The sequence below is a fragment of the Prionailurus bengalensis genome, chromosome B2, assembly GCF_016509475.1.
Source record: "Prionailurus bengalensis isolate Pbe53 chromosome B2, Fcat_Pben_1.1_paternal_pri, whole genome shotgun sequence".
Classification (NCBI taxonomy): Eukaryota; Metazoa; Chordata; class Mammalia; order Carnivora; family Felidae; genus Prionailurus; species Prionailurus bengalensis.
In genome coordinates this window covers 92127297-92199385 of record NC_057349.1, presented here as the reverse complement: position 1 = coordinate 92199385, position 72089 = coordinate 92127297, and the positions used below count along the sequence as shown (strand labels likewise).

Sequence of the window (72089 nt, the reverse complement as noted above, 5' to 3'; positions counted from 1 at the left end):
AGACCTAAAAACTATCAGATCAAAATAAAAAATGCTACAATCAAGATATGAATCTAATTGGATTTAATGACCACAAGGATGGAAGAAGCAGAAGAACAAATTGGAATTTTAGAAGATAAAATTGTGGAAAATAACAAAGTTGTAAAGAGGAGGAAGAGAAAAAATATTGGATCGTGAATGAAGACTTAGGGGACTTATTGACTCCATAAAGCATAATAACATTCATATCACAGGAGTCCAAGAAGAAGAAGAGGAAAGGGTAAAAATAGGCAAAATTTTATTTGAGCAAACTATAGCTGATAACTTCCCTAAACTTCAGAAGAAAACAGACATCCAAGTTTTTGAGGCACAAGAACTACCATCAATATCAACAAAAGCAGGCAACACAAGACATATCATAGTAAAATTTGCTAAATACAGAGATAAGAAAAAAATCCTGAGGGAAAAAATGGAAAAGAAGGGAAAACAAATCCCTAACTTATAATGGAAAACAAATAAGGTTAACAGAAGACTTATCTACAGAAACTAGGCAGGCCAGAAGGAAGTGCCATGATACATTCAATGTGATGAATGGGAAATATGTGCAGCCAAGAATATGTTATTCAGCAAGGCTGTCATTTAGAATAGAAGGAGAGATAAAGAGTTTCCCAGGCAAATAAACACTAAAGGTGTTCATGACCACTAAGTAGCCCTACAAGAAATATTAAAGGGGACTCTTTGGAAAGGTAAGACCAAAAGCAACAAATAATGGAAAGGAACAGAAGAAATCTCCAAAAACAATGACTTCACAAGAAGTACAATGGTACTAAATTCATATCTATCAAAAATCATTTTTAATGTAAATAGACTAAATGTTCCAATCTAAAGACAAAGGGTATCAGAATGTATAAATAAACATATATTCATGCTGCTTACAAGAGGCTCACTTTAGACTGAAAGACACTACAGAATAAAAGTGAGGGAATGAAGAACCATCTATTATGCTAATGGACATCAAAAGAAAGCTAGAGTAGCCATACTTCTATCAGACAAACTAGATTTTAAACCAAAGACTGATTTTAAACAAGAGATGAAGGGCACTATATCATAATAAAGGGGTCAATCCAATAAGATGTAACAATTATAAATATTTATGCCCCTAATTTGAAGAAGCCAAATATAAAAAACAATAACAAACATAAATAAACTCACTGATACAATACAATAATAGTAAGGGACTTTAACACCCCACTTACAGCAAAGAACAGATCATCTAAGCAGAAAATCAACAAAGAAATAATGTCTTTGACAAATGGGAACAAGTGGACTTAGCAGAACATTTCAGAATATTTCATCACTAGAGTCAAGGGAAACAAAAACAAAACTGAACTGTTGAGGCTTCATCAAGATAAAAAGCTTCTGCACAGTGAAGGAAATAATCAATAAAACTAAAAGGCAACCTACAGAATGGGAAAAGATATTTGCAAATGTGATATCTGATAAAAGGATAGTATCCAAAGTCTATAAGGAAATTATTGGGGTGCCTCGGTGACTCAGTCTGTTGAGTGTCCAACTCTTGATTTCTGCTTGGTCATGATCTCAGGTTTCATGGAATCAAGCCTTGCATCCATCTCTCCACTGAGAGCATGGAGTCCACTTGGATTCCCTCTCTCCCTCTCTCCCTGACCTCCCCTGCTCTCTCTCTCTCTGTCTCTCTCTCTCTCTCTCTCTCAAAATAAATAAACTTAAAAAAATAACTTATCAAACTCAAATCCAAAATACAAATAATCCAGTTAAGAAATGAGAAGACATAAATAGACATTTTTCAAAAGAAGACATCCAGATGGCTAACACACACATGAAGAGATGCTCAACATCTCTCATCATCAGGGAAATACAAATCAAAACTATGGTGAGATACCACCTCACACCTGTCAGAATGGCTACAGTTAACAATACAGTAAACAACAGATGTTGGCAAGGATGTGGACAAAGGGGAACCCTCCTATATTTTTGGCGGGAATGCAAATTGTTGTAGCCACTTGGGAAAACAGTGTGAATGTTCCTCAGACAGTTAAGAATAGAACTACCCTATGAACCAGCAATTGCACTACTAGGTATTTACCCAAAGGATACAAAAATACTAATTCAAAGGGGCACATGCTCCCTAATGTTTATAGCAGCATTATCAACAATAGCCAAATTGTGGAAAGAGCCTTCATGTCCATTGACTGATGAATGTATAAACACACACACACACACACACACACACACACACGTGTATATATATATGTGTGTGTGTATATATATATATGCATATGTGTATATATATCTTGGATTTATATATATACTATATATATTATATATATACACATATATACATACATATATACATAGGAATATTACTCAGCCATCAAAAAGAATGAAGTCTTGCTATTTACAGTGATGTGAATGGAGCTAGAATGTATTATGCTAAATGAAATGTCAGAGAAAGACAAATACTATAAGATTTCACTCATTTTTCACTTGTGGAATTAAGAAACAAACAGATGAACATAGAGGATGGAAAAAAAAAGGGAGGAATACCGTAAGAAACTTTTAAGTATAAGAGGACAAATTGAGTGCTGTTAGAAGGGAGGTAGGTGGGGGATGGGCTAAATGGGTGATGGGTATTAAGGGGGGCACTTGTGATGGACACTGGGTATCTCATATTATGCTATATGTTAACTTACTAGAATTTAATTTTTTTTAACGTTTATTTATTTTTGGGACATAGAGAGAGCATGAACAGGGGAGGGGCAGAGAGAGAGGGAGACACAGAATCGGAAGCAGGCTCCAGGCTCTGAGCCATCAGCCCAGAGCCCGACTCGGGGCTCGAACTCACGAACCGCGAGATCGTGACCTGAGCTGAATTCGGACACTTAACCGACTGAGCCACCCAGGTGCCCCTAACTTACTAGAATTTAAATATACATTTGAAACAAATATATATACATATGCATATATATGCATAAAAATATCAAAATCACATAATGACTCATTTTCTTTACCCTTCTACCTTCCCATCAAAGATCATGAGTTCCTTGAAATTTAGATAAATATTTTATTCATTTTCATGTTTCAAAAGCCTGGTTTAATGCCAAATGTTTGGAGTTCCATAAATATTTATTTACAAAGATCCAAGTTAATGAACCAAAAGTGTTTAGCACAAAAATAATAAATTCCAAGCTGAAGATTCACTTTGTGCTCTAGATAAAAATAATTGAGATAAGTTATCTTTCTTTTTAAGAGTTTCAAAATTCCTGAAGAAATCCTGTATTAGTATTCAGGTTCACTGTCCTTAAGGGTATGTGCTTATTTTGTTATACTATAAAGTTTTGTCTTTAATTTAATCTCTCCAGAAGTCAAATTAGTAAACTCTATGCCAGTTATAGCATTAATGAGTCCTGTTTAAAACCATGGGATCTGTTTATATTATTGAAGAATTTAAAACCCAGGTATGTTAAAGAGTTGATGTTGTTTGTAACTTAAAAATGTGAATCATATTTAATATTTACAATTTATTTTATCATTTGTCTTAAAACATTAAGTAGTAGAGAAATAGTAAATTCCAATATTAAGATTAATGGAGAGTCAAGCAAAATTATTTTATTATTCACACAGTGGGTCATCACTTTTTCTTTGGATATATGACAAAGTTTCAGTTTTACAGTGTTATATTCTGAGCCACATGTATTCTTAATATGTAAATCACTACCAACAAGCAACTAACTGATTCTTTATATCTGATTTATGAAATAAATTAGTAAATGTAGCCCAAGGATCCTGTAAACTCCTTTTTTCATCCTAATGAACACCCCTAGATTTGGTAGGAATTCAGTTGGAATTCTGAAGAATCATACAACAAACCTCAATTTCAAGAAATCTCCAGAGAAGTAATACCTCTGGGAATACGTGTGTAGTGTTCTAAATGTATTGGAGACTTGCTACAGTGTTTTCTATGCTTTCCTTCACTTCCTTTCTTCTTCATATCCCCTAAGAAAACCTTAGGCACTAGATACAGCAATAAATTGTTATGAGTGTTATATTAGAAAAGAAAAGGTGTTCTGAGACACGGAACAGAGGCATATTGTCTATTCTGTAAGGCCAGGAATGTCCTCCCTGAGGAAGTTTTGAAGGAAGAGAATGAATACTAATTATATGTGGCAAGTTTTTGAGACAAGCATAATAGCATATTTAAGGACTTGAGCGGGGAGAGATCCATTTACTTACCTACCTAGCTATTTGTGTGGGGGTGTGCGTGTGTGAAGGTGTTTGTGTGTGAGACTCTCCTCATTGTTAGCTGAGGTTACAATGGCAATTTTATCCACAAATTAATCTAGATTGCTCATGCAGAATCTGTAAGGAAATGCCATAAAGTAAATTTTGTGGCCTTTAGTTCATCCTACTCTAGAAAGGCTCGTGTTGAAAGAAGCTGAGAAATTTACATGGAAGATATTTTTGGATATTTTGGAATGTACTCTCATCTCCCAATGGAAAGAGATGTTTGCCTCTTCCTCACCTCAAGTTTGATAAGGCAGATTTCAAGGGGCAACAGATATAAGGATGACTGAAGAGCACTTCACTTTCTCAGTTCTTTCCTGTTCTAAATTTCCCATTTCAAAGTTATAACCCTAAAAGGGAGTGAACTCCCAGACATTCCCTATCACCTCATTCTGACCCCCAGGCACTGCTCAGGAATATAGGGAAGACTCAGAGATGGAAATTTTTTTCACATTTATTTATTTATTTATTTTGAGAAAGAAAGCAGGAGCAGGGAAGGGGCAGAGAGGAGAGAATAAGAATCCCAAGCTGGATCCACACTACCAGTGTGGGGCCGAGGTGGGGCTCAGACTCATGAACTGTGAATTCATGACCTGAGCCCAAGTCAGACGCTTAACCAACTGAGCCATCCAGGTGCCCCTCAGAGATGGTAATCTGAATGCAGAAAGTTTAGTGGGTAGTGCTCCTTGGAAGCAGAACATTGATGCAATTACAACAAAAGGCTCAGCCCAAATACAGAGCCCTTTAGTCATCCAGAAACCATGAGAGGAGACCAGACTTTTATTCCCCTATTAGCTGGTCATTATAGTCAGGCTGCATCCAGATTGAATGTGCAATCTTACAGGAGCCATTATCTTTCTTTTTAAAGGTATATGTATATATATGTGCGTGTGTGTGTGTGTGTGTGTGAGAGAGAGAGAGAGAGAGAGAGAGTGAGAGAGGGAGCATAAGTGGGGAAGGGGCAGAGGGAGAGAGAGAGAGAGAGAGAGAGAGAGAGAGAATCTTAAGCAGGCTCCACTCCTGGTGGGGGGTGGGGGGCAGAGCACAAGATAAGGCTCTGTCTCACCCAGGCACCTCCATTGTCTTTCTGCTAAGGGCAACACCTAGAAATGCTTTATCTGTGTTGTCAGCAGGCAATAATTCCAGCCACTAAAGAAATAAGTTCCTTGTCTTTGGAGGGGTATATGAGTGACTCATTGCACTGTCCACCATATACCACCTTGTGATATGCTTTTTGTTCATTGGCAGTAGTGAACTGACTCCACACAATTTGTGGGTCATGCAGGGCATATTAGCTGGGGAAACTTCAGCTAGCTGCAGTAGCTTAGCCAAGGTGAGACTTGGGCTATGCTTCTGGAAGAAAAGATTGTTGCTGAACTTGTGTAGGTTCATAAACTTTGTATCTAATTCAATCAATTCTTTATACATAGCAGTTATTAAGATGTGTCATATAGGATTCGGTGATTCACAGAGCATTCCAGTAATTGGAGGAAGTTCAATATGATGTAAGGTTAAGTACAAGTGGGACAGAGTAAGAGATATACTTGGAGAGTAAAGCAAGTGCCAGTTTATATGTTGCCTAAGAAACCACATTTGAAAGTTTGGACTTTATCCTAAGATAAATGAGGAACCATGTCAGAAGTGACATACTCAGATATGAATTTCAAAAAGCTTGTTTTGCAGTGGAATAAAGAATGAAAATTTAATATTTAAAAATTGGAAAGTTACTTGACCAGGGACTTCACAAATCACATATTCAAAACACCAAAAATCATATAAGCTGCTGATCATAATTAGCCATTAAGAAAATGAAATTTTAACCAAAACAAGATACCAGATAACCATCATGCAAAAACAAAAAAAAATGTTTTGCTAGAGATATAGAAAACTAGGACCACTCATTACTGCTGGCATTTGGCATGACTGCTTAGAAAGTCAGAAACCTGTATGAAAACTAAACATAGAAACTGTGACCCGGCAATTCTACTCTTTGTAATATACTTAACAGAAATGTATTCATCGATCTACAAGAGAAATGCACAAAAAAAATTTATAGGAGCCTTATTCGTGTTAACTAAAATTGAAATTAAGCAAAATGTCTGTCAAAAATAGTCAATAAAAATTTCTGGAATGCTCACTATGGAAAACAATTTGCAATGAAAAAGAATGAACTATTAATATGTGCAACTACGTGAAAGAATTTCCAAATGTCATATTGAACAAAAGAAACCATACATTGAAATCATTTGATATAAACACAACAAAAATATTTTCTAATTGTTTCTAAGAGAAAAAAGCTTTCAATGAAAAAAATTAGAAAAAGAGCCATTTATAATCATAGGACAGGTTTTATAAACTTCGTGTAAATTTTAAGCACATGCATTTATAAAACATGATTACATATTTTGCAATGTATGTAAAGTTCACTTTATGTAAAAAATGTGTTTCATATTTTTCAACATAGATATCTAAGAGCCTGTATTGAAAAAATCAGAAAGGATAGCTATTGGTGAGAAATAGGACTAAAAATATGGGTAGTGAAGGGAGTACCTAATATAAGAGCATGCCACAAATTAAGAATTAGTACTGTCTGCCTTGCATCTGATATCCTATATAGTGGAAATTTTTGTACTGTAGTTATCAATGTTACTGGGGACATTTAGTAGGTGTACTACCCAATCCATGAAGATGAGTCCTGGTATTTATTGTGCAGAAAGAACACTAAGTACGTTTAGCTAATTCTGGAGAAGATACACCACTAAAGGAATAAAAGCCAGACATAGTCCTTTTAAAATTAAGAGTTGCGGGGCGCCTGGGTGGCACAGTCGGTTAAGCGTCCGACTTCAGCCAGGTCACGATCTCGCGGTCTGTGAGTTCGAGCCCCACGTCGGGCTCTGGGCTGATGGCTCAGAGCCTGGAGCCTGTTTCCGATTCTGTGTCTCCCTCTCTCTCTGCCCCTCCCCCGTTCATGCTCTGTCTCTCTCTGTCCCCCCAAAAAATAAATAAACGTTGAAAAAAAAATTAAAAAAAATAAAATTAAGAGTTGCTCTGTATAGTTTGTGATTCTCTCTGAGGAATTATTACTTTGGTCAATGAAGACATACAGCACTGTTATTTACTCACTTGCATATTTAATTAATATAATTATTTCTTTTTCTTAATAAATTTTTATAGGGTAGCTGTGATCTTCCATACGTAAGACCAAGTACTTGAGAGGCAAAACATTGTTCTGTACATTAACAAGTCAAGTGGAGGACATAGACAAGTAAATCAATTGCTATAAAACGTTATACCATGGCTTGCTGCTGTGTGACAGGAGGCATGAGTAGAGTGTTTTATGAAGTAAGATAAATACATCAAACCTAAGGGTATATTGGGAATGCATTACCCTGAAAATAAGAGAAATTTAACTAAACAGTGATTTAAACTAAATGTTGACTAATAGTAATTTTGGCAATGATTTTGGAACTCAACAATGTTAGATCCTGTGAGTATTTTTCCATTTTTTCTTGCTTCTGGCCTATAATCATAGGTTGATTGTTGCTGCTGCTCCAGGCATCATGTACTTCCACATTCTAAAAAAAAGAAAACACTTTCCACACCTTTATCTTGATATTTCTGAGGAAAAACCCTCTCTATATGACTTCTGATAATAGCTCATTGTCCAGGATTACCACATGCTCACTCTAACAACAGCATTGCTTGATTAGTTAACACTTTGATTTTTATCCTTTATAACAGAGGAAGACAAAGTAAAGGTATTGGGAATTGACATGTATGAGCCATCTTCATTCTCTACTGCATAAGGAAAAAAATCCAATAGAAGGTATTGTTTGAGTTTCATTTTTAGTGACAAGCAGGGTGTAGCCTAAGTGTATGCAGGGAATGGAGGGAGAGAACAGCATTCCAAGGGGGGAACACCATTTTTAAGGAAAAACATGAGTCCTGCATAAAGTTATAACTAATTCTATGTAGGTGAACAAAGAGGAGGTGTTGGAGTGGTATAACTTGAGGCTAGAATGGTAAGTAAGAATTATGCCATGAGAGGTATTCTAGAAAAAGTTAAGGAATTTTAATTTTAAACTAAAAATACAGCAAAGCATTAAAATATCCTTAACAACAATGTTACATGGTCTTATTTGCATTGTATAAAGCTTATTCTTATAGAACATGGAGGATGAAGTAAAGGGATGCCAGACAGATGCTAGGTGAGAAGTCACAAAAGACAGAATTAGGAATAGTGAAATATGATGGAGTCAGTGAAATATAGTTAAGACATATTACGGATATTACATCTATAGAATATATAAAATGACCAGATAATAAGTAGTAGATAAGAAGATAATAAGAAACCTAAGATGTTTGTCATGGCTGTGGGTTGATAAATGAATGAGACTCAATCCACCTATAATACAAGAAATACAAAAAGTAGAACAAACACTGTGAGAAGGAGATAAAATTCCTTTTTGTATTTATTGAGTGTTAAGTGTCTCTGGGCATTCAAATGTAGGCACACAGGACAAGAACAATAATTTTAGAATATAGGTAGTAGTTGAAATGCTGATTATAGATGAAGTTTACTGTAAATTTATGGAGAGAGGCACGATAAGATCTTGGGAGAAATATCAATATTCAAGGGCTGTGTAAAGAACGATGGCACCATGAACATAACTAAGAATAGATAGCCCTCTACCAGACATTTTAAGAATACATGTAGGGTTTAGTGTCACAGAAACTGGCAGTAGGTATGGTCAAGCGAAAGCACTGAAATAGAGAAGTCAATAAGTACAGAAAAGAGCATAGTAAGGATGAAGTTTTGAATATATTAATGAGCGCTATTTTACTAGAATGTTGATAGAAAAGATAGGCTAATGAATGAGGAAGAGAGGTACATGTGTGAATACGGAACAATGATTGTAGAGTATGCTCTCAAAACATTGTCTGAATCATATATATGAACTATGAGAGCTTATTCATCACATTATACTGACTTATTTGAATGTATACATTTTCAGTGGAAACAACTATAGCTAAGCTGAATTTCCTGAAGACAAATGTAGTAAGCCATACACACTCAGAAACTGTCATCTTTTTAAAGCCATTGCCAGAGGTCTTATTCTAAAAGAGTATGTCGACCAAAAGATACTCAGGGTCATTGTTCTCTTCATTACCTACTGGATACTTAACTTTTTGCTGTATTTGTATATTTTCATTTCACATCAGCTATTGAGTTAAATTTTAGATAAATTACTTTGCAGTTAAATTATTCCTGAACAAAAAAATAATATGAATAAGTCATAAGTAGAAGGATGAAGGATGTGTCTAAAGTAGGAGTGGTTTACAGGTAGGAGTGCTTCTAAAAATTAATAATAATGTAATTTTTGGATAATTTTTTAAGAAAAATATTTTTAAAAGCCACTGTTGATTATTTTGTTATATTAAATAAAATTAGATATAATGCCACTTTTCTTTCATCTTTTATTCAATAATAAATTCAATGATATTGACTGCAGCAAACATATTCTTCTTAGTTTGTCATGTTATAATACCATTTTCAATTCTGCATTAACAGTTCTTTAATTTCATTATTACACAAAGTGCAGTGATTCATACATTTTAATGTACACTTGTGAACTAAGTTCACTTTATTTTCCTACTTCAACTATAGTCCCTGACAGTTAAAATAGTACCTGGCACCAATAGGATTATAAATATAAATGGAAATTCGTACTGACATGGAAGATAGCTTTCTCTTCTTGAGTGATTATCCAGATAATCCAATATTTACATATGCATTTCTATAATTATGTGAAAGTCCCACAAATGTTTAAAACTTCATAAAGAACTTACAAATTCCCTAAAGATTTGTCTACTGATGTTCCTGCTGGATTCACGGAACCCAACTGGACAATCACTGAAGAAGTAGGATCTAGAATTGGACAAATGTTCAAATCCTGGATCTAGAACTCTCTGGTAACATGATCTTGAGCAAATGACTTAACCTAAGATTTGTTTTGTTTATGTGTATAGTGGGTAGAAAAAATAGCACTGTCTACCAAGGAGGATCAAAGTGTTCATCACAATCCCTTGCAATAATTAGGCACTTAAAATGTTAGCTATTATATTACTAACCTCTCTATATCCTCATGTCTGAGAGGAAAGAATGAGGACTGGCCAGGAAAACTACAGATACTACTAAAGGTGTTCAAGTGAGCAGCGTGGATTATAGACTTATTAGAACTATCGAAGTTTAAGGTGTGTAGCATTCTAAACTAATTTAATTTGAGTTGACTATGCATTTCATGGGTTTTAATAGCTTGCTAACCTTTACCAAGATTTTAATAGCTTTCTAACCTTTACCAAGATATGAGGCAAAGACTTTTGATACCTTCAGTTCTTTTGATTTCCCTCTCCTACCCTGTATTTTTCCACTCTTTTACTCCTCAACAGACTGCTCCTCCTCCACTTCAAAATGGGCCTGTGTCTCACTTGAACTTACCAATTAGTTATTACTGATATCAGTCAATCATTAAATAAATATTTATTAACCCATTCTACCCCAGCCCATGGACATGTTATCTTAAAATTGAATACAGTAATTATACTAAAATAATTTATATTATATTATGAATGTTCAAACTGTTACACATGGTATAGTTGCTTTTCACTGTTTTAATCTAATAGGATCTCTATTGGTGAAATACACGAGATGTATTTGAACATAAATCATCTTGGGCTTTGAAATTGACACATTTTCAGTCCTATCCAGTTATCTTCCAGAACCCAGACATTTTATCATCTTTCTAAATGCCAAATTCATTATCTTTTCTATTCCTTCAAAGCACAGTAAAACAAAGATATCACCTAGGGAGAGACTGAATCAGTACAAGGTCTAAACCTAGAGAGCCGAAATGCCACAATTTATTTATTTTTATGCCAAGGTACTTTCTTCCATTTAACATGGCATCTTGAATATATCAGGAAAAATAATAAGAAGATTTAAAGTAATTAATTGTGTAATCACATAATCACAAATATTTATTTTAGGATATAAGAAAGGAGTTTTACAAATGACCATGAATAGATCTCAAATTAAAAAGTATTCTTGAGTACATAATTGCTTCCCATGAGTGCTATGAGAATTAATGAGTTAATGTTTAAAAAAAGCAATTTGAAATATTTTGATGAGAAGTGCCATTAAGTACTTTATAACCCCAAATTGTTAATTAAATTTCCTGAGGAATATGATTCTATTACTGTTAAATGCATGTACAAGGTGTCCCCTTCAATGTGGCCTGCAGTATAAAATTATAGCTTTTACCCTGGAAATTGCAAAGACAATAGTGGCTTGTCAAACTTACATACATAGGGTTAAAATTAAAGAAAAAAATCTTTTTATCCAGAAGAAAAAAATTATTTTAGTCCACTTTAGAACATAGATCTTACCTGAAATGAGATTCTTAAAATATAAAAGAACATAGAGATTTTTGATAAAGCAGTTAATCATTTATAAAACACCAATGAAATAAATCCTAGATGAAATCTAAATAAATAACTATATAATACTTAGGAGAAGTTGATGTGAAAATATTTTAAATCTGTGAAGTTAAGGAGTGGAAAAGATGGCAAGAGAGGAAGTTGTTATTAAAACCTCTGCAAAAAAGATTTTTCCATATTAAAAATATATGCAAGGTAGATAACCAGTGTCTCCAGGGCTTTTGGCTCAAGACACATTTATATGAATGGCACATCCAATGCTCATTCCAACCTGTAATTCTGTAAAACTTACAAGAAAGAGCTAAAAAATGTATCATTAGTACTAGTTCTAAAGGTCATAATTTATAGAACTCTGAACTCTAGGCAGTATTAAAAACAATACTAAATAGTTTGGTTTATGTCATTTAGTGAGTTACTTCTTTACATGATCATGGTTAATTCTTTCCCTAAAAATTACTTCAAATTGTCTATTTAAAAAAAATCACCAAAACAACATCAGCAAATCAGGAATCAACTGAAATTAACAATATTTTATGATTTACAATATTACAAGATTTTCAACTGTTAAGAAGAATAACACTGAATATTGCCTATACTTAATAAATATTGTTTTTATTAAAAAACTCAATTTTAAAAAGTGAAAAATTTCCTTTTTTATGTTATTTGAATTGTATGCACTTAGAAAAGTGAGATACTGCTTAGTGGCACTATTAGGAGAAAACCATCTTCAAAAGTGCTAAACTGGTCTAAACACTAAAACTCACTTTATAGCGGGGGGTCTATGTTAATGAATAACTTAATTATCTAACTTAAAAAAATTATCTGCCAAATATCAATTGAAACATACAGCCATACAAAATGATACAAATAAACTTTAATTTTCATGTTACTAGACAGTCATTGATAAATATCCATTTCTGATATATTAATAGACTAGCTTTTATGTAGTTTTAGGTTAACCCTAGAAAAATCTAAAGATATCCATGTTGCCTCTTTTCTTAATAATAAGATTCTGAAATTTTTTTATTTTTAGGTGTGTTTGAAGCAGAACACTTTTGTAACTTTTTCTTATTTTAAGAGTTTTAATGTTTTTTTGAAGTAAATTTCAACTATTACCTATAGTTACAGGTGCTAGGGTTATATTCTACTTACTGTAAGGATTTTAAAAGTATAGAATCTCACCAACTACTAGGGGCAAAATGAATCAGTAGTCATAATTTTTTTTCCAGCTACGTGATTTATTTTTCTCTTGTGAAGTGATCAGAAATCTCTCCTCTGCTGTTTTGCAAGTGTTGGGTCATGGTCTGAGCCTGGGGCAAAGGCAGCAGAGAGAGTTCTTAAGGCAAATACTTTCTGGAAGATTCTGGAAAAGTAAGCCTCAGGGTAGATTCAACTGACAATTATCCTCGTTATAACAGATCACAGAAAAAATATTTTTGTGCCTTGAAGGGAAGTGTTCTCAAAGGAGATGAACTTTGAACAGGATTCCTAAAGGACTATAGAATTCACTTAGGTAGAAAAGGATGTGGAAGGCTGATCTAAATGGGAAAATAATATGAGATATTAAAATATTATAGAAAGGATAGTGTATAAAACATGGGGGTGGCAAAAGATGGAATATATGAGAAACAAAATATGTTAGAGAAGTAGCTTGATATGTTGGACCTATCAACAAAAGAGCAACATATTTTAATATCACTTCCAGATGGTGGAGGGCATTCAATTCTAAGAGCATGGTGTTATTCGGTGGGTTAAAGATCACAAAACTTTTGATCACATAACACATTAGTTAAAAAGAAAAAAACAAACTAATCATTCACCTTTGTATGTTATCTATTTTTGTGTAGCAAACTACTCCAAGATGTAATGTTTTAAAACATTAAGCATCTTATGTGTTCATGGTCAGCAGTGTAGGCTAACTTCAGCTAAGTGCTTGTTCATCTATGTTTCTATGATCTATCTATTTTTACTATATGCTGAGTACTCTGAGAGCTTTACAATGATTATAATTCTTCCTGAAAACTCTTACATAGCAATTTTTATTATTATTCTTATTTAGAGCAATGGAAACTGAACATACACATTAGAGACATGCTCAAAGTCACAAAAGAAATAATTGATGTAACCTGGCTGTAATTATAGAAAAGTGGGATTTCACCTTTGAATCATAATTGATGGCATAGAAATGTGTGAAATGGTCCATAGAGAAAATTAAACTGAGGGCTCAGAACAGAATCCTGAAGAATACCAACATACAAGAGATAAGCAAAGGCGGAAAAGCCTTTTAACAGTGGTCATAAGCCTGGCAGTACAGCAGAACCCTGAGGAGTTTTAATGAACAAATCCCTATACCTCCGGACACAGTAAATATGACGTGGGGCCTCAGAATCTGTATTTCCTTATACTAAAATTAGGCAATTCTGGTACATCCACTTTACAAACATGCATTTAGGAATTTAGAGATTATCTAAAAACTGTATATGAGTAGCTAGAAACTTGGTAGACAATCCCAGTTCAGGAAACCAAGAAGAAATATTTCAGGTAAGATGTGGTTTTTACTATGGTAGGAGACACTTGAGCATTTCAAATGAGAAGAAATCAGTAGAGAAAGAATTTGAAGAAATGGGCGAGCAAGCTGATAGCTGTAGAGTAAGAATCTAGAAAGGTAAGAAAGGGTTAAGCAGCAATGGAGAGTTTAGCTTTTAACAAGAGGCAAATTTCCCAAGTGTACGCAGATGTGGGATGTTTGAGTATAGAAGGTGTGAACAAATCAATTTACAACATATGAGAAATAATTGCCCAAAGATATAAAGTGAAACTTCCACAAAGATTTGAAGCCTAGTTTTAGTTAGAGGAGAATGTATTTTCTTTGCACGGGTTTGAAAACTTGTAATATTTTCCCCCATCAGCTCCCAGCAACCATCGTATAGGATCGATAAATTAATCCAAGTTCAGGGTTCTCCCAGACATTTTTATAATGAAAAGGAAGTGAAACTAATTGACTGACCTTGGTCAGGATGGGAACATCAAATCTAGGTTGCATAAGGAAGGGAGTTGTCAGTGGGTAGCTGGAAATTTGGAGATGTGGGGAGATACAAGATTTAGTGATTTTTTTAGACCAAAATATTTCAACACAGAAGAGACCACGTACACATGCCAGTTTTGCCAAGGACTAGTCCAATGACTTGTGTACAATTTATTCCTCACTTTCACTGCTCCGAGACTAAACGTCTGCAGCCCTGTCTCTTTAGCACAAAAATTCAATCAAATGAATATATTTAATCATTCAACTTTTGTGAAATCAAAGCTTTCTAAGTATGTCCTCTAGCCTGGCAATTTGAGGAGAACTGACACAGATCCCCAGCAGTGTTTTCACCTTGTTCCCTGGCGCATTTTTTCCCAATGGCTTTCTTTAACTCTTTTTTCTGTCTTCTACAGTCTAAACACCTGCACACAAATGTTGAAGGTCTATTTAAGTGGACACTTAACAGAACTCAGTGGAATTTGAAGGGTGGGGATTACTCTCTCAGTCTTTTCAATTTCAAAGCCTGGTGCTGCCACTTACACCCATCTGGAGGAGTGTGCACTTTATCAGTTAAACTTTTGCTAAGTTCTCTTCTTACTGATACTGTCACTCTCTACTTTCATTCACTTACTCTGTTAATTCTTTGCACAGTTGCACATGATATATTCTAGCTTGTGTCATTCAAATATGCTTTGCTATTACTTCATGTATCTGGCTTAATTTTATCCTTGATAAACTTTCATTTATTATATATACATGTGTGTGTGTATGTTTATATATCTATATACAGATAGATATAGATATATGTATATCTATATATACATACATAGATATCACTTTTGAAATTAATTTTTTTTTAAGTTTATTTAAGCAGCCTCTACACCCAATGTGGGGCTCGAACTCATGAACCCAAGATCAAGAGCTGCATGCTCTACCTACTGAGCCAGCCAGGTGCTCTTGAAATTAATGCTTTTTAAGAGACTGTTAAAAACTGAGAACAAACTGAGGGTTGATGGGGGGTGGGAGGGAGGGGAGGGTGGGTGATGGGTATTGAGGAGGGCACCTTTTGGGATGAGCACTGGGTGTTGTATGGAAACCAATTTGACAATAAATTTCATATATTGAAAAAAAATTTAAAAAAAAATAAAATTTCTAGAAAAAAAAAGAAATTAATGCTTTTGATACAGTCATGAAAGTGTGTTTTTTCTCACTTATTTATTACCTAAGTATCTACATAACCTTAGAAGACATCACTTAACCATCATGTAATATTTTATCATTTGTTTTTTCACTCAACAATTCGGATATTTCATGTCGTTAAGCTAAGTGTACCATCTTCATCTCTCTGTTATCTACGGTCAATACACAAGACAGAAGCCACCTGGGTATATGTCCCCTCAGGTATTCATCACCATATTTTTTACCACTTTTCTAAGAACCCAGCCTTCCCTTGCTGACTCATCCATCCCTGTCTACTATGCTAGGTCAACCCCCAATTATTTTATAAACCAACAACTGGGATCCTCAGTCATTTTGTTGAAGGCTTCACTTTACCACAACTTAACTGAAAACTGTCTCCATTCGGAGGACACGGTTTTCATGGTTGTTTAATCAAGGAAGAGTAAATTGCTTTTTTGCAGACCATGAGTCTCAGGAGTAGATTATAAAGTATATATTCTTTTTATTTTCATACTATCTGAATATCTCAACATCTCGTTTTTTTCACTTGCATTTAAATGTTGCTTGCTGTTCATTTGTATACTTCTTAGGCACTGAGGCAGAACCTCAGTGATCAGAAATCATATTTCCATTTTCTCCTGACCACACAGGTAGACATCATTTTTAACTCTTCTTTGTAATTAGCAGGTGCCATGTGATTGAGTTCTGACCAGTTAAATTCAGGCAGAAGTGATATATGACGTTTCTGGGGCTCAAATAACTCTCCAGTGTTCTTCTCCATACTTTCTCACAATCTGCAAGCTAAATACAAAGGTGGAAGAGGTTCTAAGTGGCACAATGATATGAAGAAAGGAGTCCAGATCACTAAATGACTGTGTGGTGGAGAGTCTCCAAACTACATTGCACTGAGACTCAAATAACAAATAACAAATATCTATTTTGTAAAACTACTGAAATTTAAGGATTGATTTTACAAAAGTTACCATATACAGACTAATACTATAACTTATCCATAGTTTATTTCTCCACCCTCTAGGCGTCTACCACTTCAATGACTATCATAGTCATATGGAAGGCGTATTGATGGCAGTGATGGCCCTGGAAAACCCAAGCATACACGATCCATTAATACCCAAGATTTCAGAGAAAATATATATCATCTCTCTCTCTCTCAACATCCATAAACCTCTTTAAGAATGATATTATTTGTCCCACTTGACATAGATGGCGTTACCTTGGAGGAGTCATTTTGTAAAGGATTTGGGTATTTAGATTGGTCAATTTGATTCAGATACTCCTCCCTAGATTGAGATAAGAGTAGTTCAAGTTGGGAGAAAGTCAATATCCTAAGTAACTGGAGTACTTTGGATATCATAAAAAGAAGAAGGGACAATATACAAACAAAAACAGATATGTACAACAGATGATGACAGTCCATGGGCTTCTTGTTACTTGTCAGTAAAAAACAAAGAATTAAATTGAAATGAGCAATTCAACTGCATAGCATTAAATTAACATAAATAGGAATTTTATTACACTTTTCTAAAAATTCATCTAACTGCAGTTTATAAAAGTATCCATCTTCAATGGATTTCAATCAAAGAATAAACACAGATTTTCCCTAATAGATAGTTTAAGAACTGCACTAGGGGCGCCTCAGTGGCTCACTCGGTTGAGCATCCGACTTCAGCTCAGGTCATGATCTCATGGTTCGTGGGTTCGAGCCCCGTGTCGGGCTCTGTGCTGACAGCTCGGAGCCTGGAGCCTGGAGCCTGTTTCTGATTCTGTGCCTCCCTCTTTCCTGCCTCTGCCTTGCTCGCGCTCTGTCTCTCTCTCAAAAATAAATAAACATTTAAAAAGTTAAAAAAAAAAAAACAACTGCACTATATCTCTTAAAATTTTCTCTCACCTCACAAAGAAAAGCTCTTGATGAAGTCATTGAAAGCCTTTTTAAACACTTCTTTTACAGTCAGTTGTAACATGTAATTAATTTTTTCTCTGTTGGCCATCATCATCAATTCATTACTATTCTTTTCTGATATTTAATGATCAGTCTTTCAATTAAAACTCATTGATACTAGTCAAATTTTGTTCTCAAAAGTGACCAGATTATTCTGGACCCAAAAGTGTAAAGCATAAATAATTGTAGTAATTAATAAAGAAGCATATAATTGCTTTTGTAATATTGATTTACAATTACTATCTATTCCAATACAAATGTTAGCCACCTTAGAAATTTTCAATATTTCCATATAAGAATATAGAGTGAAAAGAAAGAGGCAATGAAAGAGAAAGGTAGAAGGAGAAACCATCAAAATACTCTTCAGAGATTTAACATTTACTCCAATGAACAGTTGGAGATTTTTTTTATAGCAAAACACCTGTAAAATTATTAACATGAAGAAATAATTAAACATTCTTTTTTGCTTCCACTTAGGGAATACATATATATTTAATTATGCCACCTTTAATTCCTAGATTATTTAAATTTCAGTGGTTCTGTGGAGTTTGAATAATTAAGTATCTAATTATTGTCATTGTTAAGTATCTTTGTTAAGTATTGTTAAGTATGTTTTATTGTCATTGCTTCAGGTACTTAGTAGCACTGTCAGTGGTGAGTCATATCACAAATGCTGCATGAAAGAGAATTCAGCCAAGATAAGCAGCATACTTAAGTGAACTCTAGATAGTAATAGAACATTTTAGTATTTTACCCATATGAAAGGATGGAAGAGGAGAGGGAGGAAGAGAGAAAAAGAGAGAGGGAGGGAGAGAAAAAGAAAAAGAAAAGAAAAAGGAAAAACAAAAGACGGAAAGCTTCACACAGTTATTTGATAGGAGTGTATTATGTATATATCGCTCTGATAAAACAATCATAAAGATAGATAAAACCATGTCATGGCTCACCTGAATCTTTTTAAATCAAACATGCAAATGATTTACATTGTTATATACTAAATTCTCTTGGAATCAAATACACATGATTCATTTTTAAATATTTTAATGGATTAGTTCAACTCACCACATAACTTTGGTGCTCTCATTCCATTGTATTAAGGTAAATATATTGTGCATATTTACATAATTTCTATTTCACTCTCTACTTTCTGACCTTTAAGATATTTTCAACTCATCATAACTTCATTTGCACAAATTCAGTAAAAACCTGTAAATAGGGTGAACTCAGTTTCTTTGAATAGATGTATTACCTATTGGTTTGTATTTAAAATAAGAAAGTATATTACATATATTTGAACAAACTGTTATCTTTATGATACAATAATATACATTGTTATAAAACCCCCAGAAAGGTAATTCACACTAATTATTTAGCACAGTTTTGTTAATCATGGAACAATCATTTGAGTAAAAGGAGTCTGGATATGCTTCCAGAGAAATCTAACTTTTTTCTAAAAGAAACTGTCAACTAAGAAAAAAAAATTACAGTAAAACCAATGCATTCGAAAATTATCCTTGAGCATTGCTCTCAGAGGTTATGATTGTAACACAATCTCCCAGTCTCCAATTTTAGGTCTCAATTTCATTTTCTTCTCTTAACGTAAATGACTTCCTTTTTAAATAAAAAGTTTATCAGAGTTATACACCTTTATTGTGACTGTAACACCACAGGAGACAATTAACGGAGAAGATTATGTGGGTTAGAGTAAAAATACAGAAGTGTCAATCAAAGGGCATAGTTAGTACACTTTACAATGCTCAAAACTAAGTATCTCATTTATTCCAGAAAACATTGATATTAATTATTATAAAATCACAGTTTATGACTGCAAGTAACTAATCCAGGAAGGACCCCCAACTATCAACATACACTTGTCCTACCCTTTAATAGAGTCAATGTCTCCATAAAATTTAATAGTGCCATGGTAGATATATATTATCTGATCCTTGAATGTAAAGGATACTAAAGTCCTTGCAGTATCATTATTCTTTAAAATATGATGAATATATTAATTTATTGAAAGTGTTTTATTTGTTAAATTTTCTATATATGGAATTACATTTTATTTTCATACATTACCCATCAGCTTTCAACTATTTACATTAACAACATTTTTAAAAGCATGTTTTTAGGAAGAACCAGTGTATTGGTTAGCTAGCTACCCCGCCATAACCTATCACCCCAAACTCTGTGGCTTAAAAGAATAAGCATTATTAATGTTCATGAAGCTACAACTTATCTGGGAAGTTTTGAGGATGTGGGCCATTTTCAGTTGATTTTGGCCAGGGTTACTAATATGTCAACTGCTAACTTATCAGTTGGCTTGGGGGACAGATGGTTTATGATGACCTTGTATATATGTCTCCTAATTGGGAGATTTGAGTAATTTGGCAATATATCTCTTATTATCCAGAAGATTTACAAAAAAATCTATCTATCTTTGAGAGAGAGAGAGACAGAGTGCAAGCAAGGGTGGAGCAGAGAGAGAGAGAGGGAGACACAGAATCCAAGCAGCTCCAGGCTCTGAGACACAGGGCTTGAACTCATGAACTGCAAGATCATGACCTGAACCAAAGTTAGAAGCTTAACCAACTGAGCCACCCAGGTGCTCCATAACTTTTTTAGAAGTTTATAAGACCTCTTTAGATTTAGGCTGTGAATGGGAACACTATTGTGTCTGCCACATTCTTTTGGTAAAAGCAAGTTATAAGCCCAACCCAGATTCTAAGAGTAGACTTGATCTCTTGATGTGAGGAATTGCAAAATCACATTACAAAGGGTTTGATTAATGGAAATGTGGAGGATTGGAGTTTGAAGCCAATCTATCACAAGCAGCCATTAAATTTTAAATTTCTAAATGAAAATTTAGAAAAATAATTTAGAAAAGTTAGAAAAAAATTTAGAATTTAGAAAAAAAATTTAGAAAATAATCTCTATAGCTGCCAAATACTCTTAAGAGTTTAGATAAATGGATGATAATATAGTTAATTATAACCATAATCAATAAGGTTATAATTCAAAATCATGTAGACTATTTAAAGAGAAGGCAGAAGTGAAACATAAAATCACAGGGCTTTGATAGAGAATGGACCTTCTAGTACTCAAATGGACACAGCTCATTTGAGTTTATTGTCTTTTATAGGAAGAATTAAAAAAGAAAACATAAGTAAGCATATAATAGAAAGAGTAAATACAAGTTGGTGGTGATATTTTTGCCTTAAAAAAGATACATGTAGAAAAAGTTCTATCTGGCAACCTGAAAGAATGATTTTAGCAGAAATAATTCAGCAAAGATAATAACCTAATCCCTGTAAAAGGATTTAAATTGACTTTAAAGACATGGGAGCACAATCCACCACTCTTGCACATTGCATCAAAATGTGTCAAGCAATATGCAGAGAATTGATAAGCAAATGAGTTAAAATAGAAAGCAAATAAGAGTACACATGCTTTTTGAATTCATTCTTATAAAACTCTCCTAAAATAATCATGACCTGAGATCCCTCAGGTGCCTTTATATAGGTATATAGGCACTTTGAAAATGAGAGGTTCTGAGTGAGCCAATGATAACCTGATTAGCAGAAAACTATTTCAATCATGTGATAGTTCACCTGTTTTGAGCTTTAATTCCAGTAAATTTCCCTCAACAGAATAAAAATATGACACATTTTAAGATTTACATAAATTAATTTTCTTATCTATTTAAGTAGAGAAACTCTTGATCCTAAGTCACATTGTGAATGAAACATAACACTATAGAATACAGTATTAAGTGGAGGAGCTTATATGTTTCATGGATCAAATAATCTATTACTTTCAGAATTTTTACATATTACTATTATCCTAAGAGAACCTATACACAACTTAGCTGTGTTCATTCAAAGTGTTTATTTGGAGCTTACTTAAAAGTAAAATGTAGTGATCTCAAGATACGTTTTTTAAAAATTTTTTTTTAACGTTTATTTATTTTTGAGACAGAGAGAGGCAGAGCATGAACGGAGGAGGGACAGAGAGAGAGGGAGACACAGAATCGGAAGCAGGCTCCAGGCTCTGAGCCATCAGCCCAGAGCCTGACGCGGGCTTGGAACTCATGCACCGTGAGATCGTAACCTAAGCTGAAGTCGGACGCTTAACTGACTGAGCCACCCAGGTGCCCCTCAGCATACGTTTTTGAGTATAGTTTATCCCAATAAGTATCACATTTTGCAACACAAGAAGAAATAAAAAATGTGTAGTCTATTCAGACAATGGACTGTTTTCCTTCAATAAAAAGACATAAATTCTTGATATGCTCCACAAACAGGTAAAAATTAAAGACATTAGGATGAATGAAAGAAACCAGAAGATTCCATATTGTATACTTCTTAAGAATAAGCAAAAGCATGGGTTGACAGGGAAAGACACAAGGGAACTTTCTGTGATTTTATAAATGTCTAAATCTTACTAAGGGCATTGATTACACTGGCAAATGAATATTCTAAATTTCACCTAATAGCACACTTAAGTTTTGCACATTATACATAATGCATATAAATACCTAATAATAAATAAAGTGTAATTCACAATATATAAGTAATTACTAAGTAATAAACAAATACTGAAATGCAAAATAATTGTAAATAAATATTGCTCTCCAGTTATTTAGTTTGGTATTCTCTGTGGTATGGGTTAGCAATCTTGAAACTTTTTTATATATATTAAATTTGAGCAAATGAGTAAGTACATAGAAGAAAATGAGATGCAAGTTTCTCATTGTTGGGGACAGGAGCTACAAATAACACAAGAAACATTAGAATAAACTCTGGATGTTGAATTGGAATTATGTGAATTCATGGCTTTAAATGTGGATAGTTAAATATTTTGATAACTTATAAGTAAATATGTAAATATATACATATATAAACATATATTATATACCATATATATGTGTGTATGTGTGTGTGTGTGTATATATATATATATATATAGAGAGAGAGAGAGAGAGAGAGAGAAAGAGAGAGAGAGAGAGAGAGAGAGAGAGACAGAGAGAAAGATTAGAATTAGATAAACAGTTGACATGATATACACATATTCCTGAATTACTCTGTCTGCTGAGAAGATCTAGAAGCAATGGTATAGAAGTAGCAATGAGTACTCTAGCATGAGCATTATGGTTTATAGTATTCTCTAGAATAAGGAATCTGACTCATTAAAGATTTGGATGACTCCAGAGCTGGGACATTAGAAAACATTTTATAAATCAGCAACATCTTTCTATTACAGAAACTAAGTAGCTGCTAAATAAAATAATAAGGGCAAGTCAGAAGGTCAGAGAACCAGTTTGAAATGGCTCCACTGGCCAACAGGGTAAGTTTTTTTATTTTTTTTATTTTTTGTTATTTTTTATTTTAGAGACAGAGAGCACAAGAGCAGGAGAGGGGCAGAAAGAGAGAGAGAATCATAAGCAAGCTCCACACCCAGTGTGGAGCTCAACATGGGGCTCAATCCCACAACCCTGGGATCATGACCTGAGCCGAAATCAAGAGTTGGATATTCAACGGACTGAGCCACCTAGGTACCCCCAGGCATAAGTATTAAAATTGTGATTATATCAGCTTACACTTTGTAATGCTTAATCCTCTGGTCAGGGGATCAGCAGTATTTTTAGCAATGGGTCCTAGCAGTGGCAATAATCAATATAACTGAAATATCAGCACCTGAAACTGAAATATCAACACTTCCTTTATTATTATTGATATTAACACGGAACAGCTCTGTTTTCTAACAGTCATATGTGCTCAGGTGGTTCAGTCTTCTACTTCACACCAAACAATTAATTATACATATTCAAACTTAAAAGCAACAGGTAACTCTTCATTGCATTATACAATTGTCCAGCACCTTTTTAGAAGGAGTCTTATTATAAGAATAAAAGATTGAAAAGTCCTGTCCAAAGTTAATTTTCTGGCAGTCTGGCTAAAAATAGAGAATGTGGAGTAAGAAGGCTTGGGTTTAGTCTTGGTTCTGACACTTTGAAATGCCTTGCAGTATTGGGAAAATCACTTTATCACCAACATTTGTCGTTGCTAAATATGTACACAAAAAAAAATCGTATCTAGCATATCTCCCTCACAGTTTGTCAAAGTTGTTAAGAAGCTCTCTTTATGGCCATGTGATCCTGTCTTATTTCAGCCCTACTTCAAGGCCCTGATAAAACTTCTTTGTCATCCAACAAGGTTTCACCCCTTTTCCAAAGTCTTTAATACTATGTTCCATTAGAAATTATATCTCAGGGGAAACACTTTGTTTTATTACAAATAATGTAAAAGGATAATAAGAGTCCAAAGAAAAGCATTTATTAGTAGAGAGTTATGGTCTAAGTGTTTGATTCTTTGATGTTTTTTGTTTTTCTTGTGAGCACATTACAGATTCTTCATGCAAGAATCATTCAATGGGAAAGGAAAATCTTCATATCTAAGAAAGTTTTACACAAGAAACTTGAAATTTGTTCAGTATATTAAAAATGTAAATTAAAAGAGACAGTCAGATTTCATTAAGGGGAATTACTTAAATGAAACAAAGCCTACACACATATTCCATTGATGCTTCATGTCGAATAGCAAAATAAAATATACTGGGATGTATGCACTTGTCAACAAAACAATAAAATGCATTTTGTTATAATCCCCAGTCAAAAAAGATTTTGCAAATCAAGTTTCCATGCTGAAATGCTATTGTAATATCCTAAGGTTATATTCCAGCATTCAAAATAAATACTCAGCATTATCTCTGTAGGATAATATAAATATAAATATAAATAATGCAAATATAAATTCCTTACACTAACTCCACATGTTTACAGTGAGTTCCAAATGTTCCTTAAGGTTGTAAAACTGTTATGGCCTAAAACCAGAATTGGATTTGAGCTTTTTAACTTTAATTTTTTAAATATATATGTATATGTATATATATATATATATACATATATAAATAACATAAAATTTTAAATTGTGCAAAGGTCTTTCTAATTCAAAATTGTAAATTTTATGAACTTATAAACATATATGTAATTAAGTTTGTTTTTTTCTCTTATAGTATACATTTTAAGAACAAAGAAATTCACAAAACAGAACTTTTTCAAGTTGCTTCGTTCTTTTCATAGTGGTCTGCAAACTAGAAGTTTTGTTCCAAAGGTGTGAAGTACATTTATTTGGTGGTAAAATATGACTTACACTGACTTAGACTATTGTAGCATTTTGAAAATCTCATCAACTGTGAATATTCATCAGTTTGTTCAAGAAATATTAAAGTGTTTGCTTATAGAGTACTGCCCCCGGCAGTGTTACATAATCTATACCCTATTATCTTTCTTCAACTCTGAAATATTGAATAGTAAAACACAGCATGCCCCAAAGTTTTTAAATAAGGGACCAAGGACCTGTATAATCCATGCTTTCAGTTCACACTAGTATTGCAGTACACGGTTTAACATGTTAAGGAATAATTTAGGTAGAAGTAGGATATCCATGCAGTTGAGAACACTTAAAAATATTATCTAGGTGGGGCGCCTGGGTGGCGCAGTCGGTTAAGCGTCCGACTTCAGCCAGGTCACGATCTCATGGTCCGTGAGTTCGAGCCCCGCGTCAGGCTCTGGGCTGATGGCTCAGAGCCTGGAGCCTGCTTCCAATTCTGTGTCTCCCTCTCTCTCTGCCCCTCCCCCGTTCATGCTCTGTCTCTCTCTGTCCCAAAAATAAATAAACGTTGAAAAAAAAAATTTTTTTTAAATATTATCTAGGTAAGTAACCTAGGTAAGAAGAATATTTCTTTAATTTTTTATTTAAATTCTCATTAGTTAACATACAGTGCGATATTGATTTCAGGAGTAGAATTCAGTGATTCATCACTTGCATACAACACCCAGTGCTCATCAGAACAAGTGCCCTCCTTAAGTAAGAAGAACACTTTAAAGTCTATAGCATCTGATAATCCCATCACCTGGAATCTCTTAGTTTTCTTTCTATTGTCCTTAATTTTCCTTTGTTTCATTTATATGTTCTTTCCACCTTTTGTGCCTTTTAATTTTATTGTGTCTTGCATATGGCTTATGAAAAACTGTAAATATAATTAGAGGCCTAGAATTATATTATCTCTCTTTTCAGATGTTGCTACTTGCATCCAGCAAGCCTCAAGGGAGCTAGGGATTCTGTTCACTCTCAGTCCCAGCATGTTTCCCCTTAAGGGATTCCAACTCAAAAACAGGCTTTGTGGGTGTACCTCCTAATCTCAAAAGACCTCAAGCTCCAGTGTTTGCCTATCTATCATTGAAATGCTGTTAAGAGTGTGATTTGGATTCTTTACTTCACCCAGACTTAAAAATAGCTCTAGAGGAAAAATAGCCCCACGTTAGCCAACTTAACTCTCATCTTCTCTTGGCTCTTGGTTCTGTAATTCTTCTACCTCTTAGATATCTAATACCTTCATACATTTCTTTTTTAATTCTTATATTTTCCATTTGTCTTTATGCTAGTGGCAGGTCCCTTTCCCCAGCCTGGGTTCTTGAGTTCCACCAAGAAAGAATTCAGAGCAAACCTCTTAAGCAAGCAAACGTTTAATAGTGGTCAATGTGAAAGTGCCTTCTCAAGGTGGGAGAGCTGGCAGGCCCAGAGATGACAACTCTGTGAGGGTCAGGGTTGTCTTGTTTTGAATACTTGCATGGGTTATGAGTCAAAGTTAGGGCAGTCTCTGACTGAGGTCGCCTCCAATTATCTAAAGGACTCTTCCTATTGGTGAGGAGAGGGAGTTTTTGGCCCTATAGGGTCAAAACCACCATATCAGTGTGAAGCTATAGGTTACTTTAGGGCAGCAGTTATAAGGAAGAGCACATGAATGTTCCCTGGCATTTTCCCTGGCTGTTCATGTTTAGGAGGTGGTTGGCAGTTTCTGTTTTTTTCAAGTCAGAAAGTCCTATCTCCTACTCATATCTGGCTAACTGCCTACTCTATTGCTTAAAGGGTGGGCTGCAAGATTATCTAGCCTTCCATTTTCATAATCAGATATCCTTGCATATTATTGATTGATTACATAAAATAAAATGCAAATATTGATAAAATAGTTTCCAGAGTCCAGTTTGCCAATTGTTTACAAATAATTTTTCTTTTTCTTTTAAATGTAGTGAGCCATTAAAGCCCATTGGAAAAACATATATTGCATCTTATATCACCTTATGACATCAGTTTCCTTCTTAGGTTAGACTCTTTTGATTTGTTTGTTTATAAATATATATATAAAGGTCTGTTGGTAGAAACTTACTTGATTTTATTTATTTGGCAATGTCTATTTTGCTTCCATTCTTAAAAAGACATTTTTTCAAAATATGAAATTCTAGGTTGGTGTTTCTTTTTTCTCAGTACTTGAATATATTTTTACTTTCCTCCAGCTTCCATATTGATAATGAGAACTTAAACATCAGTGTGATTATAACTTATCTTTAAGAAGTCTATTATCTTTAGGAACTCTATTTTTCTCTGAGAAATCAATTTTTTTTGTTCTTTTTCTGCCTTGTTTTTGGAATTTGATGTTTTCATATATATCTAAATGTGGATTTCTTAAATTACTGCTTCTGGGTATTCACTGACATTTCTGAACCTGAGAATTTCCAAAATATCACATTCATCATAATCTCAATTGTTGCTTCTCTTCTTTTCTTTATTTTCCCCTTGTACTTAGGTATGTGTTAGACCATTTCATTCTCTCCTCTATATCCCTTAACTTCTCACATATATTTCCTCTTTTTTCCTCGCTATACTGAATTATCTGTACTTTGTTAGCATTTATCTTTTGGTCCACTAATTCTCTTACCTGATATTTCTAATGTATGTCTTATGGTGCTTATTTAAGCTATATTTTTTATCATATTTTAACATGATATGCATAAAATTAACTGCATTTGTAGCTCCTTAATTCATTTTCATGGTATCCTGGTGCTTAATAATGTTGTGATGTATAACATATATTTAATATTCTGTAGCTGATAATGTTAGTGACTAGAGTCTTGGCAAGTATAATTATAGAGTCATTGTTTTTTTTCAACTGTAAATAGTGGCTTGTTTTCTCATGAGATTCATATTTTATCATCAACTCACATTACTTGCAGTTTTAGCATTGCATGTTTTTTGAGCCCCACTTAGAAGCTATAATACTTCAGAGAGGATGTGGTTTTGCTTCTGCCAGGTACTAGAAGGGAACTAAAAATCTATTACCAACTTATTAATCATCAGTTATTTATATTAGAACCATAAGGTATTATATTTTCTGGTCTGAAATCCTTGAGAGTAGGCTTTTTCTTAGAAATTGTAAAGAGAGACTTATTTTTCATCTTTACCTAGATCCCAGTGTGAGACAGGTATTTCTCTCTGCAAAGTAGGGATGTGTGTGTGTGAATGTGTGTGTGTGTGTGTGTGTGTGTTGGTGGTGGTGGATTTACACACCAAGGTGAATTATGATTTGGTAACCTTAGAATAAAGTTCAGCCTTTGTTTTGGCCCTAGGCTTTGTCTTCTGCTCCCAGTGAAAACAATGGTCTAGGATGGTCACCAGAAGTTGCCTCCAGGGCAACTGCCAGAATCTTTGCAAGTTCCTTTCCCTATGTTTCTGGTTTAGTGTGGCTTTGGGGATCTGATTTCCTTATGCATTCTTACCAACACAGTAATACACTCAAAATCATGATACCCGTACTTCATCCAATGTGTTTGTAGAGGTTTTTCAGCACATAATTTAAGATTTAACTTAGCTGAATAGTATGGATCCAGATTGCTTAGGTTTGAATCCTATCTCTTCCATTATCAGCTATAAGACCCTGAACAAACTATAAAACTTCCAAGGTTCTCAGTTTCTTCATATGTATATATTGGGGGGAAATAATATAATTACATCATGGTTTAACTCTGAAAAGTGCATAATCCATCTTATTTAAAATACTTAATCTTTGATATTTTGGAATACAGTAAAACCTTGGTTTGCAACCATAATTTGTTCTAGAAACATGCTTGTAATCCAAAGCACTTGTATATTAAAGTGAATTTCCCCCTAAGAAATAATGGAAACTCAGACTATTTGTTCCATAACACAAAAATATTCATATAAAAATGATTACAATACTGTAATAGAATACAAAATTATAAAGAAAATACAAAATACAAAGAAAAATAAACAAATTAACCTGCACTTACCTTTGAAAACCTTCATGGCTGGTGTGAGGGAGACAATACAGAGGAGGGTTATTGTGTAGAATGACTTTCACTATCACTAATGGAATCACTATTTATTGGCTCAATGAAATCTTTTTCTGCATGGGGGCCATTTTATACACTCTCATTGGTGTTGACTACAGTACAGTATTAATAAACTCGTGTCATATACTGTACTAATGTAACTGGTAATAAGGCAGAAGAGGAGAGGGTCTATATCTGCAGACAGCCTGATCGAGAAAGAAGCAAAGCATTCCTAACTTACTCTTGTATGGGAAAGCAAAGGACTGTCCATAGGTGCTTTGAAGTGACAAAAATACACTAGTGCCAGTTGAGGGCACCTTCCAACATTCTGAAAAGTCACTGATTTCTGAGAAACACGATGGCCTAAGAATGAACATCTGAGATGGAGATGGTCACCCACAATGCCACAGTGAGAGAGAGAGAGGGAGAGAGAGAGAGAGCAAGAGAGAGAAGAACCCCATTGGCTCAGTTGTGAATATGTGACATTTGTCATCACATACTATTTATATTTCATGACATCACTCATTTATGAAGTTAAAATTTATTAGACATATTTGGTAGTCTTGCAGAACACTCACAGAACAAAGTTACTTGCAATCCAAGGTTTTAGTGTACTTGGTATTTAATATTGCTAGAAATGGAAAGATTCAGTTATTTTTTCAATGTAATAAAATGAACAGATTTAAGAATCAAAATTAGAAAATAAACCATTTGAATCCAACATGAGGTTTTTAAGAAGTAGAAACAATTCTCCTGAGATCAGGATAAGAATGATTTCAAATTCGTCCATTATGTAGAGTTGCCTTGATTTCAGAGAAACACGTTCATTTTAATCAACAAGTATGGGGGAGAATTGCCATGTTACTAAAGGAAGTAATTCTGCCCTCAAATACCTTAAATTTTTTTTTAATGTTTGTTTATTTGTGAGAGAGACACAAAGTGTGAGTGGGGAGGGGCAGAGAGAGGGAGACCCAGAATCTGAAGCAGGCTCCATGCTCTGAGCTCTTAGCACAGAGCCCGACAGGGGGCTGGATCTCAGGAACTGTGAGATCATGACCCCAGCTGAAGTCCGACGCTTGCCAACTGAGCCACCCAGGCGCCCCTGTCCCCAAATACTTTTAAAGACATCATACAAAGAAATATGATTCTTAACTTCAAAGAGATGAGATGAAGCTTTCCAGTGTTAAATAAGTATTAAGTTGCTTATGACTTTAGAAAGTTTGGAATCAGAGTTCTTGGTTTTTTTCTCAAAATAATTAAAGTAGCTCATGTTTTTATGCAATGTAGCCTCAATTTCTATGGCATATTATATTTCCTGAAGATCACTTTTCTTGAGAAAAAAAAGCAGTTTTGAGAATTTGATGCCAGGGTTAGAATGCATGCTCTTATCTGGAAAGTTGTCACATGTTACATTTTGTTAATATAGCAGTATGATGATATGGAACCAATAGATCTCTCTAGTTATCTATTTTGAGAATTCAATTCAAGGTCACAGTTAAGGTAATTTTAAGAGAATAATAATGTAAAATGCAAATCTCTAAAGCATCAGTTTATAGAAACAAAAGGAAGAAAAAAGTTAACTATTTTCCATTTGGTTATGACTTATTTTGTCGTTTAACAATAGCTGCTTATCTTAATGCATTTACAAAAGTCTAAGCTTATGGACACTTGTCATCTAGAAGTAAAGAGAAATCTTTTAACTTAAATATACTTTAGGTCAGCCATTAAGGTAACTCAGTCACTGAATTTTACACATTCTAGGTATTCATTAAACATTTCTAAAGGAATCTGTCAATAAATTGTCATCAGTGAATCGAAGACACTTTTCTGAACTTTGCCATATTCATAAATATGACATTCTGAATATTTATTCTGTTAATTTCATTCTAAATACTTTGCTATTTTTGCATTTTACAAAATAAAATAGATATCTACTGCATTTATATATTTCTTGGGTATAATTTTCCAACTAACCCTTTTTCTTCACTCACTTTGAATCTTAAATGATTTGTATCAGTTTCTAAATCACACAAATTTCACACATGGCCATGTGCTAAGTTATACTGTTGGTTTTATCCTTCTCTCATATATTACTCATTTTTCTAATTCTAACATAGCATTAATAACTATGCCTTTCTATGTAAATTTTTTCTAATAGTGCCTTTAAATTATTCTTTTTTTAATGTTTATTTATTTTGAGGAGACAGAAAGAAGGGGAGGGGCAGAGAGAAGAGAGAGAGAGAATCTCAAGTGGGCTCCGTACTGTCATAGTATAGCCATAGTATAGTATAAACATAGTATAGAACTTGATGTGGGGCTGGGCAAAATAAAAGTCAGATGCTTAACCAACTAAGCCATCCAAGCACCCCAGTGCCTTTAAATTCTCAATCAGATGTCTTAAACTGTAAGGAAATATTGTAAATTCATTTATTTTATCAGCTTTTCAGAAGTGTCCATCACAGCACCTTGATTAGTGTTAGGCCTATCTTTCATAAACAATACAATTACCTATGCTTCTATTTTTTCCAAAGTTGCTTTCACAGTGAAAATCATTCTCTTTTATGGCATTAGGCCTGCAAGTGGCAGCAGATGCACTCACATGCACAAGGCCCCAATTTGGCACTGCTAGTCAAGAGTTTCCTCTTATAGGAGATGTCACTTTTTGCACTCAACAAGCTCTCCTGCTAAATTAATCTTTGGTTGGCATTTATGTGTACTTGAAACTAGCTTGCCACTTCCTCAGCATGGCACCATGACAACCTAACAGATGGGCCTAAGGACATGCATGCCAGATGATCTGAATGACAACCAGGTTTAAATATTATGGGATAGATTTCCATCCTCAAATATTGAAATAATGATCCACACCAAGTATGTGTATATTAAAAAATATTAGAAAGCATCTACCATTTTAAGCTTATATAAATTTTAAATACTTTTTTTCAAGTATATGTGAAAATTAAAGATACTCCACACCTCATATTTACACCTGTGTTTGTGTCTGTCCAGATACCAGTTAAATGAAATCGAGGCCAAACTCTGTATCTTCAGGGTCCTTAGAATTACAAAGGGTATTAAAGGCACCTTCTCTTAGATGAAACACCAACTACCAAGGTCAGCTGATTTCTTACTTAACTTCTTCTCAAACACCTTGTCTCAGTTACAAGTCAGTTTTCTGTTTTAGTCCTTGGATACTGTGCATATTCTAGCTACTGATCTATTATACTCTTAATTATTTACTTATTCTTTACTACCTGTTTCTTTCATATTTTCCCTTCCAGTGTAATTTTATTCCTTGTTATTACTCCAAACTCTAAAAACTTTGACTCTTTGTTATCAATCTAATTGTATGTATTTTAATTTATTGTATTTATTACATCATCATCATCATCATTAATAATTATTATTAGTAGTTTGTGGCATTAACTTCCCCTTTTAACTATGATGTACCTTGATACAGTGCTTGGCCAACTTTCATTTACCTCATTTTTATTTTCCCTTTTTTGGTTTTGTACTTATTATTATTCTTGTGAAGATATCTCAGGTTTACATATTTCTTGTGTTTAATGACAATATTAACAAAAATGTTTCCAAAATGTGGGTGGATTAATATTTGAAAGTGATAATGTCTCTAAATGTGACTATATTCTTCCAAAATAATCATATTTTTTTCTGAGGGTAGAAGGATTTAAGGGCTTTGCAATTTGACTAGGTTTACCCAATATAGGTTAAAATAGAAAACTAAGTCAATTAGACAATTTGGAACCAAACACATTTTTATTAAATCATTGCTTTGGGATAGCTTGATATATGCGGGAAATGTTTTATTGTCCTAAACCTTCCCAGCTATCACTTGGATTTCCACTATACTTCTATAAAGTTTCATCATGAGGTTAGAAAGGAATTTACAGGACCATTTAATCCAGCACTTTTAAGAAATTAAGGTAGCATGTTATTTCATAGGTATGTTAGTAAATCTCAGAGAGCATAAATGTTTCCTATAGACATTCAAGGAGTTCTTAAGAGGCTTCTGGTTCTTCCTTCTTCACACCTTTTGTAGACTTTTTCTAGCATATTTATACATACAGCTTATACTTTAAGGTTGTTAATATTATTTTTTAAAATAAATATTTTTATTATTTTTCTCCAAACATCATTTAAAATAATTCCATAAGTGGCAATTAAATAATTCTACTAGTGTCAATTTAACACATACTGGAAATTTAGAAAAAGAGAATGACCAATAAAATTAGACAAATGTAGACTAGCTAAGTTGAGCTCTTGACTACAGTTCCATGACTAATTCATTCTTTCTGTGAATTTCTAGGATCTTTAGTGCTCAAATTTTCCTTCTTGGATTTAGGTATTTTTACAAAAGCTTATTGCATGACATTTTGCCTAGTCAAATTTTGTTATGCTGAGTTTTAGAATTATAGTTTTATTTGAAGATGATGTCTAACTAAGACAAGAGAGCATTGCCTCCAGGAAGCTGGCTGCCCACTGGTCTAGCTCAACCCAGTGACATTACTTGCATGCTGAATTGTGTTATTAGAGTCCAGGAGCTGGGCATCACCTCTGTAATCTCAGGATTTCTACTATCATTATGGGAAGAGATTATTAAAAGATCATCTACATTAACAAAACTTGAAGAGACTCATAAAAATTTAATAATGACTGTGAATTTTATATATTTAAATATGATAATCGAGTGGACTGGATAGCCATGTTACCAATTTATTTATTTTCTCCTTTGGGCATATTTACAAAGGAAATCTAGTTCTAATCAGAAGATTTCTCAGTGAACTTGGAGGCAAAAGAATAGTTTCCTGTGTTCTTTTAAGTGATGGTCAGGCAGGTGCAGCCACAAAAGGGGACCCAGAAGAGGCACAAGAAAACAAAGTGTATTATATTTGCAGATCCTAGAGAGGATATAGAGCTGCTTAAAGGGCCTCAAATTTAGAGTACCTTCTACCCTAGTAAGGGCTTGAAGGAGCATGACCTTTTTTTTCATTATTTACTTGTTTATTTAATCTTTTTTTTTTCTCTTCTAACCCTCCCTTATCTTCTGTCCCAGCATTGCTTCTGATGGACACTCTATTTTAGATATGTTAGTAATTTTGCTTAGAGTACTATCAACTCTTAGGTTAGGGACCTGTGTCTTCTAACAATGCATATTTTGTTTATCTCTCAAAAGGAAAATCACCCCCCTCTCCAAGTGTTTGGTTTAGAAGACCTTTATTGATGAAAATTACTTAGCCATGTGGAAGGATATTTTTAATGTGTGTAACTTGCTACTGTGCCACCTAACTGGAGTTGAGCTTTCAGCATAAATTTTTAGTTCAGTACTACCTCTTAGTGTCTGCAATTCAGTGCCATGAATCATTAAAGGCTTTTAACTTCTCTAAGTTCCATGGTCTCTGGCTAGTTCACTGCAGGAGGCTAATAGCCTGGCTAAAACCCTGCAGATCAAAAACATCAAATTTTGAAAATTGGGTCAAATATACTCCTTGTTTTGTCTACAAGTCTGAATCTCAGATTAATCCCTTGAGACAGGGGTGTCTCATCCTTGTTACCATATATATATTATAAATTTCATCTTTTATATCCTACTTTTTCTATATCAGCTTCCCATCCACCCTCTTGTACTATAGTAAGGTAGGCACATTAGACACCTGCAGTTTTTGTTTCTAAACGATTTCTAAAAACCATTTGCTGGCTTTACTGCTAATATCTATGGGCTAACCATGAACATGTTTTTAATTAATCTTACCAACTTTGATTACTTTCTATTTTCTTTGACCAAGCAAATCTCCTTTATCTTATTGAACTGCTGACTTGGGTTCTCTTAGACAACGGAAGTATTTGTACACATGATTTGATCTTGGGCTCATCTTTTTTATTAATGCTTTAAAGGCCTGAGGATATCTTTGACACCAAGGAAAATATCTATATGCTTTCCAGCCATCATCTCTTTTCTACAGCCTTAGCATGCCATGCCTAGAAATTATCTCCTGCCATGGAGAAATTTCTCTCAGTGCATTCATTTCTTTGACCTTGACGATTGTCTAGATTTTCTTTATGAAGTACAAGTGTGATAGCTTTTTTGAAACTCATATATGTTTGGTTGGCATTTGTCCCCTTCCTCACCTAGGTAAAGGAGCATTATGAACTCTAGATAAAAGATAAAAATGCTGTATACAGATGCACGTTATCTGAGTAATTTTTCACCCAGTAGGAAAAAGGAGTTTAGGATAATATTCCACACTGTGTTTCCTACAGTAAGGATAATAGCACCTGTCTGCAGCCATCTCATTTAGTAGCTGCAAAGGGAACAATGATTTTTAAGAAACATACAAAGATTTTTTGAAGTTTTTAAAAGGAGAAAAACTTGAGATAAATTCTAGGGAGATGTTTAACTTACAGATCATGCAATGATGGCAGTATCTTTTTTTTTTTTAAATCTTTGCCTTTGTTATATTCAGTTTCACATTTTTGCCAGTGGACTATATTGATTCTCTTACACTCTCCTCAAAAAAGAAACAGATAAAAAAAACAAACGCAATGAACAAAACTATACTAGATACACATAAACAAATACATTCTTATAATGAACTCTTAAGGTTGCTCGGTTCGTACATTCTTATTTAGAAATAGTTGGATGTCATTACTTTTTTTTTTAATTTTTGTAATATTTATTTATTTTTGAGAGAGAGAGAGAGACATAGTATGAGCAGGGAAGGGGCAGAGAAAAAGGGAGACACAGAATCTGAAACAAGCTCCAGGCTATTAGCTCAGACCCTGATGCAGTGCTTTAACTCACAACCATGAGATCATGACCTGAGCTAAAGTTGAATACTTAACCGACTGAGCCACCCAGGCACCTCCATGGATGTCATTATTTTAAAGGACAGGAGAAATAGTCAAGATAAAATTCATATGAAATTGATACCATTTATATTAAAATTGATAAAATTTTTTTGAAATTCTGAATCGCAAAATTATACTGAGTATTGTAATTTAGACAGCTTATGGACAGATTAGTGATTTCTATCAAGAAAACTAAGAAGTGAGATTTTATTATTAGTGACACTAGAAGGAATTGTTTTCTGACTTGAAATCCACAGTACTATGCTTGCAACTCTTTATTATTTTACCTTCTATTATAAGAATGTGCCAATCTGATCTTTCTTAGACTGCATGCTCCTTTTATAGGGAGTCCACATCTAATGCAAATTAATGTCACCTATGGTGCCTTACACTTAGAATGAGCTCAATAAATATTTTCTATATAAATGTCTAAGAAGCAATAAGCAAGGATCATCTCTGGCTTGGGGTAAAACAAAACAATAACATAAGCATGAATCATAAAGTTGCTATGCCAACATTACCCATCTGAAACTGAACATACTCAAATTTTAACAATTATTCATAATTGTTTGAAAACATTTTACATAAGGCTTGAAAAATCTGGCCAAGCAGACAGCTCTTAACTTTTCATAATTGCATCATGGTCTAAACCTCAGCCAGTCCTGTCACTGTCCCAAGTCTTGCCATTGTCCTCTAATAATAAAATACTGCAAGCAGGCATATGGGTTTGTGATAGTCATTTAGACACCCATCATAGTGAGAGAACAGGCGATGAAATGGAATATGGCTCTTAGAGCAAGTTTTCAGTACTTTGGCTAAGCTCCCTGATGGGTTATCTCCTACATGGGATGGTCTCTGTCATGTAGGTAGAATTCAAGAAGTGTATTTAAGTAAGACTTTCTGAATTTGATATTTGGTAGCTACAGAATCTTAAAGTCCTTTAAACTTTGGAGTGAGTTGGCCAAACATAGGTTGAAATAAAGAAAGTTTGGAACTTGGCAATATTTGAAATTTCTCAGGCTTCTTAGTCTGATCTTCAGAGGCACATGCTGTGATCCAAGCTTATGTTGCCATGATTGGCTGCGCTGGGCGGGAATGGTGTGTAGTTGGCACTTGCTGAAATTAACCCAGGAATGTTCTTCAAAGCCTCTAATGTTTTGTTTGAGTAGGGACATGAGAGAAACTCTTGAACCTTGAAAAGCATATGCTATACTTTTTGTTTGTTTTTTTTTCTGGAGCTGTGAGCAACTATCTTTATCACTTCAGATAGTATTATTCCTGAAGCAAATCATTAGTACATATTTGAATTTCTTGAAAATGCATTCTGTATTTAATACTTTGTCAGGAATAACTGAGAAGAAATCCTAGCCATGACTGACAGAAATTTTTCCAAGAGGAACTGTCAGGAAATTGGGACCCAGAGAACAAAGGTTAGTGACCTTAGGGTTTTAAGAGGATTAGCCTTGTTTGTGGCCTGTTTATTTGAAGAATTAAAATATACTGGGAAAGACAAGAAGGCACTAAACAATATAAACAGGAGAGGGCTAGAAAAAATAAAGAATCTACTTCCTCCACTGAAAAAAATATGTAATAGGCAATTAGGGAGACTGGGAATGAAGTTGTGTGGGAGTTTTGTGAAAGGGTAACTAGTTTGTGTATACAGTAAAACTTTGGATTGTAAGTAACTTGCTCTGTGAGTGTTCTGCAAGAATGAAAAAATATTTCTAATACATTTTAACTTGGTAAACAAGTGATGTCTTGCATTACAAGTAGGACGTGATGCCTAGCATCACATGATCACAACTAAGCCAATGGTTCTTGAAATTCATTTTGATGTACAAAAGCTTTGGATTACAAGCATGTTTCCTGAATGAATTATACCAGCAAACCAAGGGTTTACTCTATTTAGGCAAAGAACATACTCTTCCTGGGGTGGGGCCAGACATCCCATTGAGACCCAATCACAGCTATGTGAGAAATTATTACTGAAAATGAACTAGGAAAATACTATAACAGATAGATGCTGTCCAAGACACTGGGAAAAAAAAAGATGGTACTAATGACTGCTAGAAAGGGGCTATAGAAGGTAACCAGTGCTGAGAGTAAGCAAAGAAAGCAAACCAGGAGAGAGGACAAGATAGAGGAAGAATTGGGATTCCCTGGTGGATATTGAGGAGAAAATCCCCTTCCTGTTATGCCAGGGTGAAATCTGTGTCACAGGTCAGTCACCAAACCAAATGCCCCAGTTGGGAAGTTTAACATTCCAAAAATAAAATATACGAGTCTTAAGCTCTGTTGGATTCTCCAAGTCAATGACTTTGCCTCAGGGTCTCACATCTGCCAATCTTGGATCAAAAGATCAAGGGCAAAAAAGTGGAAAGTGTATTAGAGAAGGGAATGTTTCACTGACCTTTTTGATATAGTTAACTGACAAAGAGAAGAACACAGAGGAGTATTTTAAAAAATGCTCTCATGTGGTACGTGGACTAGTCGCCAGAAATATATTTTCCTTGATTCTGAAAGAATCTGCTTAAGACTGTGAATTTAATTTTTTTTTGCCTTAAAGGCAAAATATGTTTCTCTTAGATAAACCCTAACTTTGAAAAAATCTAAATTTGTTCACAAAATCCAGTATTCAGAGATGGCAAATTTAAAAACATAAGTGTTAATTTAAGGAAGTTACCTACAAATGAATGATGAACACTGCTTAACTGGAAAAAGAAAAATATCATTGTTAAAATTATGTTTTCTCTCCATGAATCCATGAATTGTGCATGTGTTTGGCTCATGGGTTTCCTGCTCAGAATCTTCTGCAAGTTCTTCTCAGCTGTTTGTGTGCATTTACAATTTCTCACTTTCCTCTCTGGGATAAGATGGGGCTATGACTTGTTCAGTAAAACTTCATACACACTAATATGATTATAATTAGAGGATTAATTTAACTGGAGTAAAAATGGACTTTAATTATACCAAAATTTTCTTATCAATTAAATATGCTTAATCACTAATTTATTTTCTCATTCTATCATAATTTTTCCCTTTGGTGGTAATTTCTTTTTGCATTTCACACATTTGTTTTTTTTTTATTTTTGAGCTGATTTGTTGCTGCTGCTATTATAAGTATTATCATTATTATGGTTGGTTTTGTGTTTCAAGAATAATTTGCCTGTGAGAATTTTTTTTTTCATTTTAAAAGCAGAATTCATTGATCTGCAGAGTGGGAAATCAACCACAGATAACGAGCAGGAAATGTTAAACACATTCTATCTGCCATCTAACTGCTATCTCTTAGTAGTTAGGTAAATACTTTTATACCTCTTTAGAATCTTGCATAGCAGCTCAAGTAGTAAAGGGTAGGAGACTAAACAACTTCCTCCCTTATTTAAAAATAATAACCTCAATGAGTAATTTTATTTTTAAGTTAAATTAAAAGGAAAATAATGCAACACATTTTTAACCAAGAAAATTATTATTTTTTAACCTCTGGAATTTCTTTACCTGAATATCTCAATTACATAATTTTACATTTGGTAAATAGACTTGTGTTTGTGTCTGTATGTGGGGAGTCTTCTTTTTGAAAGAGAGAGAAAGTGTGTGAGTGGAGAGAGAGAAACTGAGAGAGGAGGGAGAGAATTTTTTTAATTAATAATTAATTTTATTTGACTTTAAATCCAAGTTAGTTAACATATAGCATAATAGTGATTTCAGAAGTAGAATTTCAGTGATTCATCACTTACATATAACACCCAGTGCTCATCCCAAAGTACCCTCTTTAAAGCCCATTGTCCATTTAGCCCATCCCCTGACCCAAGACCCCACTAGTAACCCTCAGTTTGTTCTTTGTATTTAAGAGTCTCTTTTGGTTTGTCTCCCTCTCTGTTTTTATCTTATTGTTGCTTCCCTTCTCTTATGTTCATCTGTTCTGTTTCTTAAATTCCACTTATGAGTGAAATCATATGATATTTGTCTTTTTTCTGGCTGACTTATTTTCCTTAGCATAATACACTCTAGTTCCATCCATGTTGTTGCAAATGGCAAGATTTCATTCTTTTTGATCACTGAGTAATATTCCATTGTGTGTTTATGTGTATATGTATATACACATATACACACATATACATATACATATATGTATATATGTATACCCCATATATGTATATATGTATACCACCATATACATATATATGTATATACCATACATATATATATATACCACTTCTTTATCCATTCATCAGTCAGTGGACATTGGGGCTCTTTCCATACTTTGCCTACTGTCGGTAGTGGTGCTATAAACATTAGGATGCATGTGCCCCTTCAAATCAACATTCCTGTATCCTTTGGATAAATACCCAGTAGGGCAATTGCTGGATCATAGAGCATAGTTTTATTTTTAATTTTTTTAGGAACCTCCATACTATTTTCCAGAGTGGCTGCATCAGTTTGCATTCCCACCAGCAGTGCAAAAGCATTCCTTTTGAGAAAGAGAAAATTTTATGCAGGCTCCCCACTCAGCATGGAGCCCAATGTGGGGCTTGATCCTATGACCCTGGAATCATGACCTGAGCCAAAATCAAGAGTCTGATGCTTCACTAAGCCTCCCAAGCTTCCCATATGTGTGTGTGTGTGTGGGGGGGGGGTTAATGTTGTGTAAGTAAATATATTGTTTTATCTCAGGGTGACACTACTATTACTAAAGAATGCTACATTATAGCATGTAAAAATTTTGGAGACCTTGTGAAAACAAATATGACAAACTTTCTCTGTCTATGTAAAACATTTTGGGTATATATTATAAATGTCTGAGAATAATAATGTATAAATATAAAATGAATATTATGAATTATCACATAATCAAACATATTCTATCACACATAGTGTCTTTCAATGAAAACCAAGAATTGTTAATAGTATCTTACAATGATTGAGAGTAATTCAGTTTACAAATATTTAATCCCTTGATAGCAGGGTCCAAGTCTCCTCATTAAATTACTAGGAAAAAAGATTACGAATTTATCATGCTAATATTTGGCCCAATTGAAAGGAAAGAAATATGAGCAATAAGGAATGTGAGCAATAAGAAAGGAATGTGAGCAATAAGAAAAAAGTATGGAGAGATGATGCAATATTACATGATGTTTTCAAAGCCTCCTACATATTTTATCATATTTGCCATAATCTGTCAAATCATCTTTTATTAGAGTCTTTAAGCTTCCCCTAAAAACATGTCTTTCTTCAGCTTTTCTATTCTTGCTGCTGATTTTTCCAGCAAAAAACTGGCAAGAAATTAGTGATTTTTATGTCACTGACTTATAATGTAACATTCATGTCAATATCTGGTTGTCCTAAAACTGCATAATTGAAAGATTTGTCATATTACATAGTTATTTTAATAACTACCCTAGCTCCAAGAAGCAATCTCCAAAATGTAGTTTCGCATAACCTATGCCCAAGATATTTATACCAAATATATAAAATTAGTTCCAGATCTCTGCATCTACCAGTATTTTGCTTAATACTCTCTTGAGAATCTGAAATAAAACATAGCATACACACAAGAAATATAAAAACTTTGTGCAATTTAAGGAATAATAATATCTTGGACTCTTACTGCTTATACTCAGGCCTACGAACAAGAATTTACCATACCTCAGAAGACCCTGAGGCCTCCTCCCCATCATAATAGCCTTTTTCCTCCCTCAAATAATGACTATCTTGAATTTTCTATGAATTATTCCCCTGCTTTCCTTTATAGCATTTATCATCATTGTATGCATTTTTCCCCAAGTATATTGTTTATTTTATCTCTTTCTGAAGTTCATATAAATGAAATCTAATTCACATATTTTTGACTTACATTTATTTTGACTACTGTAGACTACTGTAGTAGTCTACATTTATTTTTACTACTGTAGCTACTCTCTCCTATAGATACTCCAAATTATTCTTCCAGTCTATTATTGGTGTTTATCATTTCCAGTTTTTGCCATTTGACACCATAGTGATATAAATCCGTTTGTACATTTCTTCTTATATCCATGTGTCACTACAGCTTTTAGGGAATGCAAATATTTAACTATACTAGGGAATGACTAATTATTTTGTAAAATGAATATATCAATTTACACTTAGGCCAGCAGGGCAAGAGATCACTTGTGATCATTCTTATCATCATTTAGAACTATCTGGCTTTTGCCTGTCACTTGCTTGTAAAATTTTGTTATATTGTGACTTCATTTTGAATTTCCCTTCTCAAATACTTATTGGTAGTTTGCTTATCTTTTTTAAAAAGTCTGTGTGTTTCATTGGTTCACTTTCTATTACATCATAGCTTTCTTGACTCATGTCTTTCATATTTGCGTAGACTACAGACATTCATCATTTTTTGGTAATTTGTATCACAAAATTTTTTTACTGTTTCAACTTGTATTTTGATGAACAGAATTTCATAATTAATATTGTCAAAATCATCAGTACTTTCTATTATTGCTTACACTTTTTTAAAATGTCTATTTATTTTGAGAGAGAAAGAGTTAGAGAGAGAGCAGGGGAGGGGCAGAGAGAGAGGGAGACAGATAATCCTAAGCAAGATCCACACTGTCAGCGCGGAGCCCAACATGAGGCTCAAACTCACAAACCACAAGATCATGACCTGAGCTGAAACCAAGAGTTGGATGCTTAACTGACTGAGCCACCCAAGCACCCCTATTGTGTACACTTTTGGATTTTATATAAAAAAAATTATTTCACGCACCAATATATTGTCCTGTATTCTAAGCTTTTATTTTTTAATAGTCATGTTATTTATGGAATGTATTTATTTTGAATGATGAGAGGTAGGGCTGTATATTTTATTTTTCCACATGGGTAGCCATTGTTCCATCACTTATTTGAAAGTTCATGTTTCCTGATTGATCTGCCACTCCATCTGTCATGTAACACGTGTCCATATGTAAGTGATTTTCTTCTGGGCTTGATATTTTATTTAATTGTTCTGTTTGTATTATAAATGGCATTTCTTTTTTTATACTATACATTTCTAATGTATCAATCTATATGATAGAGCTAGTCCTCTGATTTTATCTTCATAAACATTACTACAGAGTGATCACTTTTTTGTCTCACTCAATCATGAATAAAGACTGATTCTGTATGGCATTGCTGTTCTGTAGAATTGTTTGGGACTAATAGGGAACTCCCCAGCATTACTTTTTTACCCACATTGCTAATATTCCTAATTTTTACATATTCTTTATAGCTCCCTAACCAGTACAAAGCTGAATAGAAATGATAATAGTTGGAACACTCGTTTATTCTTGACCATAATGGTAATACTTTCAATGTTTTATTATTAAGTACTCTGCTGGGGGGGGTTATAGACATCTTTTATCAAAGTAAAAATAAAGTTTTCTATTTTCAAGATTGTTTATGAATCAGTTAAGATAACCATAGTTGTGGGGCCCCTGGGCGGCTCAGTCAGTTAAGCATCCGACTTCGGCTCAGGTAATGATCTTGCGGTTTGTGAGTTCGAGCCCCACATCAGGCTCTGTGCTGATAGCTTGGAGCCTGGAGCATGCTTCAGGTTCTGTGTTTCCCTCTCTCTCTGCCCCTCCCCTGCTCATGCTCTGTCTCTCTCTGTCTCTCAAAAATAAATAAATGTTAAAAAAATTTTTAAAAAGATAACCACAGTTGTTACTTCCTAACTAAAAAACATTTGTGTATGTTTTCCTTTAGGATTATTACAGCTTTATGTTTTAGATTCATATCTATTTTTCATTTTGAGTTAAATTTTAGTTAAGATATTTTTCTGTATATTGATGCCCAGTTGTTCCAGTCCCATTTCCATTTGTTGAGATTGCCTTTTCTTCATTTAATAACTTTGGCACAGTGTATAAAATCAATTGTGTGCAGAGGTCTACTTTTGGATTCCCTACTCTCATTCGTTGATATATGTGTCTACTCTTTTGCCAATACCAGACTGTCTTGATTATATAAGCTTTGTAATATATCTCTAAATCAAGTAGTTTGAGTCCTTTATGTTGTAACTTAATTACATTTTTACAATAGTATATAATGCAAAATACCAAATTTTATAGTGTGTGAGTGTGTGTGTGTGTGTGTGTGTAGACATTAAAGTCAATTGAGACCATCAACATGATCTAATGACTAAGAATTTGTGAGACCACTCCATCAGTGACACAATGAAACAGTTGCTGGAAATTCCTCTAGTTATTTTATCAATATATGCACAGCATCCAGACTCTGACCAACTCACTTTTATATCCTGATAGAAATCTGAGCTTTGGTGAAGTATTGGCATAACACCACAAACAAGGACAGAAAAGCAATATGAATCTCACAATTTTGTCATGTCAGAAAACAAAAGTATGTTTGAAGTGTGTTGAATATAAAGAATAGGAGTCCAACTTGAAGAGGACACCCACTGGAGAAGTAGGCATTAATGAGAATTAAGTACATAAATCTTTATACATGTTGTATATGCATACACACATCCCTCCCCAACACACACTTTTTCTGATGAAAGAATAGATATCACTACTGTCCTGACAGGTAAAGTGCTACAAAATGTAAAATTGGGAGGGAGAAGGGGCTATAGGTATATCATACTGTGATCCATAGGTACCATTTTTGGAATTATTAATGAGATAAATCTAATTAGTAAGAAAATTATTAAAATAGCATAAAGCTGTAGTAAAAATATTGATTCTCAGAGCCTATGTAAATAGACTATATATGAATGAATATTCGCTCAGCAAAAATTTTTCTCTAAGGCTGGCATTCCTTCTTTTTAAAAATTTTTTAGTTATTTGTTTATTTTGAGAGAGACAGAGACAGTGTGAGCAGGAGAGGAGTAGAGAGAGAGGGAGAGAGAGAATCCCAAGCAGGCTCCTCACTGTCAGCACAGAGCCTGATTGGAGGTTTGAAACCACAAAGGATGAGATATGACCTGAGCAGAAAACCAAGAGTCAGACACTTAACCTACTGAGCCACCCAGGCACCCCTAAGTCTGACATCCTTCCTACCAATTACTAAAAGTTAGTAGAATGAGAAGGCACAAATAAAGTGGACTGGGAAACTCATAAAATATAATGGAATATTAGAAGGATATTCATGTTGACAATCTAGAATTTAAAACACTGTTATTGTAAAGATACATTCTTCATAATTCTGTATCTAAAGTTTGTTCACAGAAATATTTTTCTCAACATTGTCTTTTCATGTGCCTTTTTTATAGTCACTGTTTTCTTACAAGTATTATTTCCTCCTCTGCTCATTGTACTTTTGTCCTCTGTAAATCAATCTAGTGACCATCAGTGATGCTTCCTGTGGGAGTGTTCTGGAGTATATAAAGTACATCAAGAGAGAAGAATCACAGGTGTTAATTATAGTGAAAATCTCAAATCGCTGATGGTCATAACCTACTGCAACATCTGGAGCTTATCTTTTAAAAAAAGTCTAAAAGGTTACTACTTTTAGATTTTAGCATTAGTATAGAGAAAAGTTAAATCACAGATGGCATAATTCTTTTTATATATCACCAGAGAGTTTTAATATATCATAGTACAGTGGAATGCTTTAGACATATGAGCTTCCTAAAATGATAAAATTTACCATATAGTTTCTTAAACATATTCTCTGAGTCCATAACATGGAGGTCAAGCATTATTAATCTTGAAAAATAAAGACAATATAAAATCATAAAGGAAAATAGAGACAAGTCTTTTCAAGAAATGTGATAACTTTATCCTCCTTTGTTTTTAATAAATAGCAATGCCTCCTCTCCAATTGTGTTTGATTTTAATGAATTTGAACATATTATCAGTTTATTTAATTACTAGTAGAAATGTTTGCTTGTACCAAAGTTGCCACCTCTCTGAGTCTTTTTATATCCTGTTTATTAGTTAAAAGTACAGCCATATATATATGCATGTATACTTATACACGCACACACACACATATATATGTGTGTGTGTGTGTGTGTGTGTGTGTGTGTGTGTGTAAGTAAAAATAAAAAGAGGCTAGAATTTGATTTTGGTTGAAAATAAAACACTATAGGAAGAAATATAATAAATAAAATATGGTTAGTATAAGGGAAATATAAAATATAAACAGAATCAGTGAAACAAAAATATTTCTATACATAAAATCAAATAGTTACTTCCTTAAAAAGATTAATAAAATTGCCTAAATATATTACTCTAGAATGAAAGCAATAATGAAACAATTTTCATATTCAAGAATATAAAAGACAGTCACCACACAATCTATAGACATTAAAAAGTTAATAATATTACGAACTTGATTTTGGCATCAAATTTGTCAATGACATTAAAATAGAAAGTTTCTCCAAACTATAATGTTCCAAAACTGACAGAAAGAAAATGAAAATCTACATATTCTACTATCTGTCAAGGTAATTGAACACATTATTAAATTTTTAACATAAAATCCCTGATGAAATTATCTATTTTCAAGTTTTTATTTTAGTTCTGGTTAGTTAACATATAGTGTAATATTGGTTTCAGGAGTAGAATTTAGTGATTCATTCTTACATATAACACCCAGTGCTCATTACAAGTGCCCTCCTTAATACCCCTTGCCCATTTAGCCCATCCCCCAGCCAATTCCCCTCCAGCAATCCTCACTTTGTTTTCTATAGTTAATAGTCTCTTATGGTTTGCCTTCATCTCTTTTTTTTCCTTCCTTCTTGTATGTCCACCTGTTTTGTTTCTTAATTCCACATATGAGTGAAATTATATGGTATTTGTCTTTCTTCAACAGACTTATTTCACTTGTATATACATTCTAGCTCCATTCACATCATTGCAAATAGCAAGATATCATTATTTTTATATCTGAGCAATATTCCATCACACACACACACACACACACACACACACACACACCACATCTTCTTTATCCATTTATATATACCACATGTTTTTTATCCATTCAGCAGTCAACGGACATTTGGGCTCTTTCCATAATTTGGCTATTGTTGATAATGCTGCTATAAACACTGGAGAGCAAATGCCCCTTTGGATCAGAATCTTTGTATCCTTTGGGTAAATAGTAGTGTCATTGCTTGACCAGAGGGTGGTTCTATTTTTAACTATTTGAGGAAACTCCATACTGTTTTTCAGACTAAGAAGTTACCCCTTCCAACAGAATAAGAAGGTACCCCTTTCTCTGCACCTTCACCAATAACTGTTGTTTCTGGTGTTAATTTTAGCCATTCTGACAGACAGATGTGAGGTGATATCTCATTGTGGTTTTCATTTATATTTCCCTAATTATGAGTGATGTTTAACATCTTTCCATGTGTCTGTTAGCCATCTTGATGTCTTCTTTGGAAAAATGTCAATTCATGTCTTCTGCCCATTTCCTAACTGGATTATTTGTTTATTACGTGTTGAGTTTGATAAATTCTTTACAGATTTTGGTACTAACTATAAGATATCTCATTTGCGACTATCTTCTCCCATTCTATAAGCTCCCTTTTAGTTTTGTTGATTGATTACTTTGCTATGCAGAAGCTTTTTATCTTGAAGTCCCAATAGTTCATTTTTGTTTTTATTTCCCTTGCCTCCAGAGACATGTCTAGTAAGACATTGCTATGACTAAGGTAAAAGAAATTGCTGCCTGTGTTCTCCTTTAGGATTGATGGTTTCTTGTCTTACATTTAGGTCTTTAATCAATTTTGAATTTATTTTTGTGTATGATGTAAAAAATGGTCCAGTTTCATTCATCTACCTGTTGCTGTCCAGTTTTCCCAACACCATTTGTTGAAAGACTTTTTTCCCATTGGCTATTCTTTCCTCTTTGTCGAAGTTTAGTTGACCATAGAGTTGTGGGTTCATTTCTGGGTTTTGTATCCTTTTCCATTGATCTATGTGTCTGCTTTTGTGCTAAGACCATACTGTCTAGATGATTACAGCTTTGTAATCTAGCTTGAAGTCCAGAATTGTTATGCCTTCAGCTTTGCTTTCTTTTTCAAGATTGCTTTGACTATTTGAGGTCTTTTGTGGTTCCATACGAATTTTAGGATTGTTTGTTCTAGTTCTATGAAAAATGCTGGTGGTGCTTTTAAAGGGATTGTATTAAATGTGTATATTGCTTTGGGTAGTATCAACATTTTAATAATATTTGTTCTTCCAATCCATCAGCATAGAATGTTTTTCCGTTTCTTTTTGTCATCTTTAATTTCTTTCATAAGTGTTCTATAGTTAGTTAGTTGGTTAGTTAGTTAGCTTCAGAGTACAGGTCTTTTACCCCCCCTCCCCTCCCCCGCCGCCTTTGATTAGGTTTATTTCCTAGCTATCTTACAGTTTTCGGTGCAGTTGTAAATGGGGTAGACTCCTTGATTTCTCTTTCTGCTACTTCATTATTGGTGTTTAGAAGTGCAACAGATTATGCATGATAATTCTATATCCCACAACTTTACTGAATTGATGTATCAGTTCTATCAAACTTTGGGGGGACTATTTTGAGTGTCTACATAGAGCATCATGTCATCTACAAATAGTGAAAGTTTGACTTCTTTGCCATTTTGGATGCCTTTTATTTCTTTGTGTTGTCTGATAGCTGACGCTAGGACTTCCTGTACTATGTTAAATAACAATGGTGAGAGTGGACATCCCTGTCTTGTTCCTGACCATAGAGAAAAAGCTCTCAGTTCTTCCCCATTGAGGATGATATCACCTGTGTGTCTTTCATACGTGGACTTTATGATTTGAGGTATGTTTCTTCTATCTCTGCTTTGTTGAGGGTTTTTATCAAGAATGGGTGTTGTACTTTGTCAAATGCCTTTTCTGCATCTATTGAGAATATCAGATGGTACTTATCCTTTCTTTTATTAATGTGGTGTGTCAGGTTGATTGATTTGTGAATATCGAACCATCCTTGCTGCCAGGAATAAATCCCACTTGATCATGGTGAATAATTCTTTTAATATACTGTTGGATTTGATTTGCTAGTATCTTACTGAGAATCTTCGCATCCATATTTATCAGAATTATCCTATAATTCTCCTTTTTAGTGTGGTTTTTGTCTGGTTTGGTACTCAAGGTAATGCTGGCCTCATAGAAGGAGTTTGGAAATTTTCTTTCCATTTCTATTTTTTAGAGCAGTTTGAAAAGAATAGGTATAAACTCTTCTTTAAATGTTTGGTAGAGGGGTGCCTGGGTGGCTCAGTCACTTAAGCGTCTGACTTCAGCTCAGGTCATGATCCCGCACTCTGTGAGTTCGAGCCCCACATCAGGCTCTGTGCTGACAGCTCAGAGCCTATAGCCTGCTTCATATTCTGTGTCTCCCTCTCTCTCTGGACCTCCCCCTGTTCATGCTCTGTCTCTCTCTGTCTCGAAAATAAATAAACGTTAAAAAATAAATACAAATAGTTTTAAAAAAATAAATAAATGTCTGGTAGAATTCCCCTGGGAATCCACCTGGCCCTGGATTTTTGTTACTTGGGAGATTTTTGATTACTGATTCAATTTCTTTGCTGGTTATGGGTCTGTTCAAATGTTCTATTTCTTCCTGTGCCAATTTTGGCAGGTTACACTTTTCTAAGAATTTATCCATTTCTTCCCAATTGCCAACTTGTTGGCATATAATTTTTTATAATATTCTTATAATTTTTTGTATTTCTGTGGGACTGGTTGTGATCTCTCCTCTCAGTTGAGATTTTGTTTGTTTGGGTCCTTTGTCTTTTCTTTTTGATAAGTCTGGGTACAGGTTTATCAATGTTATTAATTCTTTCAGAAAAGCAGTTCCCAGGGGAGCCTGGGGTGGCTCAGTCTGTTAAGCATCTCACTCCTGATTTCGTTTCTGGTCATGATCTCAGAGTTCATGAGATCAAGCCCCATGTCTAGCTCTGCACTGACAACATGGATTCTGCTTGGAATTCTCTCTCTCTCCTTCTCTGTCTCTCTTTCTGTCTCTCTCTCTGTTTGCACCCCTCCCCTGCTTGCTTGCATGCATGTGCTCTCTCTCAAAATAAATAAATAAACATTAAAAAAAAGAACTGGATCTTAGTTTCACTAATCTGTTCTCCTGGGATTTTTGTTTGTTTTTATATCATTCATTTCTTTTCTAATCTTTATCATTTCCCTTCTTCTGCTGGTTTTAGGCTTTATTTTCTGTTTCTTTTCTCCTTTAGGTGTAAGGTTAGGTTGTGTACTTGAGATTTTTCTTGCTACTTGGGTTATTTTGTATTGCTTTATACTTCCCTCTATGACAGCTTTCACTGCAACCCAAAGTTTTGGACTGCCATGTTTTCATTTTTATTTGCTTCCATGTATTTTTTAATTTATGCTTTAATTTCCTGGTTAACCCATTCATTCTTTAGTGGGATGTCTTTAACCTTGATGTATTTGGGGCTTTCCTTTTTTTTTTTTTTTGTGGTTGACTTCAAATTTCATAGCACTGTAGTCTGAAAATATGCATGGTATGATCTTAGTCTTTTTGTACTTGTTGAGACCTGATTTGTGACCTAGTATGTGATCTACTCTGGGGAATATGTACCTCAAAAAAAAGTGTATTCTTTAGGATGTACTGCTTTAAGAGGAAATGTTCTGAATATATCTGTTAAGCCCATCTGATCCAGTGTACCATTCAAAGCCATCATTTCATTATTGATTTTCTGCTTAGATGATCTGTCCATTGTTGTAAGTAGGGTGTTAAAGCCCCCTACTATTTTGGATAAAACTCTTTATTATGATATAATGCCCTCCTTCATCTGTTGTAACAGTCTTTGGTTTAAAATCTAGTTTTTCTGATAGAAGTATGGCTACTCACTAAATTATTCTAAACATTTAAGAAAGTACTACCAATATTAGCTAAAACCTCCCCAGGTTTTAGGTACTCCTCAGAATATTGAGGTAATACTTTCCAGCTATTTCATGTATCAACATACTTTGAAATCAAAATCTGAAAAATCCATCATAAGGAAAATTAAAGATCTGTATATCTTATAGGCCAAGACAGAAAAATCCTAAATGAATAAAATTATATATCAAGTATTATTTGTGAAAAAAATTGACATGTAAAATAAGATAATTCAACATGACCAATGCAATTTATACTTAAAATTTGTGGACAATTTAACATTTAAAAAACAAACAAACAAACAAAAAGGGCATGTAATAATTGGTACTGAATTTCAGCAAATGTGATTTCTGTTTAGGATTTTTCTATATTTGTCCTTGAGAGGTATAGAAGGAAGAAATGAGAGATAATATGCTCATTCTTTTAAAGAATTAATGGATTTGTTGGTGAACCTCTAACCAGTTTAAATAAGAAAAAAAGACACAAATTACCAATATTAGGAATGGAAAAGTAGCCATCACTCCTGAATCCTTAGACATTAAGGGTAATAAGGGAATTATATGCCCATAAATTCAATCTTAAGTGAAATGAGCAAATTTCTTGAAAGACAACATATATATTATGTGTCTATATATGTGTGTGTGTATATATATATATGTCTCTATATATGTATATATGTATATATATGTGTCTATATATATGTATATATGTATATATATAATATATATATATTAAAATCCTTTCTTGAAAGACACCATATATATTATGCGTCTATATATATGTATATATATATATGTGTGTCTATATATATGTATATATGTGTATATATGTATATATATTTTATATATATATAATACATATTATATATATATATATATATATATATATATATATATATATTAAAATCCTTCCCCTCCAAAAAATTCTAGCTCCAGATTTTTCACTGGTGAATTCCACAAAGCACTTAAATGTAAATATAACACCTGTTTTATACAAGATTCACCAGAAAATACAAAGATGGGAATACTTCTTAACTCATTTTGTGAAACTAGTCTTGTCCTGATACCAGATTCAGATAAAGAAAGCATAAGAAAATAAAACCATAGACTCATATTCATCACAATTACAGATCAACAATTATCAAGAAGAAAAGTAGTCCATCAAATCTAGCAATATATAATAAAACCTCATATTTAAGAAGGACTCATAAAAGAAATGCAAGTTTTGTGCAACATTCAAAAATTGAAATTAGAAAATCAGTCTTCAATAAAATGATCCAAAGCTTTTAGAATAAATGGCTTTTATCTAGGGCTGTGATATGGAATAAACAAGATGAGTTTGGAGTATCTTGCATAATTCCAGAAAATAAAAAAGTGCTCCCATCCCTCACAAAAGCAAAACAAAATAAAATAAAACATAATGACCAGATTGTGCAAAAAGGACACAGAGGCCAAGTGAAAGAGGTACCAGTGACCAAATCTGGAATAATTTGAGCAAGAAGATCGATAATATGGTATTGTATTATACTACATTGCATTAGACATTACTATAAAATGAACATCATATTTATATTGGTATACAATGATTAAATAAATAAAGGTCAAAGCATGAGAATCTTTTGTGCAGAAAAATTCCAAATAATTTATGTAAATATTCCTTGCTCAAGCATGTGTAATGTAACTTCTCATCCTATAAGTATGGATTGTGGATAGTAACTTCCCTCCAAAGACAACAGTATGGAAAAGGGTGAGGGACAGAATAATTTTACAATGAAGAAAGCTTACAAAACTATTTCAACCTGAAAAGTCATGATAGCATGTATCCTGATAGGAATGATGAGACTAGAATTTAATCTTTTGGTCTTCCTTCCATTTAATGATGAAGAACCATAAGACAAATACCAGTTTGAAGCACATTCTGGGAAACATCTGATCAGTACTCTTCAACGCTGTCAACTCTTCAAGAACAACACAAAGTCATAGCCAAATGAAGCATAAGGAGATATGGTCACTGAGTGTAATATTGAGATAAGATTCTGTAACAGAAAAAAGGACATTAGATAAAAGTTAAGGAAATTTGTAAAAGATGGGCTTTCTTAAATAATAATTTATTAATGTTGATTAATGAAATGTAGCACATTTAGTGAACCAATGTAAGATGTTAATAAAGGAAAACAGTGTGGGCACTAAGAAACTCTGTATTATCTTCATAGTGTTTCTGTAAGTATCAAACTATTCTAAAATTAAAAGCTTATTTAAAAGTTAATCAATGAGTTCTAAGACTTTTCAAAAATCCATATAATTATAATCATATCATTTGGTCTAGAAAAAAATTGGCATCATTCAACATATATTCATGTTAAAAAATCTCAGCAAACTTGGAATAGAAGAAAATATTTTTGTCCTGATAAAGGGTGTCTAAGAAATACTCACAGTCAACATCACACTGTATGATAAAAGATTGAATGTTTTACCTCTAAGACAGGAACAAAGCACAAATATTCATTCTCATCACTTTTATTTAACATTGTATTGTATTGAAAGTTTTAGCAGTACCCTAAGACAAGAAAAATAAATGTAAGCAAATTGGAAAAGAAGAAATAAAATTGTCCCTATTTATAGATAATAAATTAGCAATCTAGAAAATCCAAATAATCTACAAAGTTCACAAAATTAATAAATGAGTTTAGGAAGGTCATAAAATACAATTTAAAAACATATTTTAAAATCTTATTTCTATATTCTAGCATTGACAATGTAGAAACCACAATTTAAAAAGATATTATTTATAAGAGGTAAAAACATTGAAATGCTGAGTTACAAATCTTACAAAATATGTGCAGGAACTGTAGACCAAAAATAAGGAATCAAAGACCCAAATAAATAGAGCAATATACTATGTACTTGGTTTGGAAGACTCAACATAGCAAATGTCCCCAAATTGATCTATGAATTCAGTGGAATCACAATAAAAGTCACCTCAGAATTTATTTTTAAGTATCTGCAAACTAATGTCAAAATTTAATAGGACTCATAGGAACTAGAGCTACTAAAACAATCTTGAAAACGAAAAATATAGCTGAATGATTCACACTAACCAATATCAAACAACCTATAGTGCTAGATGCTGTAATCAATAAAAGGTGGTAGTGACAAAAGTATAATAAAAAATATTGATGGGATAATAGAGTCCAGAAATTAATCCACACAGGGGCTTTTTGGGTGGCTCAGTCTGGGTTTTGGCTCAGGTCAAGATCTCACAGTTCACGAATTCAGGCTGCGCATTGGGCCCTGTGCTGACAGTGCAGAGCCTGCTTGGGACTCTCTCTCCCCCTCTCTCTCTGTCCCTCCCCTGCTCACTTTCTCTAAATAAATAAATAAATAAATAAATAAATAAATAAAATTTATTAAAAAAAAAAGAAATTAATCCACACAAATGTGGTCATTTGGTTTTTGGCAAAAGTGCAAATGCATAGCAATGGAGAAGGTATAGCATGTTTAACAAGTGGTGCTGATTCTATTTACATAAAATTCTAGAAATTGCAAACTAATCTATAGTGCCAGAAAACAAATCAATCATTGTCGTATAATTGGGAGATAGGAAAGATTGCATCTTTGGAGGAAGATATAAATGTTGAGTATTTTGATATTGGTAATGGTCTCTTGGGGCATATGTACAGTTTATTGTATGTCAATTATACCTCAATGTATACAAATTTTCAAAATTATAATGGAAAAAAAAACCAATATTTCATATTGTTATTTTAGTCTATGGTATGCACCATTCAATTATGTAAACAGATACTTTAACACACAAAAGCAATTTTTTAAAAAAGAACAGTTATTAAACAAATACATCAGGCAGCGAATTAGTGCTTATCTCACTTTATCTTTACTACTACCCTTTGAGGCAGTAACTTTATTTTAGAAATAGATTCAGAAGTTCAGAGACATTAGGTAGCACTGCAAATTACAAAACAATGTCTTGGGTGCCTGGGTGGCTCAGTTGGTTAAACATCTAACTTCGGCTCAGGTCATGATCTTACAATGAGTTCGAGTCCTGCATAGGGCCCTGTGCTGACAGCTCAGAACCTGGAGCTTACTTCGAATTCTGTGTCTCCCTTTCTCTCTGCCCCTCCCCTGCTCATGCTCTGTCTCTTTGTCTCTCAAAAATAAATAAACATTTAAAAACAAATAACCAAAAACAATGTCAGAGGAAAGTTTACGATAATTGCTGAACTGAACTTTCCTAATAAAATGTGTATCTCCCTAACAGTGTAGTTGGAATGTTTGGATATGACACCATCAGATTTGTAAGGTTGTGATAGGAAGAAATAATTGCAAGAAGACCAGATGGTGGCTAATTTCAGTATTCTATACAACAAGCAATTGCAGTCTGTACTGGGACAGTGGAAATGAAGACAAAGGGATATATCCAAAATATATTTGTAAGAAAACTCACTTATACATACATATCCCAGTGACTTTGTGAACATGACAAAATATTTTTTGTTGTTTAGAGCAAATAAAATTATTAATAACAAAATTAATTACCTTTGTTTAATTTATTTGGGTCTCCTTGAATATATTAAAGTTATAGTCTCTATTGCTTCATCTTAAATCTATCATTGGAATTAATTTAACTTACATTTATTAAGATACTACATTGTTCATATTGCTTGGCTAAGAAAATGTAATGAAAGCCATGTTATTGAAAATATGATCCTAACAAATACCAAATCCAAACACGTTAATTATCTGTGTGGATTTCAATTATCAACTTAGTATCAACACCATCTGCTTTCAGGAACTACAATTCCCTAAACACCGTTTGGTATGATACCTGGATAGAGTCTGCTAATGAGCCACTATTAGGGTATTTGTAAGGTGGAAGAAAAGGAGAGACCAGTGTTCTTTAGATGCAGCTGTGGGTCTAGGGCATGTTCAAAGCAACTCGCAGCAGGCCCCTGTGTAGCATTTGCTTAAATATTGTAGCTTCTGGGGCTACCAGGGTCTCCTTCAGAATCATTGGTTCCTGTGTAATGGGGGGGAGCTCCCGGTAGATTCTTGATACTTAAAACAGCTGCTGTGGAAGACCTCTTGTGAAACCACCTGATTTGTCACTGCAGGGGAGTCCTTTAATGATAGCTTCTGGCTTCCTTGATCTATACTCCGTCCAACCCATATAATGGGTGAGTTAAGTTTCTAATCTTCTGTATGCAACATATACTTGAAATAGAAGTAATACTTTCTGCTTTTCCTGATGGAGCTCCAATTCAAGATCTAATTTTAGACTTTATTAGACTAATGTAAGACTACTTCAGGTACATTGTTAGGTTTTCACTGTTTCCCCACACCTCTATATACCTATATAAAATTATCTTTACGTGTTCATTGGACTTTCGAATATATATATAGGTCCTTTTATTAGACCCACAGTTTTTAAACACAGAGATCTTTACCTTTGTATCTCAGTCCCTGGAACTGCTGGGCCTCTGCCTGGCACTAGCAAATGCTCATTTAGTGTCTATTAATTGTTTATTGAAATGTTTATAGCATTAAGTGAATTTATTTTTACCCAAGGATCAACATTATGCTATCTATTTTGAAAATAATAGAAAGGGTGTTATGACAGTATCCACATGGACTGGGGAAGTATAGAGATATGTTTTATATAAAATTTTATATTATCCTACCATCTATATAGTAAAAGAATCTCTGTAACCAATATTGGAGAATTAATGGTGTGCAGCCATAGTTTTATTATTTTTAACAGGTCTAAAGTTTGAGTAACCCATAATAGTTTTTGATAACTTAAAAAAGCAACAAACTTGTCTCATTCACTTAAAAGAGAAATATAAAATGAATTTCATGAAGAAAAATTACCCAGGGGATAGTCAAAATTTTGCAGTATAAAAGACTTACCCATTCTCCCTTTATTAGCTTTGTAGACATAACTGCAAAATTAACAAACCATGAAATTCAACACCACACCAAACAGTAACAGATGCCTGACTTTGCAGTTGCTAGAGCAAAAACCCACAAATATATTTCAAGAATTGGAAGAGAGATCATTTTGCTTCCTTTGAACATTCATGCATTTGCATGCTTTATTCAGACCTATTTAGAAAAGATTCCTATTAAATGTAGACTCTAGATCATTGGTGCAATATAGGAAACATTTCAAAACTCACTGAAGCATTGCTATCATGTGTCATATTGCAAATATAAGTTGTAGACGATAGTGATAATCACAAATGTTTTATAGAGAAAAAAATTAAATGCCACATCTTTGTGTGTTATTGCAGATCTACTCACAAGGGCTATGTCTCTTTCACTTGAGATATTAAAATTATAAACAAAATTTTATCTCTAAAATAATATGGTAATTATTTAAAAATTATTAAAAATTATTAAAAAAAGATTTTTTCCTAAATCATAAGATTACCAACATTAATTTTGTCAAGAATTTGATTGCTTTATGTTTATAATTCTTTTCATATACTTGAACTTTATATAAAATTACTTTGAAGTTATTGAGATGAAATTTAGTCCATTTATAAATCAATTACTGCCTTAGAAATAAAACTATGCTCTTTGATCCATATTCAATTCTTAGGATTTTATCCTAAGGACAGAATCAGAGATGTAGAAGATTTATATACAAATATGGTCAGTCACATATTGATTATCTTTGTAATAGTGGAAAAATTATAAATAAGCTAAATATCCAGTGATAGCAGAATGATTTAATATAATTTATCCATATAACACACGATGCAGCCATATCTGTATTTTATAAGAGACTATTAAATCACATGGAGAAAATGTTTACATTGCCTTTTTTTTTTACTGACGTTATTTCACTGTATATTTTTGTCTCCCCACCATTCCATCTGTCTGACTACCACTACTGCTCTTGTTCTATCATAACATTCCATACATACTTAAAACCAAGAAAAGGGCGGAGGAGCTCCATCTTTAAAAACTAACTAGACATTTCGGACAACACATTCTTGGCAATGGAACCTGGACAACATTTATCAGACATAGTAGGGAAAGTTCTCACTCTGCATATCAACTGTTACAGAAATGCAACAAGACAGAAATTTTAACAAACTGTTTAAACCATTTTAAACTATTTTCTTAAAAAGACTTCTTCCACTTCCAGAGATCTTGAATAGCCTCTTGGTCAGTCATCCAGAAGCAATTACTCACAGAATTGATGAACTTGGCTTCCACTTTGGGAAGAAAACCACCTTTTTCTATACTTGCTAGCACTTTTGCTTTAATGTCTTCTATGAAACTAGATCCTGTCAGTGTTTTGGTAGTCTTTTCCTGGTTTTTGAAGAATTCTTGACCTTTTGATCTTGGTCTTGATGATTTTGAGTCTTTTCCTTTCTGGTTTGATTTTGTGCATTTTTTGGCTAGAATAGCCATATAGATTTTGAGTGGAATCTCATATAGATTTCTTTACTGGAGGCGAAAGCTTCGTCATCGTCAAATTCATCATATTGTCATCATCTTCATATCATTTTCATCAGCAGCAAGTTTTACTTTTATTCTGTGGAAATTTGCTACCACTTCCTGGGACAGAAGACTTTCCAGCTATACTATGGAGTTTCACATTCTCTTCCTAGTCATCTCTGACTCTGCGTCTTCCTCCATAGCTACTAAGTGCTGTCCACAAATATGCATGGGCCCTGAACCACATTTCAACCATAAGACCACAGGTGGTATTATTTCACAGCCCCCAAGGGAAACTATTGGCTGTACAGATATTTTCAAAGTGACTTTAATTGGACTGCCTTCATGATTCTTTATCTCTGCTTCAACAATGTATAATCCATCCTTTGCACCAGCCCCAAACTGACCGTTCTTAAAGATGATTGGTGCTCACTTCCTTCATTATCCACTGTAAAGTGATAATCTTTGTCAGCCTTTAGTTCACAACCAAAAGATAGCTCTGGGGCTTCAGAGGACTCATGTCCACATCTACTGAGTCTTCCATGGGGTGTGGTGGCACATACATAGATGGGAGAGAAGGCTGACAGAGATAAACGATTACTGTTCCAGAGAACAGCTATGTAGGACAGAATCACAACATGAAAATCTTTACATTGTAATGAGTAATTAAGTACAACCACAATTTTTAAAAGGTTATGAAATATCACCTCCACTCAAGGGTATAATATGAATACACAAACATACACTCACATTCACAAATGAAATCTGTGGCTGGTGTGTAAAGCAAAATGTTAAGAGTGGGTCTCTCTGAGAAGACATAGGTAGGTCTTATCTCCCCCTTTGCACATTTCTGTCTTTTAAGATTATCTATTGTAAACATTAGCAAAAATACAAATAATTGCTGTTGTTTTAAAAATTTAATAACAGAACATAGTTTGACCTGCCAACGACTTGCACAATAATCAAAGTATTTAATATTATGTGAATTTAGTATTATATGAATCATGTAAACAACATTATGAGACCAACATATCTGTAAAGTCTTGACTTAGAAATTAAGAGATTGCACAATTCTTTATATAATGATCAGGTACGACGTTTCAGAATACTTGAAGTGTTCTCAATCAAATTCAATACTGATCACAGAAATATCAGTTTCCATTAATATGCTAGAGGTAAGAATTCAGTCATTATTAAAAAAAAAAGAAAAATGCTGCTATAGGTTAGGTACTATGGTAAAGACTAAACATTTTTTAGTTTATGTTATTTAAAAATATTATCAAGTATTCAAAAGGTTATCAAATAGCTTCAAGTACAAGGGAACTCATAACAAGTATACCTACCCATATAATTTGTGAAGGCTTCTCAGAGAAAAATGTTTGAACTGAGACAAAAAATGAATGGAATAGATGTAGAATAAAACAGCATTTTGAATAGACAATAGCTTTGACTAATTTGCAAAATTGGAACAGTGAACATGTAAAGGACTGTAAAATCCCAGCATTGGAATGAAGATGGCATTGACAGAGAATGCAGAAACAGTGTTTCTGTGATAGTAGCTGGACTGCCTGTGAAGGCAGTGTCTTCCACTATCTAAAACAGGTTGTCTTTTATTCTGGGGACAATGGGAAGCCACTGCTTAGTTTTTGGTAAAGAAATTCCATTATCATATATATTTTTTTCAATATATGAAGTTTATTGTCAAATTGTTTTCCATACAACACCCAGTGCTCATCCCAAAAGGTGCCCTCCTCAATACCCATCACCCACCCTCTCCTACCTCCCACCCTCCATTAACCCTCAGTTTGTTCTCATATAGTTTTTTTTAAGTTTACTCTTTTACATTGTAGAGACTGGATTGAAGGAGGAGGGATGTTGATATCAAATGGATGTTAGAAGATTACGAATAAATTGAATAGGATGGTGACCTGACCATGGTTGTGGCAATAAAGATGGACTGTAGTAGGCAGACTGGTGAGATTTGGGGCTCATAGAGTAGAAGAAATCATGGATGACTCACAAGTTTCAAGCTTGAGCAACTGTGTAGATGATAGTGCTACTTATTTAAAATGAACAACGGACACGGGGAAGATTTAGGAGAAGGTAATAACTCTAGTTTAATTTGAGGTATCTTTGTGATATGTAGGTGAAGATTTTGAGTAGGTGGTTTGATATTTATGAATGGAGCTCAGAAAAAAATGTCTAGTTTCAAATTTGTGAGTGTTACTGGAGATAGTTGGGCAATTTTCACTCTGAGGCCATGGGAATCTATCTCTTATAACTTGCCGTTCAAATAATGATTTTTAATTTCTTGCCCTTGAGGAAAATATAGGATTAAGAAATTATACATATTAAGTAAAATATACAAATAATTGTGTGAAAAGGGAAAGAATAATAATATTGTCAAAATTCTGGTGCAAAATTTTTGTGTATGTGTGTGTGTGTGTGTGTGTGTGTGTGTGTGGGAGTAGTAGGACAGTAAGAGTAGGATGTTCCTCTTAATCTTGCAAATGAGATAGGCAGGTTGGGATAAGATGTCACTAATAAATCTATTCCAAATGTTAATGGAAGTATGTGATGCCTGGGGCCTGCCATTTCTGTCTCAAGAATTATGATAAGAATGAATTAAAATACTTACCCAATTTGAAACAAGTTCCCAGCTTTACCTTGAGAGCTTGTCCACGAAATGTAGATAAATTCTTCTTTGTCCACCCATTTATTAGATTTAGCTCATTCATGGTTGCCATGAATGCTCAGAAATCTCTCCTGGGGTGGAGGACTAAAAGCAGTGCTGGTGACATCTAAACATTGCTTAGCATTTCCCTGAAGTGGAAGCAAGTAGTCTGTTTAAAACACTACAAACAGAAACCCCATCTCTTGAAATCCTAAAACATCCATTACGTTATGTGTAAAACCAACAGTGCATGTTCTATGTCTTTATTAAGATCTTTACTACTTCCAAGAAATCCTTATGAGGACTACCTGTATTATCTGAGACCCTAAATACATTAGAATATGTTTCTATGAATTACAAGTTGGATAACTATTAATTTTGTGAGGTATTCCTTTTACTCCTCTAAATATATATGTGTGTGTGTGTGTGTGTTTGTGTGTGTGCACATGGCTTCACTATTTCCTAGTTTTAAATGTAATTGTGGAGAAGTCTGAGGTCAATCAGTTTGATTATCCATGTCACTGTTTTTTCTTGCCCTGATAGCTTTTATTTTATCTTAACATTTTAAAGCTTTGTAACTTCACCCAAATATATCTCCATATTGCTGATTTTCTGTGCAGTTTTTTCCTAAAACTTTTATTTTCTTTTGAGAAATTTCTTTCTCTCATTATCCCATATAAATAAAAAAAAAAGAAAGGTCAACATCTGTCCTCTATTTTGGTTCTGATTCTATCAGCTGATCATCTATCTTTTTCTTCCTTACTTGAGTTACATGGGTCACTGTGACATTGCCTTTGTTGTGACCATTCCCCACTGTGCTTTAATTCTTCTCATCTACATGATTTTCCTCTCGGTAGTCTACATGTCTATTTCAGAACTTTTCTTCATGTCTTGATTCATTATTAGTTTCACTTCTATTCTTCCCGGTTTTCTTTTTTTCTAAGTTCTATAATAGTTTTGCTTCAGTTTGTTCCTCAAAGTGGATCTTTCTCTGCTATGTCACATTTCATAGTCCTTGAACAATCTTAGACTTGTTAGTTTTTTTTTTAATTTTTTTTTTCCAACATTTATTTATTTTTGGGACAGAGAGAGACACAGCATGAACAGGGGAGGGGCAGAGAGAGGGAGACACAGATACTGAAACAGGCTCCAGGCTCTGAGCCATCAGCCCAGAGCCTGACGCGGGGCTCGAACTCCCGGACAGGGAGATCGTGACCTGGCTGAAGTCGGACGCCTAACCGACTGCGCCACCCAGGCGCCCCTGACTTGTTAGTTTTTTAATCTTCATTGCTATTAAGAGAGTATAAATATTTACTGTTAAATTATTTGTTTCTCTCCATAAAATATGTGGTCATCTGTCTCTTGTAGAGTTTATGATACCTCTTACTTTAAAAAAAAAATTTAATGTTTATTTATTTTTGAGGCAGAGAGAGACAGAGTATGAACGGGGGAGGGTCAGAGACCTAGGGAGACACAGAATCTGAAGCAGGATCCAGGCTCTGAGTTGTCAGCACAGAGCCCGACATGGGCCTCAAACTCACAGACCGTGAGTTCATGACCTGAGCCTAAGTTGGACGCTCAACCAACTGAGCCACCCAGGCGTCCCATTACCTCTTACTTCTTAATATTTTGCACTATTTCAGTGTGGTTGCTACTTTTTCTGTTTTTTTTTAAGCCAAGAGTTTTTATATGTTTTTCATTTAATTCAATTTTTTCTTCCCAAATATATCTTTAGTGTATCATTTCTCTTGTTTTTACTACCATAAAAACAAGTTGTTATTTGTACAATTACTTCAAAACATCGGTTTTAAGACTATGGGCTGTTGGTCTTTATTCTGTGTTTCATGTCTATATAGCTAAGGGATATCAGGTCAGAGGATGGGAAGCCATATATCTTATTCTAGTCTTCTCTCAACTGTCGGAGTTCCTTGGGAGGGCCATTGTGTTTTGGAGTGCACATTAATAACAGATGCAACAATAAGCTGGGGATAAAAAGTCCATTCCTCTAATTCTAATCCCTTTTCAGCTACTTTCCTCATTCTCTTTGCAGCTGGAATTACAGGAAATAGATAAAACTTAGGTACACTTTTATTTTAGCCTACTGTTATTTATTTACTTTTTGGTAATTTCTATCATGCAAAAGCAGGAGTATGCCCAAAGTCACCCAAATGGTGGGGGACTTATTTGAGGAAATAAAAGTCCAGTGTGGATGAAAAGCAAGGAAAAAGACAGCGTGGGTGAAATGGAAATGTTGAAGTTGAAGAAATACACAGTAGCAGAAATACACACATAGTTTATGCAGTCTATGTATTAAATATTTACAAGGGTTTCAGCAGGTGTTATGATGTCATGATTAGGTCAGTATTTTTAAAGGATGTATCTTTTTACATATGGATTATAAATTAATAGTGTTGCTGATGAACAGGGCAGTCAAGCCCAGGGTAAAATCACTTTTATTTGAGTGGTATAATGAAAATTGACAGAAGCACATGTATTTATGATTGATTTAGTTGGCAAGATGATGGAACTTAAAGAAGCCTAATTAGGAGATATAAATTTGGGAAATACTGACATCCGTAGTAATTAAGACTATAGGTGTGAGTTCCCCTAGAAATCTAATATTGATTGAGGAAATCTGGGAGCTTAGATCTGAGCCTTGCTAATTCCCACTATGCAAAGAGATGACAGAGGAAAATAGCAAAGGGAAGGGGGAAGACTGCAAAAATGTGGTTAGGAATCCAGACAATGTAAACTATGTCCTTTAGAATACATTGTTTCCCTTAGGTAAGATCTGTGCTATGCAGTAGTTTTACAAGAGGGCATTAGCCTGAAGTGGTTAAAAGCAAGAGTTTCAGAATCTGTTACTTGGGCTATTCTCAGACCTTGGACCTATTGACTGCACTATGTGACCTTCTACAACTAATAAACTTCTCTCTGTCTCAGTTCCTCGGAAGTATAGTCATTGTTTTTATGACATAGAGTTTTGAGAGTTAAAACACTTGAAGTATAGTGATATTGACAAATGGCAGTAGCTACAGTGTCTGCCAAAACTGAATTCTAGCACTATGTTACCAGTTTCACATTCTCTGTCAGGGGAAAGAGCTAAACTCCATAGTTATGAAGATATGGATTACATTTATGAAATAATTCTAAAATTATAGGAAAAAACTACATATTCAAAAATTATTATCAATCCATTTAAAGAAATGCAGTCAGAGGTCTATGGTAATTACAAAACTCTGCATGAAGTTTATCAGTTCAAGTAGCTTTAATTGGAGTGCCATGTTTGGTGTATTAAGAGGAATGAAGTGGTATCAGTTAACAATTAGGAACAACAAAACAGCCCAGGCTAGAAAGAAATAATCTTCAAATGGTTCTTGATTCAGTGAGTTATCAATTTAGGTTGAGTTCGGCTAGATGGTTCTTCTGATACTACCTAGAGTCATTTGGCTGGACTGCAGTTGAGTTGTTCAAAATGTCCCCAGTCTCATGTCTGATGCTTAAGGCTTGCTGTCAGATGGTTCATATAGGGAAATTTATCTGGGCTGATTTGTCTCTGCTCCACTCACTTTCCCATCCTCTAGTATACTGGACCAGGAATCTTCACAACTAGTCTTCAGGGCAGCATTCTAAGAAAGTGAAAATAGAATTTGTAAGACTTCTAAGGACCGAGGCTTAGTGTTCCTACAACTTTGCTTCCTCTGAATTTTATTGGTCAGTCAAAGTTCTAAGTCAAGAGAATAGAGAAATGGGTTTTACTTCTTGAAGGGAAAAAACAATGAATTCACATTGAAGGAATAAATACATACATACAGGGACAGGAGAAAGGTGTATCCGAGGGGATGTTGCAGATGACAGGAAAGAGGAGCATACATAACAATAATATGAACTACATGTTGAAGAGTTGAGCCAGGCTGATTTGCTTGGTGTGGAAACTTTTTGTGTGAAGTCTTGAGGTATATAAAGCATTAATTTGTGGAGTTTCTAGAAAAACACCACTCTATAGAATTATACTACAGACTTCAAAATTGAAGCCAAATATAAAATTTTAAATTATTTTTAAAAAGTAAAATTGGATATCTGGGTGGCTAAGTCAGTTAAGCATCTGACTTTTGATTTCAGCTCAGGTCATGATCTCATAGTAGTGAGATCAAGCCTCATGGCAGGCTCCTCGCTGAACATGGAGCCTGCTTGGGATTCTTTCTCTCCACCTCTCTGCCCTACTTTGCTCTAGTGCTCTCTCTCTTTCCTTCTCTTTTTCTTTCTTTCCCTAAATAAATAAATTACAAACAAGCAAACATAAAAAGTAAAAAGAAGTAAGTGAAAAATATTTTATTTGACCCTATATATTATTATTCACATATTATTATTTAAATGGGTAATCAATGCCTTTACAGTCTGAGAGACAGTTTGCTTTCTTTTGTTTGTATTATTAGGAATAGGGTACGATCTTAAGACATTTCAATTCAGACACACACCTTTCACCTGCACATAAGCCAAATGTAGCTACTGGTCAACCTATTGGATAGTTTAGGTATAAAATGCTGGGTTTAGAATTTTTCATTTGACTGTTTCAGAAAAATATATTTTCCAGTTTGTAGGAGTGGAAAGATACTAGCTTGAAATGATTGTATTCACCTTCTAACTCTGGCTAAGCCACTAATGTGTAATTATATTATACAGTTATTAAATGCTGTCTTTATTTCCTCATCAAACAGTAAAGGGATTGGCCAATATTTGCTTTAATGTGTTTTGGATCTCTAGTATTATATAATCTTACTATTCTTAGGTGGTCTGGAAAAATCATTTAACTTCACTGTGCAAAAAGGAATATAGAATTGAAGTATAGAGTAACACTGTGAAAAATTGAGGAATAGAGCAGCTAACACAAGTCCACCAATTAGGAAATGTCAGTATGAGAAGAAAGCACCGAAAGCAGACAGAAAGAGAAAAGCCAATGATTAATTGGAGATAGGAGGACAGAGCCAACACCTGTTAAAAGGCTTAGTGACTAAGAAAGAAACAAAGAACAGAAACAGTTATCAGCAAGAGTGAATCTCAAGTTCAGAGAAACTATCTTTACATAGTGATCATAACTGAAACTTTGAGAGTACCTATTGAGACTTTTGTCTTTAAAGGAAGGTAATGGAAGAAAAACTAGGACAATGGCTACATTTGGTAACAAAAGAAAAAAATGTAACTATCATACATTAAAAAAAAAAAAAGAAGAAGAAGAAGAAGAAAGGAAACAGCCAGGTGTAAAATGAAGGAAAAGTTGGGAAAATATTTAAGGAAAAAAAGGTAATTTTTAACACATTCAAAGGCTACAAGAAATCAAGGAAGCTGAGGGCTAAAGAAAAACAATTAGGTTTTGGAATTAAAGAAGAAATTGATGACATTTAAAGAAAGATTTCAGTGACATGAACCCCAGAAACCAAACAGTTAATTTTACTGGGAAGAAATGGAAACTATGACTATGAGTTATTTCTAAAGAAATGTTAAAATAAAGAAAAGCAAGAGTAAAAAATACTTATTGACCCATGGTCATAAAGATTAGATGAAATCACCCCAAGAATGTCTATTAAAAGTATAGAAATACTAAACCATATGCTGAATTATAAATTGGATGGAAAAAATCAGAGATGTAGAAAGACAGAAGATAGGCAAAAGAATCAATTAAGGAAGTGCTTAAAAATATACAATAATACTTTCTGTTACATGTAAAATTCTCAGCAATGATATCAGTATTTTCAGATTGTGTGTTTTCATAAGCATTTTTTAATTGTTCTCTCTCTCTCTCTCTCTCTCTCTCTCTCTCTTTTTTTTTTCCTCTGGTGCAAAGGTGATTTTATTAAATACAGACAGGACCTGTGGGCAGAAGAGCTGCTCTGGGATTGTGAGTTGGGATTGTATACTTGGGAATTGGGGGAGGTAAAGGCTAGGGGAAGTTTCCAGAGGGATTCTCATATGCTACAGACTCACAGGACACTGGAGACCTAGCTATTTTCTCTTTTTACGGAGACTCATCTACTTTTTACCTGATTTCTCTTGTACTTTATCACACACATATGGATGAGCAAATTGAAAGTATTGGTTGATGAGAAATCAAACATTGCCTTGATTGATTGATGGTTAGTTTCTTATCAATCCCCAAACCATTGTACTGAACATTTAGCAAACATTTAAATTGATGTTTCTTGGTGGTGAGGGACAATCACCAGAAATAAAGAGCACATCTTTGTTATTCAAATTAAATAGTAGTTGCATATGGTTTCCAATCAATTCAAATACTATACCCTAAATATCACCAGGCCACCAGGGTAAGTAAATAAATAAAATATTTTTAACATCAATTCAACTTTCCTGGACACAGTAACAAACATGATGCTGGAAGTAAACGGACTCTGAGCAGTATTACTTTTCAAATGCCTTCATCTAACTTTATAGTTAGATATATGTTAAGAAAAGAGGTGAAGGAAGGAGAGCCTGATCTTAGAGTTAGGCATCTGACTAAACCTGAATATAGTTTAAAAGTATATGGCCTGAAACTGTGGCAGTGAAAAGACAGCAGGAAATATTACACTGATTTAGGAAAGTATATTACTTCTAAGACACTCATCATATTGCTCCTTAAACCATTTGGTTCTATCATATTTAACTCCGGTTGTTCACAGGGTTTTCATTAGGCATACAGATACCTCTAATAATAAGTCAACCAGTTTATGTACGTGTGAGGAAGGAAAATAATTTTCCCTTTACCTTCTGGGTTCTTGGCTGAGACCTACCCCTACAATAAAAGACCATTAATAAAAGAAAAACAAACAGAAATTTAATAACAGGTTACCTCCTATGTACTTGAGACATACCCAGAAAAAAATTGAGTTAATCTTCAAAATGGCCCAAGCCACCAACTTAAATACCATCTCCAGCTAAAAGCAAAAGAGGTTTGGGGAGAAAGGGAATGGGATTGGTGTGGGGTGGGGGAACCCAGCTATGAGAAGCTATCAGAAAGAGCAAAGTAAACAGATAAGGCTGTTATTAAGATTTAAGTTATTGCCTTTTCCTTTGAGGAGAGTTTCTATAGATTATCTTCCTAATACAGAGAGGGAGACACCTTTACAAATGGACATTTCCCTTATAAATGTAAATGTCACTGACAAAAGAGTAGCTTATATACAGTTTTCAGAGCTTTCCCTATGTCTGCTGTTTCTTAAGTGAGCAACCTAAGGTAATCCACATGCCCAAGAGACATATTTTGAGATGGTAAATTCTGTTTCCTTTCATAGATAAACTTTTCTATAAACCCAGTTTGCTGAATTGCTAAACTAGAACTTCAAAGTTTAATTAACGTCTAATAATAGGTATATGGTTTGGTATTTTGCTAAGTAATACATATTATTAATTAAATCAGGCATATGGTTGATGAGCTATTCCACAAATTTTCTTACTGTATAACCCAAAATTTTATAAAAGTTTACTAATGATTAAAACTATGATCAGCACTATCTTGTCAAATAAAAACTGCAAAAAAATTAAGAGACAGATGGTGGTGTATAATATATTAATATAACTCACTAAAAAAATCTGAGGATCCCAATTTAGCAGTTTGGAGTTTGGAAAATTCAAATAAAAATCAATAAATGAGGTAAACTAGGTGTATCAGATACAATTAAAAATTAAAGAAAATCAAAATTGTTCTACTGTGCATCAAAAGGTGTTAAAGAGCAAAAATTCAGCCTAGTAAATGTGAAGATCTGATTGGCATCAGTTGCTATGAATTGGGCCACATCCCTTCTTACAATAGAAGGATAACCTGGAAGGCTTTTAAAGACAGAAACAGAGTGGGTCAAGAAAGTTATTAGCTAACGAAAAGAAAGGTCACCTACCCTTAGAGGGAAGGGCAGAGGTCTTATCATGTACATTACCTCACAAGTGCCAATCACAAATTTGAGACTAATTGGTTTAAAATTCCACTCCTGAGACAAGCTGAAACTGCAGTTAGGTTGTATATTAAGTCTTGGTGGCCCTTAACATAAGTGACTACACTTTGGACCTGTTATTTCTTTTTAACGAGGGTGAATTGTTAACAATAAGAGAATTTATTAAGAAAAATTGGACTTAAAACATTTTTTATGTAGGTTAAATTAAAATGATAATGAATTCCCTGATGTAGCTATGTTTCAATCTTACTGTAGTTAAATTAGTAGGCATTAAGACTTTGAAATTAGAGTAATTTTTAGAATTTTTAAATTATATATATAATTTATGGTCCCCAGACAACTGTATAGTTTGGCCGCAGGGAACCTGGTCAACTATATGCATAGTATTGCAATACTATTTGGAATCGAATCCCAAGTCCCTACCTCCTTGGTTTGTGACACTCTTAGTTCTCCGGCTAATTTCTGTTCACAGTGGGTCCTAACATCTGCTCCTTGGTTATCACTGACATTTTATTGCTGTCAACCCATCTTCTGCTGATGACAGAATGTGCTCCAATATAGGAATATAACTTTGCTTCCTCTGCTAAGATGCGCAGAACAACTATGCTTTTCCACCAGCCCTAACTGACCTGTCTGCAATGCCTTAGAATTGGGAGAAAGTCATTTGCTCTAAGGATTGTTGCATTTACAACCAAATCTGAACTGAGTTTTTCTTGTGATTACAGATCAGTAGGAGAGTGAGTTTGTTTTCAATAAGTAAGTACTTTTTTTCTTTTCATTTTAAAGTCCTATTTGTCAGGATACGTGGAGCATTCTTCCTAGGATATTTGAGAAACACCTGTTAGTATTGTCCTGTACATTCCTCTTTTTTCTTCAATGATGTCCTGGGATGAGTCACATGAGTTTGGGCTGCCTAAAACTCAGACTGGATTCTTCTTTGCTACCTCTCAGAGAGATTAAGCAATTGTGTTCTCCTCTTTTGCATGTTTTACTCCCCATATTCCTAGAAAATCCACTTGTCACCATTTGTCACTAAGGTCCTAGGTGCTGTTGCAAACAAGCCTCCAGGTAGTGAAGGGGAGGTCAATTTACCACTCCAACCTATGCCTCTTTGGCATGAGGATTATCTTGAGCTGGTTATTTTTTTAATGTTTATTTATTTATTTTGGGTGGAGGGAGGGACAGAGAGAGAGAGGTAAAAAGAGAATACCAAGCAGGCTCCACACTCTCAGTACAGAGCCCGACACAGGGCTCCATCACATGAAACAGGAGATCATGACCTGAGCCAAAATCAAGAGTTGGACGCTTAACTGACTGAGCCACCCAGGTTCCCATTGAGCTGGTAATATTTAAGAAACAGGAGACACAGGAGAAGCTCTGAAAAGTTAGTAGAAGTTACTCTTTTGCAAGGGATATTTGTATTTAAAAGGAGAATCTCCATTTGTGAAGGTGTCTCCCTCTCTGCACCAATATAAGGAAGATAATTAAATCTTTAGAAGCTCTTAGGAATGGAGAAGGCACCCCCTTAAATCTGCATAACTATAATCTTATTTTCTGTGCTTTTCCCATAGTTTCCCATAAGTGGCCTCCCTATCCCCAACATCTTTCTTTTGCCTTTAGCCAGAGATGGTCTGTGTGGTGGGGACTTGAAGAGTTACTCAGCTTTCCTGGGCATCTCCCGTGTATACAAGGAAGTATACATGTTATTAAACCTCTGTTTATTTTTCTCCTATAATCTGTATTGTAACACAGAGTGGTCTTAGTCAGGAACTTAGAAGAGTAAAAGGAAAATTATTTTTTCCTTCCCTACAGTGACATGTCTTGATCAGTTTTTGAGTCCTGAAATGAATATGTTGATTAATATTATTCTTCCAGTCCTCTCTACTTGCTGCTGTCTCCAATGAGACTCTGACATGTTTTTTTAACCTCATAAAAAATTTTGTCTATACAATAATTTATCTATTTAATATAATTGTATTTCTTCCTTAAGAAAAACTAGACAAGTGACATTTTTTCTGTTTTTTTTTTGAATTCGCTTTTACAGGTTTATTGTTTTAGATCACATGAATTTATAAAGAAGAGATTTATTAGACACTTTCTTTGGTAAATCATTCTCTAGATTTGGAAATATAGCCAAATAAATTACTCTGACATAGTTATGGCTTAGTGTACCTTCTCAAAATGATCAATTTGTCACAGATTTTTTAACAGAGGACTATATTCTAAAATGTCCTTTTCAGAATCATATTTTAAGTGCCAGTGTTCTTGGTGACAAACTTAAGCTTCTCTGACAGAAGTAATGATTTTCTAATTCATTCTATGTTGTATAAACAATGGGAAGTTATGTATTTGAGAAACACATTTATCATCTTCTAAAAACTGAAAGTGACCCAGTCAAAGTATAAGTTTATGATATAATCTGACAAAGATAATATTGAATAAAAGCTATAGATTACTCTCAGTTGTGTGTCAGGTAAACATATAACTTCTCATCCAAACTGTGATACATTTGAGAATGAAATTATGTACCATTAATGATTATGATAGGAAAATCGACATAGAATTCGGGAATTCTGAGCAAAACATAACATATTATCACCATACATAGATAATTTTGAAGTGTTAAAATATTAATTGAATGGATAAATTCATCGCTTATAAGCAAGGAACATAAGAATGGTTTTATAACACCTGATTCAACCAAATTGTTGTCCATGTGATATGGGATTGATTTAATAACATCATCAGTTATGAAAGCAAGGAGAAAGAAAGAAAATAAAGTCTCCTATTGTAATTCTGTATCAATTATAAGGCACATTCGAATAGTTGAAACTTAAAAATGCTAAAAATGCACGTCTTAGAATGAAGGAAACACTGTATCATGAATGTATTATTATAAGACAACTTGTTAAGTTAGCAAATAATTTAAGATAATATGAAAATTGTAATAAACATTAAAAAGACATTTAAAGATATATAATATTTTTGTTAAAAGGAAATAAGTTGAAGACAAATGTTTCCATGTTAAAATATTGCTATTTCAAATCATCGTCACACTTCAAATCTGATACTTAACAATGTGCTACC

General features: G+C 33.9%; 1 pseudogene; it reads right to left on the bottom strand.

Moving 5' to 3' along the window:
- Positions 1 to 58059: 58059 nt before the first annotated feature.
- Positions 58060 to 58932, bottom strand: LOC122489000 (annotated as a pseudogene).
- Positions 58933 to 72089: the final 13157 nt, after the last annotated feature.